This window comes from Gordionus sp. m RMFG-2023, chromosome 1 (assembly GCF_954871325.1).
Source record: "Gordionus sp. m RMFG-2023 chromosome 1, tfGorSpeb1-WG-v2, whole genome shotgun sequence".
Taxonomy (NCBI): domain Eukaryota; kingdom Metazoa; phylum Nematomorpha; class Gordioida; order Chordodea; family Parachordodidae; genus Gordionus; species Gordionus sp. m RMFG-2023.
The window spans coordinates 53,520-125,608 of NC_088775.1; the positions used below are offsets into that span (position 1 = coordinate 53,520).

Below are 72,089 nucleotides of genomic sequence, written 5' to 3' on the forward strand. Positions count from 1 at the left end.
TAGTTTTATTTTAATTACCTTGCAATTTATCCTAATCTTAAAAACATTACATTCATCATGTTATTATTTAACCTTAAACTGAATTGTCAGCTTTTTCCCTTCTCTTCTATCAATTTATCAAATCGTCTGCTTTCTTTTTCTATTACATAACAAATATCTCTAAAAATTTTTTCTCAAATTACCAATTATTTCCATTTAGTCTACTTCTAAAACCTATATCACTATTACTTATTTATTTCTTATATACATATATTTAATAACACCTTTTTTTTTCTTACTAAATATAAATTTCTAATTCTTGCCCTACTATTAATATATCTTTATCCTCAGTGGATACTAACTTTATCCACAAGATATACCTTAAGCTCTCTTAAATTAACAAGCCCTCACAGTAGGGTAAATTACTATTAGTGAATCTTTGCTTATTCATGAGAACTATCGTAATTCCTCTTAAATAAAACGGACCCTGACAATAGGGTAAATTACTGCCAAACAGTGAATGCAAAATCACTTCACCGGAGACACCCTCTATGGGGTGGTGGAGTGCCCACTTAATTGTGGGATGTCTCCCCAGTGTATAATAGGATAGTACAGGATACAAACAGATGATCCTACCAACAGTCTTAATTTATTTTTAAATAGTATTTTTTTATAAAAGCATTTTATAAATTTATAAAATCAAAATATAATTATAACCTTGATCATAATACAAAAAAAGCAAATCATTAAGCATTATAAAAAATAAATTGTTAGAATTTACTTAATATGTTATTATTTTATAATTTATATTTAAGCATCCTATGTATTTTTAAAGCTATCCATTTTATTGGGCCGCACAATATGCCCTTTTATCTCTAATGAATGTTTTGTCTAACTAACTGAAAAATATAAAAGTACATTAATTTTAATATTTAACTAAATTAATATAACAATTTTTAAGGATCCTACTTTTTTAAAGCTTACCATTTTGTCGGATCCACCTCTATTATCCCTGCTGATTATTTTGTATAACGCACAAAAAAATATACATAGTACATTATTTTTATTATAAATAATTTAATATATGATTTTATATCTATTCGAAAAAATCAAATATTTTTTTATAATTTAAATAAATTTTATTTTAAGCATCCTATGTATTTTTAAATCTATCCATTTTGTCGGGCTGCAAAATATGCCCTTTTATCTCTGATGAATATTTTGTCTAGCTAACTGAAAAATATAAAAAGTACTTTTTTAATATTTAAGTAAATTAATACAATTTTTAAGGATCCTACTTTTTTAAAAGCTTACCATTTTGTCGGATCCAACATTGCTCTATTATCCCTGCTAAATATTTTGTGTAATGCTCAATTAAATATACATATTACATTATTTTTATTATATATAATTTTAAATAGAATTTTTTTCTATTCCAAAAAATCAATATATATTATTATTTTTATTCAATTAAACTAGTAGATAGCCCGTCAAAAATGACAGGGAATGAGATTTTTATTCATTTTTTACGATAGATGTCATTCCAGGTTCAAGCTCACAATATTTAGAAGCATCCAAGATCTTATAATTTTAAAAAAGTTTATCAAGCCGAGCTCAACCCTTAATAATTTGTAAGAGATATTCCCAAGTCAGGTGCAAACTAATATTAATTTTGAGGTTCCAAGCAAGGTTGCTAGGTCAAAATTTTTAAATTGTGGGAGAAATTTAGTATTTTGCGGTAGAAATACCAAAATTGAGTAGAAATATAAAATTGCTAAAAAAAAATTTTGGCGGGCCAATTGACTTAAATATCCGCCTCTTTTTATAATTAGTTTATATAAATGCAAAGTGGGTAAATATTTTTTAAAATAAAATAACATCTTGATTTATTAAAATATATTAATTTATAAAAAAAAACCAAAGATATTTTTTAAATATAAAAGAATGTAAACAAGATAAAATTAAACGAAAAATATATTATATGCGAATATCCCGCAAGACCGCAATTGGAAATCTACCGTGTGTGTGTATTACATTATAGGGATAGGCGCTTAATTATCACGTATCAAGTTTAAATACATAATAAAATAATATTGTACTCATTTCAATGATAACTATTTTATTTACTATAGTTCAATCATAATTATAATCCGTACAGGGGAGTGTATCTACATTCATTGCAAAACAAAAATATTCTCCATAAATAAGAAACAATACAGATTCAACTACAGTTGCTCCAATTGTAATTACTTATCTTGTAGTACAACATTCACAAGCTACTTATCATTACAATGTAGGCAGAATCTTTCCCCATAATATTTAACGACTCCAAGATAAATGAAAACTTTACTTGTAGAACAAAAATGAGCAAGGATATCATTAAGGTTTTATAACCTGAATCTAGGAGGTCAATTCTTGACGATTTGAAAGATGGGCATTGAAAAGGTTAGCAGGGATCAAGGCAGAAAATAAATGTTTTAGACGTATATTACGTGAATTTATTGATATTTAAATTAAAAAATATAATGATCACATATTCAAAAATAGTTTGCTATATATATTGACAATGTAATTTATCATAAATTGATCTTTTTTAAAAAGTTAAAAATAAATAATTGAATATTAGTTTGTTAAGTAAATTGATTTATAAAATATAAAATTTAATATTAGTTTATAAACAAATTGATTTAAAATAAAAAAAGTTGTTTTTAACAAAAAGAAAGAAACAATTTTTATTACATTTGAAATATTTAAGTTACGCCATAAATGACTTAAGGATAAAAAAAATAATTTTTAAAAGTTAATATTATTTAACAGGCATATATATGAAATTCTAACAGATGCATCTAATAAGGGAAATATTAAAATATATTTCAACAAAATTAAGGACGTTTCAATTAATAAATTAAATTTTTACCCCTCAAATAGTAAAAAATTAGAGACATAGATTACCATATAATGGTAAATATCGTAGATTTGGTATTATCAATAAAGTGGATGTCAGATTTCTCATCTGATAATGCCTATGAATTTGGAAAAAACCAGAGTGTATTTATAGAATTAAGTCAGCACAATGTTGGTTGCGATTTGTTCCTAATACCCGCTATCGATAGAATTATAAAATTTTATAAACCTTTAAAAAAATATTTCTTAAATATAGATTATAAAAGTTGTCCTAACATTTTGAAAATTTTTTCAATAATGAATGGCAGAGGTATATTTAGGAATGATTTCACATGTAGGAAATCTAGTACATGCTGTTAATGTGCAATTGCAATAGAAGAATCTTAACAATAATTCACAAAATTGCAGATGTGTCTATCTTTACAGTTAAAAATTGACAATAAATTTTATGACGCCATTGCTAACTATATTAAAAATATTTTTTAAAAAACCGATAGACAATGATGTCTTGTATGAGGAGATTGTAATGCTCTCTATTTTGATTTACAATGTAAAAAATATATTTATTTTACGCGAATGTATAAACAAGATTTTATAAATATAAAAAATAAATAGTTATAATGTTAATTATATTTTATTTGAGATTTAAATAATGGAACATAACGTTTGCCGTCGTTATTGAGGTATTTATATCCTGGCATGACATATTATAAATTTGTTTAACCATTAGCTCGGCCTTTAATGTTGTTAAAGCAATCCTATTTCTCTCCTTTTTCCAGGCAGTCTTCATTAAAAATGCCCTCAGATGAGGCATTAGAATTAGGTTAGGAGAAGACATAGTCGCATTCCTAGCATGGGGATTTAATGTTATTACGATCTAACCATTTCTCCTCACCTTTTAAACCATCTAACTTAAAGTATTCTGGCGAATCATAAAAAATAGAGAGAATTACAATCTCTTCAAACAAGACATCAATATCTTTCGGTATTTTCAATATATTTATTAAATTACAAAAACTTCAATTGATGGTTTCTGTTCCAAGGTCATAATATTTATACATTTATAAATAGAGTTATTAAAATCAAATTTTGATTGTAAATAATCTAAAATTGTCCTAATATAAATATCTGCTTTATTTAAAAATGTTATTTGAACATTTTAACATAATATTTTTGGCAATAGCGCCATAAAATTTATTATCAATTTTTAACTGCAGAGATGAACAGAGCTGTAGCATAATTTTGTGAACCTTTATTAATAAAGAATATTCTAATTGCAACAGAATATTAACTGCATGAAGTAGATTTCCTACATGTTAAACTAACCCAAATATGCTTCTGCCATTTCATACTCGAAAAAAATTTTCAAAATTTTTGGACATATTTAAGAAGTATTTTTAAGGTTTGTAAAATTTTTAAATTCTATCGATGGCAGGTATTAATTTTACCATCTGATAGGTAAATATCGCAACAACTCACACCATTCCAAGTCAGATCACTCCACTTACTCTTTTAATTAATTAACTCTTTTAGTTGATGAACTAAATTCGTTAAAACATTTCATCACAATTATTTCGACATCTACAGATAGTATATTCATTTTATTGCCTTCTTGCAAGAATTATGTAGTATATGGCATACACAGCCAATTTTCATTATTGTGCTGCCTCTATTCGGTAAATACACTTTGGATTTGCCAAAATTTACAGAGGCATTAACAGTGCAAAAAGTTGACATGCAAATCATTGATAACCCTGAATCAGCTATATTTACTATTATGTGGTTAGCTACATCGTTGGATTTTTCACTATCTGAGGAAAAAATTTTAACAGTTTTTGAAATGTTCTTATTCTTATTGAGTAAGGATTATGGGAAATGTTTTAATATTTCCCTTATTAGATGCATCTGCTAGAATTGCATATGGGTGCCCATCTATCAAATCGTCTAGAATTCTAGGATTCAGGTACTAAAACACTTGTGATAGCCTTGCTCATTTTTGTTCTACCAAAAGTAAGATTTGCACTTACCTTGGAGTCGTTAAATATCATATGAAAGATTCGACCCACATTGTGATGATATAGATCTGTGAATGTTGACTACATGATAGTTGTATACGATTTCCGCAACTGTAGTTGCATCTGTATTATTTATTATTTTTGGAAAACATATTTGTATTGCAATAAATGTTGATATACCCTGTACTGACTTATATGATTGAATTGATGTTGATTTTTATTGGATAAAAATAAAACAGTATAGAAAGAAATTTATAAACTGGACATGTTTTTCAAATAAATATTTAAAATCTATTTTAAAAATATAAAGATAATCAATTACTGTCTCTCAAAATTATTATTTATATTTTAAAAACGTTGAAATACTAAAAAAAAATTGCGGGAGTCTCCCGCTGATGGGGAGAGACATGGCAACCCTGGTTTCAAGCCCAGTCCAACCCATTATAATTTTGAAAATTTTTTCCCGCCTCGGAGATAGTTAAATTTTTAATATCATCACATGAACGGGAAATATCTTATTTACCAATTAGTCTAATATATGGAAAAAAAACATGTAAATTCCGTATTAAGGGAAACTGAAAAGGCCTGGGCAACCACTTATTAGAGAATCTTGACAAATAAAATAAAAATAACCGACTTTTATACTTTTTTGTAATATGTGCATTTCTGAAATTATTGTCAAAGAATTTGATAAGGGATATATAATTTTTTATGTTAAGTAAAAATAAAATGCTGTCTATTTAAATTACAAAAATGCCATTAAACACTAATGAAACTTATATGCAAATTCTTAATATATTTTTTAAGATATTTTTTTTTATTGACATATAAATTTAGGATAATTTTTTTAAAAAAATATTGAGGATTATTTATTATGTATTTGATAAAATTAAGAGTAAATCCTTGTTGTCATTTTCATTTATGGAAAAAGCGACAAAATAAATCTATGCGGTCGTCTGGAGAGGAGAAAATTAATGTATAATTTTATATCATTTAGGGTTGTAGATGAAAGTGATGACGGATTAACAAAGCAGTGTACAAAACACATTACGTCCTGATAAAGATGATATGTCTATGCCTTGGGATACTGGTAAAAGAAAAACGCAAAACGATATTTCTGTCAATGTTAGCATTGGTATCCCCCTCTAAAATAGAATAGTGAACGACAATGTTAACTCAACCATAAAACGGTCATAAGTATTGTTATAAAGGCCACGACAAAACTACTGCATATATTTCCATTAAAGTTGTTGAAATTGGTCGTACTGTACTGTAAGAATGTAAGAAATTATATATTTTTTATTTATTATTTTATATCTATATCTTTATCTGTATCTTCATCCACACAATTTATATACATTCTCTAAAAATATAAAGTAGAAAACAATATTAAAAAGGTTAAGTTATAAAAATAAAACTAAAAAAATATAATTTGATAAACAGAATTAAATGAATGTACGTTACATTAATTAAAACATATTACTATTCAATAACCAAAATATATAATATTTTAATTTATTAATTCCTATATTGTAACATTCTCCTTCTTCTAAAAAACCTTCCCATAATTTCATCTAAGAAGTCATGGAGGGTTTGTTGTCCTAATGGTTTATCGTTTTGACCATCAAAATGTTTCATAAGTCCATAAGTGATTATATCGTTGGCTGTTTATTATATTTGTACGTAGGTTGTTTAAATCGTAAGCTTGATATCCATATTGTAAGTTGTCCTTATAAATCGTGAATTTGTCATATAGCTTGCTTGTCATACTCAGTTGTTATTATTATCATTTTTCAAAATCGTTATTATTAGTAAGTTGAGAATAATAAGAAATAATAATTCATCAAGTTGGATATAAGAATAATTGAAGAATGATAAATCAATAAGATTGTTATATAATATTTTCAGCATTTTCATATTTTGCGTTTTAGTATAAGCGTTTTGATATTTAATTTACTTCAAGCGTTTTAATATTTATTTTATTTTATATTTTAAGTTGTGTAGTCTTTTAAATAAGCAGGTTTTTGTTTAATTCTCATCGGTCTAGAAATAGGTGTTATATCATTTTTATCAGTAATATTTACATTTTTGTCCACACTTCCCTCCTTAAAAGAATCCTTAAAGTCATAATTAATAAATGTGTTAAAACAGTTTCTTTTGATCTAAATGTCTCCTTAAAATACCTTTCTCTGTCTACACTTGAACATCATGTTACTTTCTTTGTGTGCGATCATGCCTTTACACCATTTATCATCACTTTCTTGCGAAGAACGGACCCGCATAATGTGTGTATCCTTTCAAACGGTTTGGTTGCTGAAACCCATGGTTTTTGTATCTTGTTAGGATTATCAAGATATACGTTACAATCGTCACAACTTTTTACTTCTATTTCTATGTCATTATTTATACCAGGCCACCACATATAATCTTTGGCTAAGAATTTGATTTTTCCTGCTCCCAGATGACCTTCATGTAATGATTGTAGTACATTTTTAATCATAGAAGACGGAATTATGATTCTTTTGCTTTTGTAAAGACAATCCTTAATTATACTTAATTCCAGTTCAATGTTTTTATAAATATTATTCATTATAAACCGGTTATTTTTAATATCATCTATAACTTGTTTTTTATCATGTATCCATTTTTTAAGTTCATTACTCACAAGATCAATTTTTAAATAAGGAATACGTCTAGGCGGTATAATTTTGGGTTGGGCATCTCTTTTTAAATGTAACTTGACACTTGCTTTGTTGATTGGCCCATTAGTCAATTTGGATTCACACTCTTTAATCAATTTATATATTTCGTCTTCATAATTAGTGTCAACATTTGCTATAAATTTATTTAAAATATTTTTGAAGACGTTGATCCATGTAAGTCCCAACAAGGCATTTTTTCTAGATTCAAAGACTACTGCTTGTAAATATTTTGAGATACCTTCATAAGTCACTTTAACTTGTGTAATGCCGATGATCTTAAATTAAATTTCTGTCATAAGCAGTAAACTGTAACTCGGATTTCTTGATATCTCTAACACCAAGTTTTCTAGCCAGACCATGAGGTATAATAGTATGTTAGCCTGTATCGACTTGCATACTCGTAACAATGTCGTTCACTTTTATAGTAGTCATAAATGCATTATCTTTATTATTAATCATGTCCCCAGATAAGTTGTTAACATTGAAATCGTTATCATATTTGTTTATCGTAGAGTCGACTTTCTCTTCAATAATTTCTTCAATATTCTTGTTGTAATCATTGTTATTGTATTGTATTTGCTTTCTATTATTGTTTCACTACCTCTATAATTATTTGAATTGTTGTTATATTGTATTTGCTTTCTCTGATAATTGTCGCTACCTCTATAATTATTTGAATTGTTGTCATAAGATTGATAATTGTTACGATTTCCATCACCTTGGATCTGTTTTCTTTGATTATAATCGTGCCATGTATTATTTCTACCATAATTAGATTGATTATTATTATTGTAGCGATAATTGTTATAGTTGTAGCTATAATAATTATAATGGTATCTCGAATTATTATTACCGTAATTCCCATCATAGTATCTAAACCTATTGTTATAATTCCTATCTCTATTCCTATTATTATCTCTAGTATCATAATTATTTCTAAAATTATTATCAGGTCTAAAATAATTATTATTGTCATTTCTATTTCTATTGTTAAAGTTTTTATCTTTATCAGACTTTTTATCATTATTGTTGTAATATTTTAAATTATTATTTATAATTGTATTAAAATGATAAAATTAATTATTATAATAGATATATATTATGAACCTGTTGTTGGCCATGTATTTTGTTGATTTTTGTGAAAAAGGAAAAATACAGTAGCAACAAAGGAAAAGGATTTTTATTAGTTTGTTTTGTTGAAAAAGGAAGAAAATTATATATTTTGTAAATTATTGAAGATACGAAGAAAATATTTAATTAATAAAGAAACCAAGAAATTATATAATTAATAGAGATTCTCAAATTATAGAATAGACCAAGAAAATATTTAATTAATAAAGAATAGACCAAGAAAATATTTAATTAATAAAGGTAAAGAGATTTTCAATTTAATTTATTTTCAATTTAATTTTACTTTCATATTAATTACCTTTCATTTTTATTTGCTTTTTAATTTACGTTCATTCTAATGATACTTTCATTTAATTTTACTTTCATTACTTTCATATTAATTAACATATATATTAATTATTCATATAGCTAATAATATCAATATCTAATTTATCATTAATACTCTAATTTAATTCCTAGCTCCACCATTTCATTTAAGATTAAATTAATATTTTTGCAAAATTTATATTTTATTTTATCATTAATGGTGGAGGTACGTAATTTTTCTTTTAATCTATTATCGTCTGAAAAGTTACATTTTTTATGCAGTTTTAAACTCTTATGTACCATTGCATGAAATTTTCACTCGGGTTCTGCTGTAATAAGTTTAATTTATTTATTAAAATATTTTTATCTTGTACAGGTAAAAGGTAAGTTAACTTCTTAGTCACTATCTTATGATCCAATAAATCGGTATCAGAGCAAATTGATTTAATGTTATCAAATACATCATCAGATAAATTATTAAGTAAAGTATTATTTTAATAGAGTCCGATAATGTGCTAGTCGAAAAATAACTTAAAATTCTGTCTAAGTAAATCTCAGTAAGTGGTCCCAATATTGGAATTTTGTATAACAGTTCTGTTTTAGTGTCCATGTTTTATTAATGATTATTATAATATTTCATATATATGTTTGGAAAACATTATGACATTATATTTTTACAAAAATACATCGGAGCAAAATAAATTCCGAATCATTATAAATATAAAATATGCCGTTAAGTAGTTCAAAATAATTGATTATTTCTTTTAAACTCGCAAATTCAAAGATGACATCCTCATTGCGATGATCTTGAGTAGTGTATATCGCAATTATAGGTCAATTCGTAAAGTAAGTCATAAATGGATATCTCCCGAGGAATATTTACAATTATGAATGAAAACATAATAAGAATAAATTTAAAATGACTTTTACCTTAATTTTTTCTTCTTATATATAATTTATTTGTTCATAAAAAATATATGGAAAAGAAGAAATAAAAAAATTTTTTAAAAAATTTTTATGGTGGCGAATCTTTTTTGCGATCCTCACACCGAGGCAACATGTAAGAATGTAAGAAATTATATATTTTTTTATTTATTATTATATATCTATATCTTTATCTTCATCCACACAATTTATATACATTCTCTAAAAATATAAATTAGAATACAATATTAAAAAAGGTTAAGTTATAAAAATAAAATTTAGAATTAAATGAATGTACGTTAAATAAATTAAAACATATTACTATTCAATAACCAAAATATATAATATTTTAATTTATTAATTCCTGTATTATAACATGTACATTCAAGTGTGAACATTCCTCTAAATATTCATGAAAGTTTTTCAGAGAATCGGATAAAGTAATATTTATATTAATTCCTAGTGAAGCTAATAATAGTGTGGAATTAAATGCTTATATTTGTTAAAAAATATGCGGAGGTGGCACAGGGATTGTGGTGGTGGTGATAGAAATATCATTTGGAGAACTGGGTGATAATAAAAAAAACATAGATATAAAACATAAGATAAAAAAACAAAATAAGCCTCCAGATGAGTTCATTTCAAGCGTAGTTCTTTGTCATTTTGTCTACCAGTAACTCTAAAACGGGTAAGGCGTTTGTTTAATCGTCATTATTTTCTTTGCTTATCTTTAATAATTGATTCATCATGTTTTGTAGCAATGTGAGGGATTAGGGTAAGCCTACTAGACAAATAAAGAAATCAGGCAAAAAATATTATTGTTGAAATTAAACAAACATTAAAATAATGTAAACCAGTAGATGGGTCAATATTAGATGCATATTTCTAGTAGTTGGAGGGCTATCATCAAAAAAAATTTTGATGGGACCTATCAAGCCTATTATGATATTCTAAAGGTTTATTTTGCATTTGTTCATTATTAATGGCTGATATATCAATATTTGAACAATAATAAAGAGGAAATATGATGGGGATAGTTTTCTAAAGTTAAAAAAAATTCATAAGTTAATTTTATAAGGTAGGATTAAAAAAAAATACCATTCGGAGAGACCAATTGGCAAGCTTAAAAAAATAGAATCTTGGTAGAGAATAATTTAAATGATATATAAATACCATAATATGTATTTTTTTTGGAATAAATATAAAATCCTAAAAATAAAAAACTCCGTTTAGTATTTTTTAATGAAAGAATAAAAAGGAGTATTGTTAAAAAAGGTAGGATTCTTAAGAATAAATATATAATCTATATTATAATTTTCCGGTGTCCTCACTACGTCATCGTGACGTCATGTCATCGGTACGTATTTATTTTTATTTATTTATTTCAAACAGATGAATGGAATTTCGAGAATTGATGGTGTACACATACCTAACATGGATTGAGAGATTTGAAAAATCGTCTGAATTGATAAAAACAATATTCCCAACTTTGTAAATATGAATGAAACTTTTTATTTCATTTAATCCTTTTTTTATTTTTTAGATTACCTTATCAATTTCATTTCATATTATAAATTACACATTAATGATATCTCTACAATATACTCAACTTGTATATTTTTTTTGAACATTCTCACAATTTTTGTCAGTACTTACATTACAAATTTTTATTCTCATATATTTCTTTCATACCCAATAAAATCATTGGAATAATCTCTTCACTTTCCCTTTTAAATGTCTCTCAATCCTAAAAGATGAAAAATCTATTTCACTACCAAACCATAAAAGACAAACTTAAAAATATGGATAACTTAACACTTCTAAAACACATCAAATATCCCAATAATCTAATGAAAGTTTCAATAAAACCTGTAACAAAATCTCCAAAAAAAATAAATGAAGGCGACGTATGTGGAGCCCAAAAATTAATCTTTCACAAACAATAGCACCATCTAATGATGCGACGTTTGAAAACCTAAAATCTCTCCCGAGATTCTTATACTAGCTAACCAAACCCTCCGCCCAATATCCCTCCTCTCACAATATCAAACCAAGATATACGCGACACTATAAGCGAATTTAATAAATTTTCAGCAGTAGGTCCTGATGGCTATAGACCTCCTAAAATCTCCCAATACAAATAGTTTTTTTTAACTCACTTAACACTTTCCTCAATAATATAATCACTAGAGATATCCCCATTAGCACATCAAATAATATTTGGAGCTAACTTGATTGCATTTGAAAAACCTAAAGGAGGTATCCGCCCAATCGCTATCGGTTCTTTCTACAGACGTCTGATTACTAAAATTATCGCAAAAAAAATAAAAACGGATATTCAGTCCCTGCTTTGCAATTACCAATTAGGCTGCGGAACAAAAGGAGGAGTAGATATAGCCTCTCACTGTCTTCGAATATATCTACAACATCCACCTATAAACTCCGTTCTACGCAAAATTGATTTTAAGAACGCCTTAAATACTGTATCTCGTTCCTCTGCTCTTGAATCCTTTTATGACAATTTCCCCCAATACTCGCGCATCGTTGACATTTGCTATACCAATAGCACTCTTATCATTTTCAATGGTTGCGTTATATACTCCGAAGAGGGTGTTCAACAGAGCGACCCCCTTGGCCCTATACTCTTCTGCTTAGCCATCCATAATATGATGAAAGATCTCAAATCTGATTTTGATCTAGACCTAAATCTTTGGTACCTAGACGATGGCACTCTCTGCGGTAACCAACATCAAATAAGCAAAGCCCTCTATCACCTCAAAAGAGAATGCCCCAAAATAGGCCTAGAATTAAACAACACCAAAACAGAAATCTGCATACTCAACCCCGAGATTCCCCTAGACTCATTTAAAGATTCCAATATTATCGAAATCGAAGATATCCAACTCTTGGGCTCCCCACTACTTAATAATAAAATTTCGGAAAAAACTATCGATAAAACCTTCTCCGAGTTGCAAAACTTGGAAAAGTTTATCAATCATATCCCATTGCACCAACTTTTTTATCTATTAAAAAAGTGCCTATATTTACCTAAAATCTCGCATCTCTTCCACTCATTCTCCTCATTCACCTCCTCAGAATTTTTCACCCAACATAATATACGCTTAAAGACATTTATGGAAAGGATCCTTAAGCTTCCATTATCAGACTTTAATTGGCACCTTGCTCAATTACCCGCCAAACTTGGAGGTATCGACCTGATCCCCTTAGAATTACTCTCCCTATCTCTTTTTATCTCTAATCGCCTTTCGCTCAATTCCGCGATCTCATCTTTCATAACCCCCAATGACGATCTTTTAACAGTAGCAATCGAAATATGGAATCAACTAACCCCTGACGGTCAAACATTCCCAACCGAAATTTCTAATAAATTAATCTTGGAACCCCTTATAAAGAAACTACAAAATAGTCTTAACCCTTCCGATATCAGCAATATACAACTTCTTCAACTAAACGATAAATACGGCGGGCATGAATGGCTCGAGGCACTTCCAAGCCTAACCCTTGATAATCTCTTAACCAATGACCAACTGAGAGTTACCATAGGATTTAGACTTGGCTTACACATTCACACACTTGCCACCTTTGCCACCTACCCGTTCAACCAAACGCAAGACACGACCTAAACTGCTCCCGCAGCTAAGGTCGCCACCTGCGGCATAAAGCTATAAATAAAATCATCCATAACGCTCTTAATAAGGCTAAAATACCTAACATCCTAGAACCAACAAACCTCTCTTTACAAGATGGTCTAAGACCTGACGGTTTAACCTGCACCCCATGGTCCAATAGGAAATCCCTAATTTGGGACGCAACCTGCGTCTCTTCCTTTCCCTCATCAATTAATTCAAACCCTCTAACTAGCGGGGAAAATAAAAAAATTAATAAATACTCAATACTAAATAACTTTATTTTTCAACCCATAGTCATTTCAACTAGGCAATTTCTCACAATCAACATATTTTTATTAAAAAATTTTAGCACGTAAAAATTTTTAACATAAACAAAATTTCCAATTATAAATTTTTAAACATAATTATACCTGTTTTTTAGGAACATTTTTACTATAAGCTCTTTTTAGAGCCATCGATTTTTTTAAAATATACATTCACTTTTATATATATATTCATTCATTCATTACCACGCCAGAAATTGCACGAAGTGTAATCTCATCACCCACCAGGAGTTGAAGCGTGCATCATGTATTTTCACTAGTATATAGATCCCATACACGATGTCTACCCGTTTTATTATAGTGGACGGTACCACTATGTAGCCAGTTAGCAAAGTGAAGAAGGAAGAAGTACAATAATGGTGATGTATTAGTTCCGTTACCGGCAGAATAGTGTTAAGAAGAAAATAATAATGTCATATATAATGTATCTGCATCCTTCAGTGGTATTTAGTGAGGCAACAAAAAATAATAACCCTTATATCTTGGTAAGTATTGAGAGTTTATGTTAAGTTTGCATGAAGAGTCTCTTCCTTGTTAGTTGTTCGGTGTGCCAAATATCGTATGTCCTGTAGATCTTGTATGTGCTGTGCCAATATATATTCATTTTTATATTAAGTTTTATATATATATTTAATAAATGTATTGTACAAAAATAAAAAATTAAGAAGATAATCAAGTATATTCTTATCTTAACCTATTTATAATCTCCAATCCAAATGCTTAGGTAAAATTTTTTGTATATTATCTTTTATTTGTAGTGAGATCCATATTCCTATGATATAAATAACTTATAAAAAATTAAATTTTTAAATATATTCAATAATAAAGAAATATACATTAATAGTTGAATTATCTTTTATCTCATAATAAATCGTTTAAATCTTTTAATATAATTATACTAAAAATATTATTAATTAAATTTTAAATTTCAATAATATTAAATCCGCAAGATGGCGTATTATTATTTTATGAAAAAATTTAAAATTATTTTTTGTTTTATTATATTCTAATATTGTATTATTACTTTAAATAGTAAGCTAATATTATCTATTATTCGAAAAATTGCAAGAACAAATACAGGTTTTTATAAATTACATATGATCACATTTTAATGGTTAAATTAAGATAAATTAATTTTTTAAAATAATTTTGCATACTTGGTATTGATCTTTTTTATAAATAGCCACTTTGTTTTTATTGCCATTATTACAATATTACCATACAATAATATCATTCTAATAAATAAGATATCTCAGAAAAATTTTATCGAAAATATAATGTTTATAAAAGATTATTTTACACCTAGTATAAAAATGTTATTTACAAAAAACGATTTATATTTGAAGAGAGGGGAATTTCCCCTTGCCCCCCCCCCCAGCTTCTCCTATGGCTGCCGTTATGGACCTTTTGTTTCCTCGCAAAACTTTGTAGTTTGTATTTAAAGCCTTTTTATGTGGTGTAGTTTATTGATTTTTTTTACCCTGACCAATTAACATCCTATCTTTATTGGCCTCCTTTTTGAACCGTTTCACCGTCATAGCCATATAGTCTATGTTAATACTCCGTATTTTTCGAACGTGCTTTACCTCATTATTTGTTTCCGTTACCTTTATGGGTAGTTGGGCTAGCAGGTTTTTACTTCTTTTTTATATATTATTTAAAAATTATAATTAGTTATTTTCCTGGCCCATATTTATAATCGTTTATTAACAAGTTTGGCCGGATCTCGATTTTCCTAATGGTTTGTGGTCCCATCTTAAAATAATCATCCTATAAAAAAATATAATACATTTTCATTCCAAATAAATATCAAATGCTTAATAATTATTTTCGGCATCTAATAGTGTGGGTGATGCAAAGGCTATTGATTTTGTAGTCCCATTTCTTAATTTATACAGAAGTACTGCATAAATTATATCATTCGATGCGTTACACTTCAAAATCATTTTTAGTTCCAAAGTGTAAGGTGCCAAACATTTTGTTGCCTTCATCATTTTTTTTAATTCCACAAACGTTGCTACTTCTATATTAGTCCAGACCCAAGGACTATTTATAGTTATTTTCTTAGCTAATGGTGCAGCAACTCCATGTATATTTGGTAGTAATCGTTCCTGGTTTATATTAACCCAAGAAATGCTCTAAGTTGTCATTTTTAAGTGTGGGAGCCTTTTGAATGAGAATCTTCTCTTTAGTTGCAGGGCTAAAACCATTAAAATCTTGTTCAAGATTATTTATTGAAAAAATTTAGACTGAATTATTTTATCATTAAATATAGTTTTTATGTGTGTCTGTGGTAAATAAAGTAAAGATGAATACGAGGCAGGAAAGTGAAGATTGCGAAGCAGCAATAAAGTGTCGGCATTTGATAGAACTATATTTACAATGGAAATTAATTTCAGAGCCCTATTTAGGTATCTTGATTTATTTTTTGATATTTTATTGCATCGATGAGATAGTTTGCTATCATTTTTATTATGACTCTTAGATCCGAAATTAATCTGAGGAAGGATTAAAATTTCTAAATTGTATTTAATATAATCCAATAGGGAAAATTTATTTGATTTGGGAGAAATAAGACATTTCTAGTGAAAAGTTAGTATTGTCCCTTAATTTATATTGTTAAAGTCATTTTTTATAACAGAAAAGAGTTTGATTGTAAAATTGGTGAGTAAATTTAAGCAGCAGGTTAAAAGTTTTTCACATATTTTTGGGGAATGCAACCATCTTTTATCAGGTGGTTCATATGTGTAAAAGTGTAGGGTTTTGGTTAACTTGCCTATTATGGCCATTTTTAAATTAAAAAGAAGAGCAGTGGGGATGATTAATTAATCAGCTGTTAATTATAGATTTGACCATAATGAATATATTAAAGGCTTTTAATGTAAGGTTCCATTATTATAGAAATTGTTAGAAATGATTTAAAAGAATGGATAGGATATCTTGATCATTGCATTCTTAAGATAAGACACTTTTATTCAAATATTATAAATACATATATATTTTATTATTACATTTTTAGATCCTATAAATGGCGTTACTTACTTTTTGTATGTTATATGAAATTCAATTTAAGTTGATGGATACATTTAATTTAACAAAAAAATAAAAGTTCCTTTTAAGTTAATAGATTATTCAGTGAAAATAAAAGTAATGTTATTATCTTTTTAAATGTTCAATAAATAAAAGAAAATAAATTAAGAGATACTTAGATGACAATAAAATGAAGATTTTATGATAAAACGATTATTTTATATGATTACAGGGTTAATATGTTTTCTTATAGTATGTAATAATATTTTATTTTCTTACGTCAAAGTCTTCTTTATTCAATTACAAAAACCATTTTACAATTTGAAAAAATAAAAATTTAACAATGATTTTACTCTTTTTTTTAATGTTTTTCACATCTTGCACATTTTGACAAATAAATATAAATTTATTAATAATATTCTCCAAAGATAAAATATACAATTTTCGTGATAATGATGACTCGATAAATTACCACAAAAAATGACACTTATCATGAATAAAAAATAACTCTCCCCAAATAGATATATATATATAACAAATTATACATTTCAATAGAAACATAGAGCAAAGATATTTATTTAATATTCAAATTTGTAATTAATTTTAAATAATTATGTTTATTTTAAAATCTCTAATTTACGTGATTAAACTGATTCATAAGATTGAGATGACCAAAAGATTAATTCAATTCAGCAATTTTAGTGAAATAATTTGACACGCAGAAATATTAATAAAAAAATTTTTTTATGTGCCAATGAGAAATAAAAATTAAGCGAAAATTAAAAATAAATAATTTTTTGAAAGACAAATAAAGAACGATAAAAAATGAGGGAAAAAAAATTTGAGAAAAGATTAAGAAAAATTAAAATTAAAAATGAGCTAAAGAGATTGCAAAAAGTTAGAAATAAAATAGGAAGAAAAAATAAAAAAAAATAAAAATTTAAAGATAAATTGACAAGAAAAAAACATAATTTTTTTAAAAAAAATAAACATTTTCCTTTTTTGATTGACACTTTTCCTTTTTTAATTGCCCCTTTTCCTTTTTTGATTGACATTTTTCCTTTTTCGATTGACACTTTTCCTTTTTTAATTGACCCTTTTCCTTTTTTGATCGATTGACACTTTTCCTTTTTTAATTGACCCTTTTCCTTTTTTGATTCGATTTGACACTTTTTTGTTCGGACTTTTTCCCTAAGTCTTTGGGATTTTTTCTCTTTTGATTGACACTTTTTCATTTTTTGATTGGATTTTTCGTTTTTGTTTGTCACTTTACCTTTTTAGTTAGAACTTTTTCCTAATCCTCTGGGACTTTTCCTTTTTTTGATTGACACTTTTCTTTTTCTCGATGGTAATCTCTGAAGTGTCAGGAATGCAAACGAAGAGTCGAAATCATCCAATCACATAATTTTCTAGAGAAATAGTCCATTTCTTAATATAGTACATTACACTCTATAGTTCTAATTTGTATTTCCTTTATTTTCTTTTATAATCCTTTTTCTTTTCCTTTCTTTATCTTTTTTTCCTTATTTTTTTTTCTTTTTTTCCTTATCTTTGAGTTCAAAAAGGAGGTTCAAGTCGGTCAAAATTATTATATTAATTTTAATTATAACTATTTCCAAATGTATAAAAAATACATGAGTTTTTTGAACCAAAGCAAATTTTGTTTTTATAAAAAAATTTGATCTTGGTTATGATAATTATAGATAAGATATCATTTTTTAAATATTTTTCTTTTTCAAATTTTTTTTATAAAATATATATTTTTTTTAACTTCTTCTATTTTTTCTTCTTAGCGCATAAAATGTTGTGGACAAAATGTTTGATTCTGTTGGGAATCAGTATAAACCTGCATGGTGAGTTAATTTTTTATATATTTTTTTTTAAATAGAGAAGAATAAGTAAATATATAATTAGAATCGATAAATAACCAGAGTTTTACACTTTTATTACTAAAATTAAGAATTAATGTGGTATTTTGGATATGGAATTCACAATGTACAAATTATTTAATTTACCAAGGCGAGAATAATTCTTAAATTTTTAGAATTACTCGGATGTTATTCCTCCACAAGCAATGTGGTTTATTTTAAATTTATATAAAAAATCTATACAAACATTAGAGTAGTTTAAGTTCACCACAAAATTGTTGGAAATTTAAGGTGTGGGTTCGTCTATACGCGTTAAAATAATTTTTTGTTCAGATCAAGTTAAAAAATTTTTTTTTAATAAATGATATGGGGAAGATTTCGAATCCCTTTAGATTCCAAATTTACTACTTACCGTCGATCTCATTGCAAACGTCCATTTTTCTTTTTTTTCTAAATTTTTTAGGAGAATCAAAAACCGATTTGATATTTTCAAAATTTAATAAAAATATAAAAATTATTCCTTTATAAAATGAATAAACATCCATCAATCATTAATATTAACCGAATTATTAAACATATATCCTAAATTTTAAGATAATGAGGTAATGGAAATTTTAAATAATGATAAAATAAGGCATTTCTATTAGGATTGAGGATAAGAGCCTTAAAATATAATATACATATTCTTCGGTGTGATATCAAGATACAGTGGCCTAGATAATGATACTCATGGAATCATAAGAAACCCCGGTGGGGGATATCAGAAATGATAAAAAAGAGATTGCATGAGTAATAAAGTGGAGAGAATGGAAGGAGCTTACTACCAGAAAAAGGATAAAAATTAATAAACCTATAAATACTAAATAAAAACACATTTCTAAAATTCTTAGTTTGCTTCGACGATATACAAATTTGTATTCATTATCAACGGAAATTTTAAATATAATAAACTTTATTATGATAAATAAGTAAGTTATAATAAGAATTATTACTAACTTATTTAAAAAAATAAAATAATTTCAGAGTGTGTTCAGTATCAAGCTGAAACTAATCTGAAAAAATCCCTCTTGAAAGATTATGACAAAAACGTGATACCCATAGAAGAACACGACAAGCCGGTTGACGTCAAGCTTGGCTTGTCATTGATTCACATGGATAAATTGGTTAATTCATTTAAGTCATTATTTGAATTTAAACAATGTTAACAAAATATTAAGAATTTTGGTAGATATAATTAGTTTTGTTAAAACGGCTCGATTTGAGCTGTTTAAACGGCAAAAACTCAATATTTTATCCAGAAAAATATTACGCAAACCTATAGATAAAACAAAGGTTCTAGACATGTATTATCGAAATCTCGAAACTTAGGCAATATTTTTATGGCTAAAAAATTGAGTTAGCAGTTTTAAATAATCTCGGCTCAATAGGAGCCTCTTAACAACACTAGATATTTCTAAGAGCAAGTTACGAAACAATATTTCGGATATCTTCTTAAACGGTGAGGAACGGAGAGGAATCCTCTTTTGATTAACTAGAGTTTTAAAAATTTGTGGGTTGAAGTCGAAGGCTGAATCAAATTATTTCTTATTTGTTTATATAAGAAGGTTATTTATAGGCTTTTCGTCTTATATCACAATATAAAATGTCAATTTGATAAATATTTTCAATGAGTATACAATCAAATGGTGTCCATAAAATATACCTCTTTTTAATATATAAGCGTTATAAATTGATATAAATATGATAGGATGAGTATCTTATAATAAAATTAATCGGAACATTTCAGAACAAATCTTAAATGTTTCATAGTGTTGTTAAATTCCCTAACTTTAACCATCTCAATTGTGGTTTAGCCAAGCCTTTAGACTTAAAAATTGAATTAATAGCCTCTAAGTTGAATCTCAATTTGAAGATTGATTTGAATATTTTTGATTAAAAGCATGGCAACGCTGTTTTATATAGTTGACTAAAAAGCTAGGTAATTTAACAACACTAATTGTCTACGTGTAAGCATTTGGCTGATGTTCTTGTACAGACAGATATAAATATATTTTTCAGTACAGGAACTCTTACTAGAACGCAAGGCTATAATATCAAGATATTTCGGGGAAGATTAGAAAAAATATTTGTTAAATAATCATTTTTCTAATTTATTTTATTTTATATTTCTATCCATAATTTTTATCAATCAAGTGTCCAAAAACTAACGAATTTCACGCCACGTTTTATGTGAAGATGGTAAAAAAAAATTATATTTAATTTATCGATTTACTTGCTTGGAATATAAAAAGTTATAATTATTTATTCCTCAACTCCCTTTTAAAAATTTTAAAAGACCCGTTTGAAACCGTGTTCGAAAGATTTTTCGGATTCGGTTAGATATTTTTTTAAAAGGGATTCTGGTTCGGGTCCAGTTCAAAACCGTGAATATAAGTGCAACACAAATTAATAAAATTTATCAGTACAAATATGGAAAAATATTTTATAAACAGGAAAAAGTTAATAACATATTGAATATTTAAAAATATTGATAACTGCGAGGTGTTTTATAATAATGAATCCCATTTCGATATTTCCGAGGAAATATTTTGTTTTATTAAAGAAAAACAAATGAACTCAAAGCTCTAGACCTATAAAAAATTGGAAATATCTGGATCTATGAAGAATAGTTTTTAAATTTGCTAACCCCCCTTAGATGTGAATAATTTTACCTAGTAAAGTATTGTCATTTCAACTTATATTTTTAACCTTAAAGGACGGTTTAATTTCCATAAAGCTATTAATTCTATAATCTCTAATAAATTAGGGTTGGCCAAGTACCCCAATCTCCTAAAACCCGCTATTCCTGTCTGATATGAAAAGACCAGATGGACTTACAAACTGTTCTTTAAGGTAAACACCTTTTTTGAATTTTATTTGTGTCTCCCAGATTTCCTCTAGCTCAAACATTAATTCGATCCTTACAGCATAAAGGACACCAAATAGAATGAACCACGACCTTTCAGATATTTTACCCCAAAACTTATTTCTAACTTTTTAAAAAATTTTGGCAAAATATATATCTCAAATTAACGGAGATCTCCTCTTTTAAGAGATTACAATCAATAAATCGTTTACGTTTTATTCAAAAGATTTGTTTTAAATAATTGTAAAACCAAACTTAAAACATATCCGGCCAAAGTTCTTTGAAGATAAAAATATTTAGTGATAATTACACCCAACCCCCTCCTCCCATACCCACACTTTACGAAAATCATAATGTATCTATGAATTCGTGTAAATGTAGGGAGTAGTATTGTTAAAAAGCCCGATTTGGGTCGATCTAAAAAACGACCCCATTAAGATTATAACTAAAATAACATTTCTAAAGATTTTGCACATAGGTGGCAGAAATGCTTGGACATCTATTTCTCAAATCTCGATGCTTACATAATATTAGTTTAGCTAAAATCTTAATCGAGCCGTTTTGAAAAATCGACCCAAATCGGGCTTTTTAACAACACTAGTAGGGAGGGTGTAATGAAATGAACATTATCCTAATCAAATTTCAGAAGTTATTTCATAAAACTAAAATTATTTATTGAATAATAAATGTCCCATGCATAAAGATGAAGTTTTTTAAAGGTTCCAGCATATACGAAACTATTTCTAAAATAATTCTGATTGAAATTTACATTAAAAACTGGTTGACTACGTCAAAAGGCGGTAATTTTAAGATATATTTTCTTTTGCAATTTTATATCAAATGTTTAGGAATATTTTACAAATAGGCCATGTTTTTTTTAAAAATTTCAATCCATATATATTTAAAATAAAAGTCATGGAATGATCCAAGATTGAAATGGGATCCTGCAAAGCACGAAAATATACAAAAAATACTTTCTTTTAGATACGAAGATATCTGGTACCCGGATGTTATATTATATTTTGGGTAATAATCTTATTTATTTTACAGTTAGCTTAAGATTTTAACATAATCAATTAATTAATCACGCCCCACAAAATAGGGTAGAAATATGTTTAAAACCCCATTCAGTTTTAAGTTTAAAATTTTTAAATAGGAATCACCTATGTTCGAATTGCAAATATGGTTTTAAAAGTGTGATACTAAATGCTTTTATTTTTTTATAGCAGTAAGATTTATTCATGTATTATATAGCATTGTATAATATTATTTCTCTACCCATTTTAAAATCATGTTAAAAATATGTGAACAAAAAAAAGGAAAGAGGAAATAACTGATAAGGTCTCCGAAAATATATACACAATAATAGAAAATACGGGGAATGTTTTATGGGTACCTCCGGTTACAATTAAGACCCATTGCCTTTCACAACTCAACGAATCGTATCCACCTGACATCCCATCTAACTGGTTGGATAAAAGAGAGGAGTTCCCGGAAACATTTTTTGAGCAGAGTAGTCACGAGCTAATCCGTTGGTGCTTTTTAAGGTACGGTTCTTGGGTATTCGATAACAGTATGCTACATTTAGATTTGTTTGAAGGTGATAACAAAATTGACATAAATTACTACTTCCCCACCGTGAATTGGGAATTGATAGATAATATAGTCTTCGCAAAAAATACTACCTACCCATGTTGCCCTGAGTCCCCTTATACCTCTATAACGTTTGCTATGAAATTCCGAAAGATGTTTGATGAAAACTAAATAATAATTATTTTTTTTATTTCATTCTAAAATAATATATATTTTTTAAAATTATTTTTTATACTATATAAATTACGTTTCAAATATAGTAAATAAATTAAAAATTTGAAGAATTTTCAAAATATAGCTTTTATGGAAAGATAGAAATGGAAAGAAAGAAAGAGAGAGAGAGAGAAAATAGAAGAAGTTAGTGGTCTATTTTAACATATAAAAAACATGAAGTTAAAGGGGAAAGTTTACGTAAGCTGTGTGAGGAGTTGTTTTGTTTAAGGCGGCCTAAACATGGAAATGAAAGTGGCACACAAAGCCAAATTGAAAAGAACAGAGATGAGAGTTATTAGATGTATGTGTGTGGTATAGAAAAACTAGCAAGGAACTGCTAGTAAGGATAAGGATTGGAATATATTTGAATAGAATGGTAATGAAAAGAAATTGACTTATTTAGTTTGGGCACGTGGAACGTAAGACAAAACATAACCAAGCTTCGTGGAAGGCCTAAGATGACGTTAAAGGAGATAGAGGCGGATATAAGGAAAATGAATCTTACAAAATTTAATGCTCAGGACAGACAAAAATGTGAAAAAATAATTAGAGGGGAAACTGGCTGACCTACGTAAACTTTTCCACTGAAAGGAGAAGAAGATCAACTTATACCAAGCCTCAGAACAGGAGCTATTTCTTTTTAGAACCAAAACTATCTTCTGAAAGGAAACCACCAAAACATATTTATAACTGATATATCTTTTGGGGATATTTTTTTAAAATATTGCGTTAATTAATTCCTTCAATGGCCATAATTCTCTCTATTCATTATACCCATTCAGAGAATGGGTTAAAAAAACTTGATTTTTTTGGCCTTTAGGTTCGAAAACTTTATCTAAGGGTATACTTTAGTATTATTTAATCGTTCAAATAATAGTTAGAACGAGATATGTCGATTAATCTGGTCATATAATAATTATTTTCTTCTATTGATTAATTATTTATTAAAATAATCCTCCAGCCGTTATAACCTACAGTCTAAACATATAGTTTGAAAAAAATTTGAGAAGCTTCGTTATTTATCTAAACAGCTAAAAAAAATTATGTACTTCTATAAGGGACACAAAAATACATTTATTCAAAATTGTGTCGTGATATCATGTAGAAGGTTGTTTTTATTTTTAAGAATATTAATAATTTTTTACATATTTCTGTGAATAATTTGAATTTTTATTAGAGATAATATTTTATTTTTTATTGTTATATAATTTATAATGATTTTTTTTTATAAGTGCAATCAATTTAAAATAAATAATATATAATATATAGCAATTAGTAATTTATATTTAGAAAGTGAGCTAAAATTTTTCCCAGGGCCAGACAGGCTGTCTTCCTTTTTTGGAAGAGTAGCGTTACTAGGGAGAAGGCAAGGACTCAAGTCCCAAAAATTTGAAGAGCCTCCTCAAAATTTTGAAATTTTATTTTATTCTACTAAAAAAAATAAGTAAGTTAGCTTAAAAATAAGATAATTTTAAAAATAATTTTAACAAATTTTTTTGAGTCCCCTGATATAGTAGAGGCTAGTGTCATCCCTGTTTTGGAGGGGTAGTGACAATATCACTGACGACTCATTCATGTAAATGTATATCGCTGGCGATACCTCATTTTGATTTCCCATACAAATAATTTATTAAAATTTTATGAAAACATGTTTAAAAAATCAGAGTTTCATTAATTTTTCTTATACGAGAAACAAAAATGTCGTGTTAACTGGCTGCGTATATTTTAATTCTTTTGAATGAAAATATAAATTGCAAACGTCCAACTTATAAGCACTATGTAACTAAGCTTTAAATATTTATCTAAAAAATATTTTATATATGTATAAAATATATTTTAAAAAATCTATTTAAGATTAAATGATTAGAAGATATTTTGTGACATTTGAGATGTTATTAATATTATAGTTGTAACAATAGTGTTTATATTAGAAGCCAAGAAATACCTATTTTATTAGACATCAAACCCACTCTATTAGAATTCTAAATATCCTTAGGACTGAGCAGCGCTAAGAGCGCGAAGCAGGTAATAAGTTTCTTTTACTTTTTATGAAACTATGCGGTTAAAGATAGGATTGATATCATGTTCTTAAGCGCGTTCTAACTTGAAGTTATACAAATAAAATAAGTGTTAGTGTTTATATTATATCAGATTTAATAGTCATTTTACTAGGCACCAAACCCGCTACAATTGATAAAATTTAAAAGAAACTTAGGGCTGCTGAGTGGAGTGAAGAAGCCAATGTTTCTCTTTGTATTTACCAAACTACGCTGTTCAGGTTAAGGATTGATATAAAGCTCGTGGACCACGGTAACAGCTAGCTTAAGGCTATGCAACAAGATGAGGGTTAGTGATTATATTAGATGATAAATATTTTGAAATATTTACTACAATCTTTAAGGAAAATATGAATACCAATATTTAATTTAAATCTTTCATAATCATTTTTTTATTAAAAAAATGTGATTCTTTAAATGTCTAAATATTTCCTTAAAATTATATTTATACTTGATTTTTTGATTTTATGTCCCTAAATATTTTTTAAAATAATTATGTCAAATAGGACGGAAAATATTTTGGCCTGTAATATTGTATGACATTTATTAATAAATTACTAATAAAAATTTATTTTGATTAGAGGTGGACCTCAATTCGGCATAATATACTAGGAGATGTAGCTTTCCTTTTAGTTAATGAAGAGGAAATGTAGTAATGTAGAAATATATTTAAATATACTATCTATATATTATGAATTATTATAATCTTCAATTAGATATGGTAATAATGATTATATATATATATATATTTTTAATTTGATATGATATTGGATTAGGTTAACTACCTAACACCCACATCATTTATCATGTGATATTTATATTATATTTATTATAATTACAATTATATATATATATATATTTGATATTAATATAATATCAGGTGATGGTAAACTTCCGAACACTCATATAGTTTGTTGGGATATATCATTATTAATATTTCCCTCGCTCTGTCTATTTATTATATGCGGTATAAATGTATTATGGATTTAAACCATCTTATGTATATGTATAATGATGAAAGAGAAGAGATAAGTTTGAATATTTGATCTAGAATGGTTGTTATAGTAAATTGGTATTTTATTTATAAGGCTTGAATATTTAATCTAGAATGGTTGTTATAGTAAATTAGTATTTTATTTATATTTACTCAAAAAGAAAATACAAGTCGTTTTTAAAATGAAAAATATCTATGTAAAAAGAAAAATACATATTCATTTATATATATATTTTGTTGCCTTGAGATATACAAATAAATTTCACTGAACTTTAAATATAAATTATTTAAGTGTTTAAATATATAATAGTTTAACTGAACTTTAAATATAAATTATTTAAGTATTTAAATATATAATATAGCACATGCAACATATAATAAATATGAAATTAGTGTTGTTAAAATGTCAGATTCGGATCAATTTAAAAAACAGTCTGATTAAGATTATAACCAACATAAGTTTATGTAAGTCTAAGGATTTTGCTAATATCTGTCAGAAATGCTTATACTTCTATTTGAAAAATCTCTATACCATAGTATCGTTATATCTAAATTCTTAATCGGGTCATTTTAAAAAATCAACACAAATGGGCTTTTTAATCATACTATATGAGATAATTAAAGTGGTCTTAAGCGAGTTAATTTTAAAATATACTTTTATTGTATGAAAAAAGTTAGAGAGGGATAATTAAATTTTGATTTAAGAATAAGACCTACACTAATTTGATAATAATGGGCATTTCTAATATCTTAGATAGAAGGTTATGATAACATAATAATCGAAAAATATTGAAACTCTAATAACATTGCCTATATAAATTATATTCAAAATATATTTCTAATTCCTTAAATAAATAGATTCCTGGCCAATGAGATCACCTGTTTTATACATTGTTTTAAGTGAATAATATTATAAAATTTTAGAGATATTAGCAATAAGCAGTTGATTTAGTGAAAGCGGATATGTCTAAGAATATTCTTAATAGAATTATTGAAATCGAGTTTTATAATATAAAAAAGTTTTGTAAAAAAACTGATTTGGATTGATTTTAAAAACTGACCGAATAAGATTTTAGCCAAAATAATATTATCTAAACATAGAGATTTTGCTCATAAATGGCAGAAAAATTTGGATCTCTATTTATTAAATCTCGATGCTTATATAACATTATTTTAGTAAAATTTATATCGACTCGTTTTTAAACATCAACCTGAATCGGGCTATTCAACATTGGCATTTTAAAGAAAGGTTCCAGTTGTGTGAGTTATACAGCACATTTATTTTGGCAACAAATTTTAGTTATTTATGTATAACAATCTGCTCATAAAATTTATAATAAGTTGTGTTGTTAAAAAGATCGAGTCAGGTGATTTTTCAAAACGGCCCGATTAAGACTTGCCAATAGATGTCCAAGCATTTCTGCCAGCTAGCAAAATTTTATAGCTTACATAATGTTATTTTGGTTATAATTTTGACCGGTTTTTTTAAATTAATAATTTATATTAAAATGCCACCCAAATATCATCCACTACACCATCATCCATACGAAAAACCTTTATAAGCTAATATAGTCGAAATACAGAAACTTAATAATCTGGCAGTTAGATATGACATGTAACAATGTCATTATATTTTTGTGCAAAGTTGGTTCAATGATGAATGTAAGATATAAAATAATTTTTTTAATAAAATCAAATGTAGGATTATGAGGAAGTTTGGGTTGAAAAAGAAGATACTAATGTTGTAATCCAGGATAAATCATCACCTAAAGACTATGATGAGGATTGTTTTTCAAGTTTGATTGGAAGATATTCAACTTTAGATAATAAGCAAGATAGATCTGACAAAAAAAAACTTAAAGATGAGGAGATAGAAGTATTAATACAATTTATTAATTTAGTTAACTGTAAATTGTAGAAAGTAAGACAATCAAGAGAATTAAATCCATATTTTAAAAACCCATGCAATAAAGTAGATATTTCTAACAAAACAAATTCTACACCATCAATAATTATTGGGGATGGAGGTGCAAGTTGGCTAAGGAAATCATTTAAAAGAGCAAAAGAACAATCAGTTGACACAGGAAGACCTCTACAAGAAATTATAGCAGAGAGATTGGGAGTGGGTATTTTTTAATGATTAAGGATACCAATATTTAACTATTTTTATATATATATAATCTATCCCCTAATTTTTAAAAATTTAGTCATTGGAAAAATTTAAAAAATTGCTTGAGGAAGCTGAGAAGAAAGAAGATGTCTCCTATGCATCTGATCAACCACCCTCAAGATATATACATAATAAAGATGGTTATAGCAAGTATGATAAACTTGGGAAAAAGGACAAAGATTTGTTTAAATAAGAATTTATTTGATCAAGTAAAATGAGGAATAAGTTAATGAAGTTAATAATTGGTATTCATAATTCAAGTTGGAAGTCTTAAGTAATAAAATGTAAATAACAGATCAAATATCTTAATAATTAATTTAAAATATTTGTCCTCTAGTCGACACAAATTGACGACTCAAGTTTTTTAAGTACAAAAATGTAAATAATAGAATCTTAAATAATAACAAATAATTTGAACTATTCGTCCTCTAATCTACTCAACTATATATGTATTCACGACTCAACTGTAAGTCTAAAGTAAAAAATGTAAAACCAAAAAATATCTTAATTAATAATATTAAAAATATTCGTCCTCTAGTCGACTCATGTTCATAGAACTTTTCTTCCTCTAGTCGACTCAACTTCAAATATATAATTCTTATTCACGTCAAGACTCAAGTTGGAAGTCTAAAGTAATAAAATATAAAAAACAAAAAATATTTTCATAATAACTAATTTGGAATATTCATCATATAGTCGACCGACTCATTTATATAATTCTTTTCAGTTTTCACAATTCAAATTAGAAGTCTAAAGTAAAAAAATTTAAAAAGCAGAAAAAATATTTAATAAATAATAATTAATTTGAAATATTCGTCCTCTAATCGACTTAAATTGACGACTCAAGTTCAGAGAACTATTCGTCCTCTATTCGATAACTATATATTTTGTATTCACAACTCAAGTTGGAGGTCTAAAGTAAAAAGTAAATAACAACAAATATCTTAAATAATAATAACTAATTTCAAATATTCGTCCTCTAGTCAACTCAAGTTCATAGAACTATTGGTCCTCTAGTCGACTCAATTATTTAATTATATTCACGAGTCACGACTCAAGTTGGAAGTCGAAAGTAGTAAATACAAAAACTATCTTAAAATAATAATATATCTGAAATATTCGTCCTCTAGTCGACTAGAGGACGAATATTTTAAGAACTTAAGTTCACAACTTGAAATTTTTAAATATATTCAATAAATAGAAATATACATAAACGATTATTTTATATGATTCCAGGGTTAATATGTTTTCTTATAGTATGTAATAATATTTTATTTTCTTACGTCAAAATCTTCTTTATTCAATTTCAAAAACCATTTTACAATTTGAAAAAAAAAATTTAACAATGATTTTACTCTTTTTTTAATGTTTTTCACATCTTGCACATTTTGACAAATAAATATAAATTTATTAATAATATACTCCAAAGATAAAATATTCAATTTTCGTGATAATGATGACTCGATAAATTACCACAAAAAATGACACTTATCATGAAACTCTCCCCAAATAGATATATATATATATATATAACAAATTATACATTTCAATAGAAACATAGAGCAAAGATATTTATTTAATATTCAAATTTGTAATTAATTTTAAATATTATGTTTATTTTAAAATCTCTAATTTACGTGATTAAACTGATTCATAAGAATGAGATGACCAAAAAGATTAATTCAATTCAGCAATTTTAGTGAAATAATTTGACACGCAGAAATATTAATAAAAAAATTTTTTTATGTGCCAATGAGAAATAAAAATTAAGCGAAAATTAAAAATAAATAATTTTTTGAAAGACAAATAAAGAACGATAAAAAATGAGAGAAAAAAAATTTGAGAAAAGATTAAGAAAAATTAAAATTAAAAATGAGCTAAAGAGATTGCAAAAAGTTAGAAATAAAATAGGAAGAAAAAATAAAAATTTAAAGAAAAATTGACAAGAAAAAAACATAATTTTTTTTAAAAAAATAAACATTTTCCTTTTTTGATTGACACTTTTCCTTTTATAATTGCCCCTTTTCCTTTTTTGATTGACACTTTTCCTTTTTTAATTGACCCCTTTCCTTTTTTGATTCGATTTGACACTTTTTCATTTTTGTTCGGACTCTTTCCCTAAGTCTTTGGGATTTTATCTCTTTTGATTGACACTTTTTCATTTTTTGATTGGATTTTTCGTTTTTGTTTGTCACTTTACCTTTTTAGTTAGAACTTTTTCCTAATCCTCTGGGACTTTTCCTTTTTTTGATTGACACTTTTCTTTTTCTCGATGGTAATCTCTGTAGTGTCAGGAATGCAAACGAAGAGTCGAAATCATCCAATCACGTAATTTTCTAGATAAATAGTCCATTTCTTAATATAGTACATTACACTCTATAGTTCTAATTTGTATTTCCTTTATTTTCTTTTATAATCCTTTTTCTTTTCCTTTCTTTATCTTTTTTTCCTTATTTTCTTTTCTTTTTTTCCTTATCTTTGAGTTCAAAAAGGAGGTTCAAGTCGGTCAAAATTATTATATTAATTTTAATTATAACTATTTCCAAATGTATCAAAAATACATATGTTTTTCGAACCAAAGCAAATTTTGTTTTTATAAAAAAATTTGATCTTGGTTATGATAATTATAGATAAGATATCATTTTTGAAATATTTTTCTTTTTCAAATTTTTTTTTAAAAAAAAAAATATTTTTTTTAACTTCTTCTATTTTTTCTTCTTAGCGCATAAAATGTTGTGGACAAAATGTTTGATTCTGTTGGGAATCAGTATAAACCTGCATGGTGAGTTAATTTTTTATATATTTTTTTTTAAATAGAGAAGAATAAGTAAATATATAATTAGAATCGATAAATAACCAGAGTTTTACACTTTTATTACTAAAATTAAGAATTAATGTGGTATTTTGGATATGGAATTCACAATGTACAAATTATTTAATTTACCAAGGCGAGAATAATTCTTAAATTTTTAGAATTACTCGGATGTTATTCCTCCACAAGCAATGTGGTTTATTTTAAATTTATATAAAAAATCTATACAAACATTAGAGTAGTTTAAGTTCACCACAAAATTGTTGGAAATTTAAGGTGTGGGTTCGTCGTTAAAATAATTTTTTGTTCAGATCAAGTTAAAAAAATTTTTTTTAATAAATGATATGGGGAAGATTTCGAATCCCTTTAGATTCCAAATTTACTACTTACCGTCGATCTCATTGCAAACGTCCATTTTTCTTTTTTTTCTAAATTTTTTAGGAGAATCAAAAACCGATTTGATATTTTCAAAATTTAATAAAAATATAAAAATTATTCCTTTATAAAATGAATAAACATCCATCAATCATTAATATTAACCGAATTATTAAACATATATCCTAAATTTTAAGATAATGAGGTAATGGAAATTTTAAATAATGATAAAATAAGGCATTTCTATTAGGATTGAGGATAAGAGCCTTAAAATATAATATACATATTCTTCGGTGTGATATCAAGATACAGTGGCCTAGATAATGATACTCATGGAATCATAAGAAACCCCGGTGGGGGATATCAGAAATGATAAAAAAGAGATTGCATGAGTAATAAAGTGGAGAGAATGGAAGGAGCTTACTACCAGAAAAAGGATAAAAATTAATAAACCTATAAATACTAAATAAAAACACATTTCTAAAATTCTTAGTTTGCTTCGACGATATACAAATTTGTATTCATTATCAACGGAAATTTTAAATATAATAAACTTTATTATGATAAATAAGTAAGTTATAATAAGAATTATTACTAACTTATTTAAAAATATAAAATAATTTCAGAGTGTGTTCAGTATCAAGCTGAAACTAATCTGAAAAAATCCCTCTTGAAAGATTATGACAAAAACGTGATACCCATAGAAGAACACGACAAGCCGGTTGACGTCAAGCTTGGCTTGTCATTGATTTACATGGATAAATTGGTTAATTCATTTAAGTCATTATTTGAATTTAAACAATGTTAACAAAATATTAAGAATTTTGGTAGATATAATTAGTTTTGTTAAAACGGCTCGATTTGAGCTGATTAAACGGCAAAAACTCAATATTTTATCCAGAAAAATATTACGCAAACCTATAGATAAAACAAAGGTTCTAGACATGTATTATCGAAATCTCGAAACTTAGGCAATATTTTTATGGCTAAAAAATTGAGTTAGCAGTTTTAAATAATCTCGGCTCAATAGGAGCCTCTTAACAACACTAGATATTTCTAAGAGCAAGTTACGAAACAATATTTCGGATATCTTCTTAAACGGTGAGGAACGGAGAGGAATCCTCTTTTGATTAACTAGAGTTTTAAAAATTTGTGGGTTGAAGTCGAAGTGTGAATCAAATTATTTCTTATTTGTTTATATAAGAAGGTTATTTATAGGCTTTTCGTCTTATATCACAATATAAAATGTCAATTTGATAAATATTTTCAATGAGTATACAATCAAATGGTGTCCATAAAATATACTTCTTTTTAATATATAAGCGTTATAAATTGATATAAATATGATAGGATGAGTATCTTATAATAAAATTAATCGGAACATTTCAGAACAAATCTTAAATGTTTCATAGTGTTGTTAAATTCCCTAACTTTAACCATCTCAATTGTGGTTTAGCCAAGCCTTTAGACTTAAAAATTAAATTAATAGCCTCTAAGTTGACTCTCAATTTGAAGATTGATTGGAATATTTTTGATTAAAAACATGGCAACGCTGTTTTATATAGTTGACTAAAAAGCTAGGTAATTTAACAACACTAATTGTCTACGTGTAAGCATTTGGCTGATGTTCTTGTACAGACAGATATAAATATATTTTTCAGTACAGGAACTCTTACTAGAACGCAAGGCTATAATATCAAGATATTTCGGGGAAGATTAGAAAAAATATTTGTTAAATAATCATTTTTCTAATTTATTTTATATTTCTATCCATAATTTTTATCAATCAAGTGTCCAAAAACTAACGAATTTCACGCCACGTTTTATGTGAAGATGGTAAAAAAAAAATTATATTTAATTTATGGATTTACTTGCTTGGAATATAAAAAGTTATAATTATTTATTCCTCAACTCCCTTTTAAAAATTTTAAAAGACCCGTTTGAAACCGTGTTCGAAAGATTTTTCGGATTCGGTTAGATATTTTTTTAAAAGGGATTCTGGTTCGGGTCCAGTTCAAAACCGTGAATATAAGTGCAACACAAATTAATAAAATTTATCAGTACAAATATGGAAAAATATTTTATAAACAGGAAAAAGTTAATAACATATTGAATATTTAAAAATATTGATAACTGCGAGGTGTTTTATAATAATGAATCCCATTTCGATATTTCCGAGGAAATATTTTGTTTTATTAAAGAAAAACAAATGAACTCAAAGCTCTAGACCTATAAAAAATTGGAAATATCTGGATCTATGAAGAATAGTTTTTAAATTTGCTAACCCCCCTTAGATGTGAATAATTTTACCTAGTAAAGTATTGTCATTTCAACTTATATTATTAACCTTAAAGGACGGTTTAGTTTCCATAAAGCTATTAATTCTATAATCTCTAATAAATTAGGGTTGGCCAAGTACCCCAATCTCCTAAAACCCGCTATTCCTGTCTGATATGAAAAGACCAGATGGACTTACAAACTGTTCTTTAAGGTAAACACCTTTTTTGAATTTTATTTGTGTCTCCCAGATTCCCTCTAGCTCAAACATTAATTCGATCCTTACAGCATAAAGGACACCAAATAGAATGAACCACGACCTTTCAGATATTTTACCCCAAAACTTATTTCTAACTTTTTAAAAAATTTTGGCAAAATATATATCTCAAATTAACGGAGATCTCCTCTTTTAAGAGATTACAATCAATAAATCGTTTACGTTTTATTCAAAAGATTTGTTTTAAATAATTGTAAAACCAAACTTAAAACATATCCGGCCAAAGTTCTTTGAAGATAAAAATATTTAGTGATAATTACACCCAACCCCCTCCTCCCATACCCACACTTTACGAAAATCATAATGTATCTATGAATTCGTGTAAATGTAGGGAGTAGTATTGTTAAAAAGCCCGATTTGGGTCGATCTAAAAAACGACCCCATTAAGATTATAACTAAAATAACATTTCTAAAGATTTTGCACATAGGTGGCAGAAATGCTTGGACATCTATTTCTCAAATCTCGATGCTTACATAATATTAGTTTAGCTAAAATCTTAATCGAGCCGTTTTGAAAAATCGACCCAAATCGGGTTTTTTAACAACACTAGTGGGGAGGGTGTAATGAAATGAACATTATCCTAATCAAATTTCAGAAGTTATTTCATAAAACTAAAATTATTTATTGAATAATAAATGTCCCATGCATATTGATGAAGTTTTTTAAAGGTTCCAGCATATACGAAACTATTTCTAAAATAATTCTGATTGAAATTTACATTAAAAACTGGTTGACTACGTCAAAAGGCGGTAATTTTAAGATATATTTTCTTTTGCAATTTTATATCAAATGTTTAGGAATATTTTACAAATAGGCCATGTTTTTTTTAAAAATTTCAATCCATATATATTTAAAATAAAAGTCATGGAATGATCCAAGATTGAAATGGGATCCTGCAAAGCACGAAAATATACAAAAAATACTTTCTTTTAGATACGAAGATATCTGGTACCCGGATGTTATATTATATTTTGGGTAATAATCTTATTTATTTTACAGTTAGCTTAAGATTTTAACATAATCAATTAATTAATCACGCCCCACAAAATAGGGTAGAAATATGTTTAAAACCCCATTCAGTTTTAAGTTTAAAATTTTTAAATAGGAATCACCTATGTTCGAATTGCAAATATGGTTTTAAAAGTGTGATACTAAATGCTTTTATTTTTTTATAGCAGTAAGATTTATTCATGTATTATATAGCATTGTATAATATTATTTCTCTACCCATTTTAAAATCATGTTAAAAATATGTGAACAAAAAAAGGAAAGAGGAAATAACTGATAAGGTCTCCAAAAATATATACACAATAATAGAAAATACGGGGAATGTTTTATGGGTACCTCCGGTTACAATTAAGACCCATTGCCTTTCACAACTCAACAAATCGTATCCACCTGACATCTCATCTAACTGGTTGGATAAAAGAGAGGAGTTCCCGGAAACATTTTTTGAGCAGAGTAGTCACGAGCTAATCCGTTGGTGCTTTTTAAGGTACGGTTCTTGGGTATTCGATAACAGTATGCTACATTTAGATTTGTTTGAAGGTGATAACAAAATTGACATAAATTACTACTTCCCCACCGTGAATTGGGAATTGATGGATAATATAGTCTTCGCAAAAAATACTACCTACCCATGTTGCCCTGAGTCCTCTTATACCTCTATAACGTTTGCTATGAAATTCCGAAAGATGTTTGATGAAAACTAAATAATAATTATTTTTTTTATTTCATTCTAATATAATATATATTTTTTTAAATTATTTTTTATACTATATAAATTACGTTTCAAATATAGTAAATAAATTAAAAATTTGAAGAATTTTCAAAATATAGCTTTTATGGAAAGATAGAAATGGAAAGAAAGAAAGAAAGAAAGAAAGAAAGAAAGAAAGAGAGAGAGAAAATAGAAGAAGTTAGTGGTCTATTTTAACCAATAAAAAACATGAAGTTAAAGGGGAAAGTTTACGTAAGCTGTGTGAGGAGTTGTTTTGTAAGGCGGCCTAAACATGGAAATGAAAGTGGCACACAAAGCCAAATTGAAAAGAACAGAGATGAGAGTTATTAGATGTATGTGTGTGGTATAGAAAAACTAGCAAGGAACTGCTAGTAAATATAAGGATTGGAATATATTTGAATAGAATGGTAATGAAAAGAAATTGACTTATTTAGTTTGGGCACGTGGAACGTAAGACAAAACATAACCAAGCTTCGTGGAAGGCCTAAGATGACGTTAAAGGAGATAGAGGCGGATATAAGGAAAATGAATCTTACAAAATTTAATGCTCAGGACAGACAAAAACGTGAAAAAATAATTAGAGGGGAAACTGGCTGACCTACGTAAACTTTTCCACTGAAAGGAGAAGAAGATCAACTTATACCAAGCCTCAGAACAGGAGCTATTTCTTTTTAGAACCAAAACTATCTTCTGAAAGGAAACCACCAAAACATATTTATAACTAATATATCTTTTGGGGATATTTTTTTAAAAATTGCGTTAATTAATTCCTTCAATGGCCATAATTCTCTCTATAATTATACCCATTCAGAGAATGGGTTAAAAAAACTTGATTTTTTGGCATTTAGGTTCGAAAACTTTACCTAAGGGTATACTTTAGTATTATTTAATCGTTCAAATAATAGTTAGAACGAGATATGTCGATTAATCTGGTCATATAATAATTATTTTCTTCTATTGATTAATTATTTATTAAAATAATGCTCCAGCCGTTATAACCTACAGTCTAAACATATAGTTTGAAAAAAATTTGAGAAGCTTCGTTATTTATCTAAACAGCTAAAAAAAATTATGTACTTCTATAAGGGACACAAAAATACATTTATTCAAAATTGTGTCGTGATATCATGTAGAAGGTTGTTTTTATTTTTAAGAATATTAAAATTTTTTGGCATATTTCTGTGAATAATTTGAATTTTTATTAGAGATAATATTTTATTTTTTATTGTTATATAATTTATAATGATTTTACTTTATAAGTGCAATCAATTTAAAATAAATAATATATAATATATAGCAATTAGTAATTTATATTTAGAAAGTTAGCTAAAATTTTTCCCAGGGCCAGACAGGCTGTCTTCCTTTTTTGGAAGAGTAGCGTTACTAGGGAGAAGGCAAGGACTCAAGTCCCAAAAATTTGAAGAGCCTCCTCAAAATTTTGAAATTTTATTTTATTCTACTAAAAAAAATAAGTAAGTTAGCTTAAAAATAATAGCTTAAAAATAAGATAATTTTAAAAATAATTTTAACAAATTTTTTTGAGTCCCCTGATATAGTAGAGGCTAGTGTCATCCCTGTTTTGGAGGGGTAGTGACAATATCACTGACGACTCATTCATGTAAATGTATATCGCTGGCGATACCTCATTTTGATTTCCCATACAAATAATTTATTAAAATTTTATGAAAACATGTTTGAAAAATCAGAGTTTCATTAATTTTTCTTATACGAGAAACAAAAATGTCGTGTTAACTGGCTGCGTATATTTTAATTCTTTTGAATGAAAATATAAATTGCAAACGTCCAACTTATAAGCACTATGTAACTAAGCTTTTAATATTTATCTAAAAAATATTTTATATATGTATAAAATATATTTTAAAAAATCTATTTAAGATTAAAGGATTAGAAGATATTTTGTGACATTTGAGATGTTATTAATATTATAGTTGTAACAATAGTGTTTATATTAGAAGCCAAGAAATACCTATTTTATTAGACATCAAACCCACTCTATTAGAATTCTAAATATACTTAGGACTTAGCAGCACTAAGAGCGCAAAGCAGGTAATAAGTTTCTTTTACTTTTTACCAAACTATGCGGTTAAAGATAGGATTGATATAAGGTTCTTAAGCGTGTTCTAACTTGAAGTTATGCATCAGATTTAATAGTCATTTTACTAGGCACCAAACCCGCTACAATTGATAAAATTTAAAAGATACTTAGGGCTGCTGAGTGGCGTGAAGAAGCCAATGTTTCTCTTTGTATTTACCAAACTAAGCTGTTCAGGTTAAGGATTGATATAAAGCTCGTGGACCACGGTAACAGCTAGCTTAAGGCTATGCAACAAGATGAGGGTTAGTGATTATATTAGATGATAAATATTTTGAAATATTTACTACAATCTTTAAGGAAAATATGAATACCAATATTTAATTTAAATCTTTCATAATCATTTTTTTATTAAAAAAATATGATTCTTTAAATGTCTAAATATTTCCTTAAAATTATATTTATACTTGATTTTTTGATTTTATGTCCCTAAATATTTTTTAAAATAATTATGTCAAATAGGACGGAAAATATTTTGGCCTGTAATATTGTATGACATTTATTAATAAATTACTAATAAAAATTCATTTTGATTAGAGGTGGACCTCAATTTGGCATAATATACTAGGAGATGTAGCTTTCCTTTTAGTTAATGAAGAGGAAATGTAGTAATGTAGAAATATATTTAAATATACTATTTATATATTATGAATTATTATAATCTTCATTAGATATGGTAATAATGATTATATATATATATTTATGACTTGATATGATATTGGATTAGGTAAACTACCTAACACCCACATCATTTATCATGTGATATTTATATTATATTATATTTATTATAATTACAATTATATATATATATATAAACTTCCGAACACTCATATAGTTTGTTTGGATATATCATTATTAATATTTCCCTCGCTCTGTCTATTTATTATATGCGGTATAAATGTATTATGGATTTAAACCATCTTATGTATATGTATAATAATGAAAAAGAAGATATAAGTTTGAATATTTAATCTAGAATGGTTGTTATAGTAAATTGGTATTTTATTTATAAGGCTTGAATATTTAATCTATAATGGTTGTTATTCTAAATTAGTATTTTATTTATATTTACTCAAAAAGAAAATACAAGTCGTTTTTAAAATGAAAAATATCTATGTAAAAAGAAAAATACATATTCATTTATGTATATATTTTGTTGCCTTGAGATATACAAATAAATTTCACTGAACTTTAAATATAAATTATTTAAGTGTTTAAATATATAATAGTTTAACTGAACTTTAAATATAAATTATTTAAGTATTTAAATATATAATAGCGCACATGCAACATATAATAAATATGAAATTAGTGTTGTTAAAATGTCAGATTCGGATCATTTTAAAAAACGGTCTGATTAAGATCATAACCAACATAAGTTTATGTAAGTCTAAAGATTTTGCTAATATCTGTCAGAAATGCTTATACTTCTATTTGAAAAATCTCTATACTGACATATTATATCTATATTCTTAATCGGGTCATTTTAAAAAATCAACACAAATGGGCTTTTTAACCATACTATATGAGATAATTAAAGTGGTCTTAAGCGAGTTAATTTTAAAATATACATTGTATGAAAAAAGTAAGAGAGGGATAATTAAATTTTGATTTAAGAATAAGACCTACACTAATTTGATAATAATGGGCATTTCTAATATCTTAGATAGAAGGTTATGATAACATAATAACGAAAAATATTGAAACTCTAATAACATTGCCTATATAAATTATATTCAAAATATATTTCTTTCCTTAAATAAATAGATTCCTGGCCAATGAGATCACCTGTTATATACATGTTTTAAGTGAATAATATTATAAAATTTTAGAGATATTAGCAATAAGCAGTTGGATTTAGGGAAAGCGGATATGTCTAAGAATATTCTTAATAGAATTATTGAAATCGAGTTTTATTATATAAAAAAGTTTTGTAAAAAAACTGATTTGGAATGATTTTAAAAACTGACCGAATAAGATTTTAACCAAAATAATATTATCTAATCATAGAGATTTTGCTCATAATAGGCAGAAAAATTTGGATCTCTATTTATCAAATCTCGATGCTTATATAACATTATTTTAGTAAAATATTTATCGACTCGTTTTTAAACATCAACCTGAATCGGGCTATTCAACATTGGCATTTTAAAGAAAGGTTCCAGTTGTGTGAGTTATACAGCACATTTATTTTGGCAACAAATTTTAGTTATTTATGTATAACAATCTGCTCATAAAATTTATAATAAGTTGTGTTGTTAAAAAGATCGAGTCAGGTGATTTTTCAAAACGGCCCGATTAAGACTTGCCAATAGATGTCCAAGCATTTCTGCCAGCTAGCAAAATTTTATAGCTTACATAATGTTATTTTGGTTATAAATTTGACCGTTTTTTTTAAATTAATAATTTATATTAAAATGCCACCCAAATATCATCCACTACACCATCATCCATACGAAAAACCTTTATAAGCTAATATAGTCGAAATACAGAAACTTAATAATCTGGCAGTTAGATGTGACATGTAACAATGTCATTATATTTTTGTGCAAAGTTGGTTCAGTGATGAATGTAAGATATGAAAATAATTTTTTTAATAAAATTAAATGTAGGATTATGAGGAAGTTTGGGTTGAAAAAGAAGATACTAATGTTGTAATCCAGGATAAATCATCACCTAAAGACTATGATGAGGATTGTTTTTCAAGTTTGATTGGAAGATATTCAACTTTAGATAATAAGCAAGATAGATCTGACAAAAAAAAACTTAAAGATGAGGAGATAGAAGTATTAATACAATTTATTAATTTAGCTAACTGTAAATTGTAGAAAGTAAGACAATCAAGAGAATTAAATCCATATTTTAAAAACCCATGCAATAAAGTAGATATTTCTAACAAAACAAATTCTACACCATCAATAATTATTGGGGATGGAGGTGCAAGTTGGCTAAGGAAATCATTTAAAAGAGCAAAAGAACAATCAGTTGACACAGGAAGACCTCTACAAGAAATTATAGCAGAGAGATGGGGAGTGGGTATTTTTTAATGATTAAGGATACCAATATTTAACTATTTTTTTGTATATATAATCTATCCCCTAATTTTTTTAAAAATTTAGTCATTGGAAAAATTTAAAAAATTGCTTGAGGAAGCTGAGAAGAAAGAAGATGTCTCCTATGCATCTGATCAACCACCCTCAAGATATATACATAATAAACATGGTTATAGCAAGTATGATAAACTTGGGAAAAAGGACAAAGATTTGTTTATAAAACCTACCAACGATACAAATTATATACTAAATAAAAGTTTACACCAACAAGAAAGCTCAAATTTATTACCTGAAAACAGAACGTTTAAATCAGCTGGATGGAAAAAAAATAAAGAAAAATTGGAGGTTGCAGAAACACCAAATGAATCTTCAATTTTAAAAAATATCCACACAACAAGTAAAAATTTTGAATTAAATATCTCAAATGATGAAGCAATTGTTGATGAAATTAAAACAACAATTCATTACTCCAATATCCCAAAGAGTGGCAATAGTTTTTTTGACCTCCTTTCTAACAAAGTTACATCTGATTTGAGACTTCATCTTCTTGAACTCAATAAAATAGCGGCAGAGTACATGAGATACTATATCAAGTGTGAAATAAGCATTCCTGGAAATAATTTGAATAATGCATCACTAGATATCAATAGAGAAGGTATGAAACAATGGGGGTCCCTTTTGGAAAAAGCCAGAGATAAATACTTGTCACAGCCCAATGATCATAAAAATACTCATGATAATTCGAACTTTAATGAAAGGCAACATAACAGGAATTCTAGGGGAATGGGTGGTCAATATTCAAATAGAAATGCTGGTTACAATAATAATGTAAGTCCATTGTTAAAAAAATATATGTATACTCATGGATTTGTAATCCAATTTAAAATATCTCATTTAATAACTATGAGGGCAATTTTTAAATTAGGGCTATCTAGCTTGGACAAGAGTGAATTCTAGTTTGTTGATAACACCCCAGATCTCGATATCCAAAATTTTTGATATAATTTTAAATTTATATGAAAATTTGGTATAACTTTTTATATAAAACAATAATAGTTCAAAATTGGTATGAAATTTACAATTTATTAGTCTATGTTTGCTGGATTATATTTCCATTAAATCAATATATCCTTAAAATTGAGAGAACCCCAATGACATATAATGATATCTAGACTGAAAATGCATTCATAATAATGCATTTGAAAACATCGAAGAATGTAAATCAGCTGGACTCACCTTTTTGATAACCAATATAGTTATCATTCTCATATTAAAAACCACTATTAAATTGATAACTGGCTTCCTTATTATCTCGATGATAAGGATTAAAGTTTATGTCATACATAAAAATAAATTGGTCTTTTGTTTAAAATTTTTTAATAATGATATGGGTAGCCAAATTGGTGCCCTTGGCTGTTTTTCATTAGTGTACGCTTTTAATGAATGCATCCTCAGTCTTGGTATTATTATATGTCATTGGAGAACCCCCATTTATTCCTTATCTTGTTAGGACTAAAAATTTGATTATTTTAAATATTTTTGTTTTGACTACATTTCGTAAATTGTTTTCAAAGAGAATTTGTTTAAATTTTACATAATCATGGTTAAAAGATTATAATTTAAAAATTTATGATTATATAATTAAAAATATAATTCTATAATTGAGTCCCCAAAAAGGAACCATAATTATGTGTAAAAATTTGAATTTGAATTTTTTGGTGAATATAAGGAAATTCTTTAGGTTCATTTGTAAAAAGCCATATTTTATTTCCTAAAATTTTAAAAAATTTAAATGTTGATGGCAAAAAATGCCCATTTGTAGAGGTCACTATGGGAGTGAATATGAAGTTTTTAAAATTTTTATATTTGATGGTCTTTTTAATTTCCAAGTGATTTATCGAGGGCCCAAGTTATGGTTATCATACCATCAGGTCTTAAGCCATCTACTTGAGATAAGTTTGTTGGTTCAAGATTATTTGGAATGTGGGCAGCTGTAAGGCTTCTATTTATTACATGGTTCACTGCTGTGTGGTGTTGGTGTCGCCCTTGACTAAATATACAATTAAGGCCATACCTACCCTTTGAATCAATGGGTAATTTACATTTGATGCAACCATGTTATCAAACAATTCTATGATTTCTGGCTTCATATGCCCTACTGATTGTTTATTAGATGACACATTTTTAAAATTGAAGGCATATATACCCATTAACGTTGGCTTACCATCAATCATCACAAACAAAAAAATTTTCACGCATTTAATCTCGAAATACCAAACAGATATATCAGTCAATCCACCTTTAGATTGCATTCAACTCCTTCAATTATCTGACAGACTTGGTAGTCATTTAGATTCACTCCCTAGTTGTAACCTTTGTAATCTCTTATCAGATGAACAACTGAGAGTAACCATTGGTTTACATCTAGGTTGTGACATCGTACAGCCTCATGTTTGCATCAAATGCAAATCACCCATCGATTCAAAGGGTAGGCATGACCTTAATTGTATATTTAGTCAAGGGCGCCACCAGCGCCACACAACAGTAAATCATGTAATAAATAGAAGCCTAACAGCTGCCCACATTCCGAACAATCTTGAACCAACAAACTTATCTCAAGTAGAGGGGAGGGCCTAAGACCTGATCACATGTCAATCATATCTTGGGCCGTTGGTAAATCACTTATATGGGGGATTCGGATTACACATGTGTCTCGTCAATCCCTTCAAAGAGAATTGGAAATATGAAAAATGATTGAATTGTTAATGATTCACCATTTTGTTAATTATTGAGTCATAATTTTTAATAAGTTTTATCATTAGGCCTGGCTTGCAGGATTATGATATATATTGGATCCATTTTAACTGTAGGAAAGTTGTTTTTTTCAAAATTTGGAGAGACAAATTAAAATTACCAGAAAATTTGTAAATCTTACTTATATATAGCGCCAAAATCACAAGAAAACTTTTGCCAATGCTAAAGCCTATGCTAACGAATACGAGAATGGGGCATCTGACCAACATTTTGACATACGTACTGGTGAATTCGTCTCTGGAGAAAGCAAAAGACAAAAGCTTGAAATGGATAATTCTATCAAAGTTCAGAGGGACACCACCATTTTGAGTGAACATTCCATACTTTGATATCATATCACCCCTCACCAACATATTTGTTTTCCATAATCTTCTTTATTTTTTATTTTCATTTTGCGTTGATAAACTACCTACCTACCTAGTGTTGTTAAATGGCTAGATGATCTAAAGCCAATTTTCTAAAAACAGCTAACTCGATATTTCATCCAGAAAAATATTACACAAGCCTGAAGCTTTTTCTCGTATAAGGAACAAAGATCTAGTAGACATATTTTATCGAAATCTCGAGACTTAGGCAATATTTTTCTAGCTGAAATAATGAGTTAGCCGTTTTAAGAAACCGGCTCAAAACTTGCCGTTTCAAAACACTAAAACTACCCGTTTTAACAACAGAAACATTGGCACACTCCATTGAATTTAGATTAAAATTTGGGTAGCTTGTTAATATCATTTCATCTAGTAAAAAAATGAACCTCCCTTCTCATCTCTTATTTTATATGATATAATGAATATTAAAGACATAAAATTAGCCTTTTTTTAATGATAATTATTTTTTTGAAAAAAGCGGTTTGGGATACTGAGTTATAATATACCAATTTAATGATTTTATAATTTGGAGTGAAAACGACAATTATAACTAATTGTGCTGATTATCTGAGAGAATCTATGGAGATTTAAGCGCTAAAATGTTGTCTAATAATTAGACGATATAAACGTCTCTACTCCCCACAAGTTTTTTATCGATATTGAAAAGGTGGACCACAGGGTCTTGCAAGGTTGGCCAGTCAACCCGACCAATGGCCCAAAAATTGTTAATGCTATATTTCCTTCCCTGATTGTATATCGCTAAAAAAAGTTTTAATCAGAATGTCGAATATATTTGTTATTAATTTTCTTTTTGTAGAATAAAATAAAGATACATCATTGAATTATCAAGATTATTGACATTAAAATGTAGAATAAAATAAATATTTTGAGTAACATTTTTTTTTTGAAAATCTGTACCAATGTCAGAGCCTGGTTGTGAATAATTTTCTGGCAAAAATTTTTAATTTTTCGTGTTACTAGGCCAGCAAGTGAAATTTAACATGCTCTTATTTAAGTGATTTCGCCTTAATTTTTATGTAACCGTTTTCTTTCTTGTGTATCTTTTTTTTAAACCTTTGCTTCTAATTATTTTCTCATATTTTTGAATTTTAAACTATATAGATTACAAACAAGCTGTGGCGTCCATCGAAAAATGCAAATTATGCTTTGATAGCCCTCAAATGATAAAACATTCCTTAGTCACTTATGGAACCAAAGTTTGTTTTTCACATTCATATTCATATTCTATTATCCATATTTTTTTTGTATTCGACCACTCTTAATTTTTTTTTATATCGTTAAATTTTCGCTTAGAAAATAATCATAAACGCTCAAAATAAATTTCAAAAACTTTACTCTAATGTTGTTAAACGCTTTGAGTCGGTTTTTTTAACAATATTTTAGCAAGAAAAATATTGTCTAGACCGTTGTTCTATGTGTAAAATATTCAGACTCGCTTAATATTTTTCTGAATGAAATATTGAGTTTGACATTTTAAAAAATCGGCTTCAAAATAGCTCTTTAATATTAATTGCCAAACATATTATGAATAACTTTAATTTAAATTATTAAGATAAAATATATTGATTTGGAATGTCTAAATATTATAAATTATCGATTATGCCACAAGGATAATAAAAAAAAATTTTAAAAATAAGTCGTCAAATTTTTAAGGATTGCTATTTTTGTCTATTCAAATTTTTAAAATTTGAAATGCTAATTTTTATTTCAAAAAAAATCATATTCATTTTTCGAAATTGGTGCGCTAATATTGTAAAGTTAATCTCATTTAAAAGATAATAATTATAGTAGTAAACCATTTTAATTGTATATTAGTTAATTTTGTACGTATATTCTATGATGGATATTACTCATTTCTTCTATTTATTTTTAGAGTTACATTGCCTTACCGGATAGTGAACCGTTAGTTCCTTATGAGTGCTACATTTCTCCAATGAATCATATAACATCCATGCACGATTTAGAAGATGATTGTTGGAACGAGATGCAGGTTATATAAACTTTACATATATACCCCCCCCCCCTTCCAATCTATCTTACGCTCTCTTTTCTTACATGGAAACCATTTATTAATGTTATTTTTTATTTAAAAAGTTGGGCCTTTATTTGATTTGCACATGCCATAATTATGACATCTAAAAAAATATATGGAATATGGGGGAAAAGTAGAATCACTAAACTACTGGAAACGCTCCCTACCAAAGATTAAGATTCTAATGGCGGTTCTCTGACAAAATAACATGTAATCAAAATCAAACCAGATTTATAAATACAAAAATGTCATATCTGTATTTATACATTTTTAAAATTGTATCTATATCTAGATATATTTTTAGATTATGTATCTTGATCCATTTAAAAGTACCTTTGTAGCAACTCTGATTGAAACCATCAGAACATTGTCACTGGGAGGGGGGGGGCAAAGGATAAGAGCTAAAAAAATTAGCTAACCCCACTAATTAAAAACAACCTATACATAGTGTTGTTAGGGACTCAATTTGTGCCGATTTTTACAAACGGTTAACTTAATAATATCATTTAAGCCTATCATAGATGGCACATAGGATTGAACATCTATTGGCGAAATTTCGACGCTTAGGCAATGTTTTACTGGCTATAATGTTGAGTTAGACGTTTTTAAAAATGGTTTCGAGCCGTTTAACAACACTACCTATACATTTAAATTTGTTAAAATATTGTATATTACTTTTTCTTGTCTTCCCCAGAAATATATGGAGCATCTTTCCGATATGCTAGCAACGTTAAAACTCCAACCAATATTCCTGTACGGTTGCCTGGATACCAAAAAATTTTATCACACTCGAATAACTTGCGTTCCAGTGCCGAAAAAACTGGTTTCCCAAATCCCCATGTATTTTAAAGTAAGGCACCGCATATTATATATTTATTCTTCAGATTAAATACTTATAATAATTCAAGTTATGTATGAATCATTTGTGAATGGACTGATAAAGATGTACATACTACTTATTTAAGTTAATGAATTTTTATTAGGTTTATAGACCTGCATTTATCAGAGTTTTTGGAATGATTAAAATTTTCCGGTGTTAAAAATATAGATTTATTAAACCCTCGGGTCTAGTAATTGTGATTATTTATTAAAAACAAATCGGGTTGGATCAGTTTTATAAACATTTAAATTTTATCAATGATTGAATTCGAGACCTGCATGGGGCCTAAACACCATTATGTCCAGCACGAAAAGCAATTTAGAACCCAGCGGGAGGGTCGGGCTTTGCAGAACACCAATAAGAATCGGCTTGATCGTATATTATTTTACTATTTCGTTCAATTCATATAATTTCTTGTATACCGAAAAATAAATATAAATTTTTATAGTATCAAATTTTTTTATTTTTTGAAATTTTGATTTTCAAGTACGTTTGGGTTGGGAATATTGAATTAATCAGCGCTGTGAACTTGTACATAGAAACATCGATATTTTACTGAAATCCAAACCCTTTTATTAAATTTAGGGTTCAGGATTCGTCTTTCTTTCCTCTTCTTTCTTTCTTTCTTTCTTTCTTTCTTTCTTTCTTTCTTTCTTTCTTTCTTTCTTTCTTTCTTTCTTTCTTTCTTTCTTTCTTTCTTTCTTTCTTTCTTTCTTTCTTTCTTTCTTTCTTTCTTTCTTTCTTTCTTTCTTTCTTTCTTTCTTTCTTTCTTTCTTTCTTTCTTTCTTTCTTTCTTTCTTTCTTTCTTTCTTTCTTTCTTTCTTTCTTTCTTTCTTTCTTTCTTTCTTTCTTTCTTTCTTTCTTTCTTTCTTTCTTTCTTTCTTTCTTTCTTTCTTTCTTTCTTTCTTTCTTTCTTTCTTTCTTTCTTTCTTTCTTTCTTTCTTTCTTTCTTTCTTTCTTTCTTTCTTTCTTTCTTTCTATCTATATTTCTTTCTATCTTTCTTTCTTTCTTGGTCCAGGAAAAATAATGACTTATAAAATTTAGGCAAAAATATCAGGAATATTTTTTTTTAATTTTTTTTAAATATATTTAGCATTCACCATAAAAATAATAATCTGTTTTTTTTTAAATTTTATAAGCTGATTCTCATGAAATCTTCCAATAATCGTGATGTTAAAATTAAAATCGATTTTTTATGCCTACCTTTGACTATGCTATGCAACTTGCATTTAATAAAGCAATCTTGCCTTATGATTTTGTTCTTTTCTTTGGTCTTTTGATTTAATAATCCAACAAACAATAAATATTAAAATATATATTATTTATTTAGAAAGATGAATACACTATAAATAATAATAATCATTCTCTTAATAACTCCATTTATCGGATTTTTGACCCTTCTACCTATTTTAACAATAATGACAGGGATACAATTAAAAAAATCTTTTAAATTTGCTGAAAACTTTACATAAAATAGACTCTAAAATATAATAAAAATGATTCCACTAATTACAATTTTCGCAAAAAGTGCTAGGGTTCGTATCAGGTTAATGATAGTCACTACACTTCCTTATGTTATTACATAAAGAGCGTCGCTTGCCAATCCGATGGTTATGGGTTCGAATCTCAGCAATGATCATGTTTTTTTTTCATAATCTAACTACTTGGTTCCGTCCTTGGTTGTATGTTATATAGGAGGCCAGACTCGATTCCGTTATAATGTTAAATAATAAGGGTTTCATTACATTTTAAATAAATTTTGTTCAGTATTTAGCAAATTTGGTTGTTATTTAGAAATTTGCTATACGTTGACTTGGTAGTGACTATCATTAACCAAGATATCAAGGGTTGATTAATACAATTTTTTCTAAAACATAGAGTTATTATCGGGCTTAAATGTGAATATTAATTACAATTATTCTTTAATTTTTATAGTAAAAAAAATAAAATTTGTAGCTTAAGATTTAATTTTGTAAAATAATCCGCTAGCGTTTTTCCCAAAGAAGGTGCATTATTACTTAACCAACACCGATATTTCTTATACTTTTTATTTATATTTATTTGTCCACCATGCATCCTCTTAACCTGGCATTTAGTTCTTTCACTATATATATTAAAAAATTTTTTAAAAAATCATTTATAATTACAGAAAGCCATCTCGGAAGCCGAATACGAATGGAGCGACAATAAAAAACTGATCGACATGAAGCATCACCTTAACCCGTCTCGAGTTGTACCAAAAAATTTGCCTTATTTCGCTTTCGCAATTATGGAAGGTGATAAATCATCTTCGACATCTGTCAGTCATAATAATGGTTACGCGCATATAATCGAAAACCGGGCTGGATTTCCTCATTATTTCGGAAAAGTAATAAAAAATTTGCTCCATTACGAGGAAAAAAATTGTTTTTTTTATTTGCAACTTAAATAAATTATAGGAAGTTTTAGGCGGGATTTTGGAAATAACTGATACCAATTTATGGCGAAAACCTCGACATCTATCCTTCGAACAGTTGTCCAAATCCGTGGTTGAATTCATGGGATTGTGGAAGCCTTTTGAAAAGAAAAAGATATAAAAAATAGAATCATGAATTTAAATCAAATTTTATTATTTTTATAATGATTTTCTTCGAAAAATAATTATAATAAAAGTAATATTTTGTCACATGTCTATCAAATATAAATTTTTATATTTTGAAAATTTTTATTTAAATTTAATGATGACAATATTGTCTTTATTACTAAATTTATTATTGTAAAAAAAATTATTATTATATAGGCTGTACAAACTAATAATATTATGCGTTAAATTGGAAAAAAGGATTTAAAAATATCGTTCCAAGGAAGTGGTACCTAACAGATTCTCTTTAAATTTTAATCGAAAGGTCTTTTGGCCGAGGAAAATTTTTATTTGGCTCAGTATAAATTGAGGTTAACTTTTTCCGTAACACCTTATAAAGTATCGAAGCATTACTTTTATTAAAACAATGAAAAAAAATATGGCATTCTTGCTATCATTTAAATTGTGTAGTATTTAAAAAATATGTCAGTAATTTATTTTACAAAAAAAAAATTAATTCATATATAAATATGACTAAGTCAGTGGACCCGGCTAAACTAGGAAATTTTGTATTCCTGTTCCGTCACACAAAAATGCGTCCTTTAAGTTTAAAATATAATTTTTTTAATCAAAATTTTACAATAAAGGAATATTTTTAAACACCGGTAGCTGGCACATGATAGAGATGTCTGAGAGCCAATTTTGTCATTCTTAAATCGATCGATAGCATTAACCTTTTGATGATAAGTCAATCACATAATATCTGGGTTAATTTTTAATACAAAAATAATACTCGAATGGATGAACACCCTTCCCGGACCAAAGTATATTTTGAATGGTAAGACGCGAAAAGTTAGACAGGTTTGATCTCTAACTTCGGATTTTTTGTTTACTTACACCAACGTAATCTTATAAAGCAGGTACCTTATGAAAGGGTAAAATTTAGACAAATAGAGTTCATATTCAATTTGTTAAAAATCATTGTTTCTGACAGGTGTTTTCGGATCCAGAAATTGAGATTTCTTAAAAAATAGCTCTTAATCGGTGATTCTCAAGTAGGTTTTTACCTTAGGCAAAGGATTTTATTTGTGATTAGGTAACTATATCAATCCATAATACCTAGAGGATCGTTTCACGTTTTATAAATTATAAATTTTTTAATAAAAATTACCTTTTTTAAATATATTTTATTTTTGTATCATATTCCCATTTTATAAATTAAAATTGTTTTTTAAAAAAAATAATATGAATTATAAAAATGAAAGTATTTAATAAAATAAAATCGTTAAAAAATTTATGATAATCATAAGATTTTCAAAAGTCGAAGTAATTTCTTATAATTTTTTTGCTTATGTAGAGTATATATGAATATTTTATAATTATGATGAAGTATTTATAAATGAAAACTAATGGTAAACCTCCTTTTGTAAAATTTTACGCAGAGTTTTACATTTATGACTTATTTATAACGCTTCCAGGGTAAACCAAATTAGAAGGCTAAAGATAATGTAAATTATAATTTTTGTTAAACGTAAATTTTATTTATTTTAATCACCCAACTCATTATATTAATTCTTATATTCCCAAATATTATTTTTTATTTGAGGACTTCCTTGTGTAAAAAAACTTGGAGGATTTGCAAGAAGGGGCCTCCAGAATTTATTATAGTTTTTAAAGGACCGATCGATCAAGGAGCAAAATAAATGTATAATTCTTTTTTTGTCTTTTTAATAAATAACATAGAAAATAGTATATAAATTATTCGCTCATATTTTAAAATGAAATGCATTTAGTTAACCTATTGCGAATCAAAATAATACCCATATAATTATCCAATAATGTCACATTTGAAAACCATCGTGTGACCTGTCTATGATGAGTGTCATCTTTGTTCTTTTTAATACAACCAGCAAATTCAAATTATAAATGCAAAAATTTACGGAAGAAAATTGGACAACTGAATTGGAAAAACATCCAATTTTCAGAACTAAACCTATACTACCCGGAGAAGAATTGCCTGAATTGTTTCAGGCATTACAGGTAATTTTATTTATCAAAATCATTTTTCTTCTAATAATAGATAGGCTATCAAATATGAAGATAATGATATTTCGATATTGGTGCAGAATTATAAAGAAGATGGGGATCATAATTTAAAACAAAAATACTATGAACCTGCTGTGCAATCGTATACAAAGGCAATAAATCTAAAATATAATGACAATGTTCTCAATTCAATCTTGTATTCTAATCGAGCAACTGCTAATTACCTATTAAGTTTGTTTAATCTTTATATAAATAATATAATTTATCTCCAAAGATAATTTTGGTTCCTGCCTCAAGGATGCTGAGAAGTCTTTATCATTAAATCCTAATTATTTAAAGCCTCTATATAAAGCAATTTTATCTAGTCTCAAATTAGAAAAATATCAAAAAGCATTTAAGTAAAAGTATATAAAAATATAATGTTTGATATGTTTAATTAAGTTTATGTAAAGAGCGTTTGGATAACTTAGAAAATTTGTCGAAAGAAGATATTGCATTTCTACAAGAAAAACAATCCATAACATCAAAAAAATTGTCAGAGATACAAAATGCCAAAAATTTAGTTTCAAAAAAGTTGGTGTTGAAAGTATACATTTTAAATAGTTTAAAAACTGCGTTTCTCGTCAGGAAGATAAGAGTATTTGACCAAAATTCAAAAATTTCAAATTATAGTGATGACAAATTGTGGGAAAATTTCACAAAAATTGATACTAACTATCCATTTCTCAAGTCTCCTCTAAGCATAACTGATAACTACTCCTTTTCTAGTAACGATCACATTACTAAATCATATTGTGAATCAGACCACATCAAACCTGAATTCCTCGACTTAATAAAATCAGAAGGAGAAGCATATTTATACTTGGAACAATATAGCGCTAATTCAAATTCCTCAAAATATTTATGTAGCAATATATTGCATTGGCCTGTGACATTTGTGTACCCACAATATCAACAATATGATTTGATCATTGATTTTTGTGAAAATGATGATTTCATATATCACCTATCACTCATGTTTCCTCCCACGAAGACAAATGATGTACTACTTTATCCTCAATGGGATTCCAAGACAGAGTATACTATAGACAATTTGGACATTTACTGGGAAGATAAATTTGCACAAAGGTTGGTCAAAATAAATTTCAAAGATTTAACCTTGAGACAAGCTTTATATCCTGAAACAAATGAAGTTATTCTGTACATACAAGAACCTTTACTAACTTTTATTATTCTACCCAGAACTTCGGACTTTACACAAAAATATTTAAAAAATTATTCTATAGACACATCCAGCTCAAAAGTAATAATGAAAAAAACTTAAAATTATAACAGAATTTTGCATATTTATTATAATCATTAGATAGTTTTAATAAAATTTAAATCATGATTATAATTAGAAATATAATGATATTTTATTATTATTTTATATGTGTATCAGAGAAAATCTGTTAACATTAAGGCGTTTTAATTTTTATTAATTTTTTTCAAATTTGATCTGTCAATCCATCTAAAAAATCGGTTTATGACCAAAAATATAATTACATAACTATAGTCTTGAGTTTTCACCTTATAGAGGGAAGTTTCACTTGTTATTCCCTAAATTATTTAACCCATATAAAAGCAGGTAATCTGTTGGTGTATGTGCTATGACATTTGGTTCTATCTCAACTATCGTCATGTTGGACAAAGGTTTTACAGTCATGAGTGCTACTACTGTCAGTACCTTGAGTTGTACATTAAGCCCCACTTTCTTTTAAGTTGTTTTCTATAATAATTGGTTTAAATATTCCTTATTTAATAATGATACCAAATATAAAATATGTAAATTATAATTTTTAATTCAAAATTATTTCTATCTTCCACCTCCACTCTTTGTATTTTATAACATGTTCCTTTCGATATTTCTAAACATAAGGTATGTGCAGATCCCAAATTATTTTATTACTTGTTCACCCACTTCCCCATTAATTTTGTAGTAAATGAGTCAATCACATTTCATAAATGTCATTTATTTTACTTTAGGAAAAGAGTGAGTACATGGTCTATTCAATCAGGGTTAAGTCATAATTTGATCAAATCCACTTACAATTTAAGGGCCAAGCGGAAGAACTGTCATCACAGATATGAGAATTACTAGTAAAGTTTCCAGTTTTTCGTGTAATAACAATTAGTGTAAAAATTTATTTTTAAAATTGTCTAATGTTATTCTTCCCCAAACCCTTATTCCAAGGCCTCTTGTTTTTTGTATCCGGTTTCTACTTTTCAATGGCCATTTTTCCAAATCAAAGCGTTTTCCAGGGAGCGTTTTTCGTAATTTTTTTTTTACTTCCAAACAACAAACGATTTTTATATTACAGAATATATTAAATCACCAGAAAAAAGGGTTCACGGTTTTGATAAGCCAATATTATTAACTTGTTAAAATGTTAAAAAGTCTTTAAGGTGCCATAAAACAGACCATGGCAAAATGAGAGCGACACCAGGTTTTTAAAATAAAATAAAAATGAGCTCCTTTTTGACTTCTATGATTGGAGTTGTCGAAAAAAATAAATAATTATAGTTTTTCCTAATTTATTTTAAAATGGTAAATATGCAATTGAATTAAAAATATATATTAAAAAATTAAATTTAAAAAAAATATATCTATGAAAAAATAACATAAAAAAGAACTAAGAGAAAATAAAATATTTTAAAAAAAGAGTACATATCACCCTAAAGAAGAGTGAATAAAAAATTGGACTGGCAAATTTCAAGGGAAATCTGCTGACGAAAATTCTTCATTGGGGTCCCCTGAGATCTATCTCATTTTTTATCTTATGATTTTAATAAAATTGAGGGCCTCACTTCCAAACACGCCTAGGGTATTGGTAACGATTGGTATGAACAGAGTGTTTGTGTAGTTGAATTTTTTAAAAATGTCTTATTTAAACAATATTATATATATATATGTTAGCGTCAATGTGTTATTTTTCCAACTTTAAATCATTTATTGAGCGCGTTTTTATAAATTTGAAAATCGGATTCTACCGAAAATATATTCTATCATCTTTAAAATACCCACATCTTATGAATTGTAAGCGATTTTGCTGTTTACCTTTGAGTTATTTTAATAATTTATATAAAAATATATGGAAAGTCTTATAAATTACATTAAGTTCATAGCAAATTTGTCTGAAATTTACTTATCATCTTTAAAATACCCACATCTTATGAATTGTAAGCGATTTTGCTGTTTACCTTTGAGTTATTTATAATTAATATAAAAAATATATGGAAAGTCTAATAAAACTTACATTGAGTTCAAAAGTTCATAGCAAATTTGTGTGAAATTCATAGTGTATGTATTCCAAACATGGTGTAATACATTTCTGTAAAATCAGATTTTTGAATTTTAAAAAAAACGCACTCAAAAAATGATTTTATAGCTGTAAAAATAACCCATTGACTAATAATATTTTTTAAACAATAAAAGTATCACTATAAAGTAGTCCTATTCAGAAGTTTATGAATCGAATTATTCGTGTTTGATTCTTTTGAACGAAAAGTCATTGACTTTGTATTCGTACGAAAAGTCAAATATTCTGTTCTTATTCGATTGGTACAATTATGAATGGTAAATTTATTAAATTCATTCAAAGAATTAAGCACACGATGACACCAAATTAAATTTATTAGTGCTAAAGCAGTCAATTTTTTGTAAGCTTTATTCTGGTTTTATTCGTAATATTTTTAGAAAATTATAACTAGTATTGCAATACATGAAAGTTTAAAATTAAAAAAATTGTATCAATCACATGATTGATAATATATATGTCAACAAACTACATTCATCACGGAGTTATTATAATCGAATTTTTTTTAATTCCATGAGGAATATCGAAGTAGAACGGTTTCTCTTTCGTTGAGGACATCCGAGACTCGATCAGAAGGAAATAATAAGGCGCCATCTTCCGTGCATAACTTTATTTTAGCGGAATCATTCTTATTCATTTTTCTTGTCTTTTTGTCGTCGCTGTTTAAAGCGGCGAACCGTCTGAGAGCCTCTTGACCTAACCATTCAAAGGTTTTATCTCCGTCTTGGCTTGATAATTTTTATAATTGTAGCATATTTTAGCAAAAAAATTAGTTTTGTTTGTATCCTCCTCTATGACAAATATTAAATAAACTTTACAGAGTTAACCCTTGATGCTAAATTAGATTTATAAAAAATTTCATGCATTTTTTTAAAATTATTAAATAGTTTTGATTGGAAGTTTACTTGATATTAATTTAAAAAACTTATAAGTGTTCATTTATATTTTAATAGAAAAAATAAGCAATACACCAAATTATGGCAATTTTGCTTTATTTTTCACGATTATTGTTATCTAAATCAGAGATGAACCAGTACAAATACTTTCAATTAACCTATAACAGTGGCTTACCACTTATTGACTAATTAATAATAATTAGAGATGCAAAAGTAGGCCTGGGTTGGGCCTTGGAAATTTAATTAAATATATTTAGATTTATCAATTGAATATTTTATTTTATTTATAGAACTAGACGCCATAGAACACATGTCTTTTATGAGTATAAAATAAATTTAAAATAAAATCGGGCAGGGCTTGGAAAACTTTTTTAAAAAAAATTTCGGACTGGGCCGTGCTTGAAAATTAGGCCCAATGCAGATAAAGGCCGATTTGATCCAATTTTACCAATATCGGTTTTTATATAATCAACTCATCCATTTTTTCCAACACATGATATAAATACATAGCAAAATAGGCTAAAACTTTATTCAAAAAAAATTATCATTATACACTTTGTTTTTTTTTTAAATTTTCATGATTCAAATATTTATATCGTAAGGGTAACTATTTAACCATTTTATTATAATTTTCTTTTCTTTAAATCCCCTTTGGGAACAATATTTCTTGAATCGACCTCTTAGACGATGTTAGAGTTAAAGGTATAAATCTAGGAAACGATAACTAGGAGAAACAATGGGAAATTTCATTTAAAAATAACTATACTATGCCATGTTGATTTTCAAATGAGCGGGAAAAATGGATATTTTCGGCCGACCCTTCTCAATTCCGATAAAAATTTTGCAGGCATGTTATCTATATTCCAGTTATAAAACAAAATTTTAGCCCATTTGCAATCATATTACCCGAGATAATAAGGATTAAGATATAAAAATTAGCTTTTTTTAAACCTTAATATAATATAAAAAAGGAAAAACATATAACTATTTCTAAGAAAAAATTCTGTCCTTCAAATAAATTAAATTTAAAATTGAAGATAACAAATAATAATTATGGTTCTTTATTTAATTTTTTTTTCCCTACAATTAATATCTGTAATCATAGTATCTACAATACCACCTTAGGAACCAGTAAAAGTGAAGTAATATGTTTTAAAATTTATAGAAACCAGAAGTAGACCTCTATGCAAGTTTATAAAAAGTTTTACTTAGATAAAGGTATCATCAGAGTAATTGATTCGTCTAAATGTGGTGCCTGCATTTTAACGAAAACTCTCATGATGTTACGTGAATAGCCATCAAGCGGTCTTACTTCCTCGATTTCTTCTTGAATAACATGGGCTGGTGTGGAGGAATGACATGTAGAACTAATCACAGGTGATTGTGACTTTTGATATGAGCCGCTGTGACGTTTATTGAGTCCAGTTTGGGATAAAATTGGAGATCTCACAATATCTTCTCTCGATGGCAATGAATCTGCAATAAAAGTGGCGGCATTTATCTTCTTTTGCCTCTTCTTATTCCTCTCTATAGCTTCGATATCGCAAATTAGCTGTTCTTCCACACTCCCGTTTCTTTGTTTTCCTGATTTGGAATGGATAAAATTAATATTTTGGCTTTCATTCTCTTCACTTTCAGAATGTTTAGCATCTGTCAAATCATGAAGATCATAATTCACCTCTTGTACCATTTTTTCGTTTCCTTTATCAACGATTATATCTATTTGTTCGATAGATGATTCGATATCTGTTTCTGAACTATGAATGATGTTACTTGAAGTTGAAGAAGACGCATCGTCTAGATTAGGCAATTTAAAGGGTGCTTTCCTCCGCTTTTTACGACCGTTTGATCTTAATTTTTCAGATTTTTTGCCAGTGGGTTGATTATCATAATATATATTCTGGATATCTTCTTCAGATTCAGTCGATTTTGGTCTTACATTCTTTCCCCTTACTTTGCAAGAGTTATCGATATCGAAACATTCGTTATTCAAGGTATCACCTTCATTATCAGATGTGTGGCCATCCGGAACGAGCCAATTTGAGACCACCTGACTAGCGTCTATAAGAAGAGGGTCGTTTTTGGGTGGCTTGTCGTTTTTTAGATTTCGGTTATTTTTCACCTGATGTTTTTTTAGCTGGGTTATAGCTTGTTTGTATTCTCTCACGGCATTCCTCTTTTCATCGAATACATCTTTCAAGTTAGAATCCAAAGTTCTTCCCACTTCATTTCCTCTTTCCGAATTTAAATCTTTTTGTTTAAATTTGGAAAAAAATTTATAAATGAGAATGGAAGACCTTTCCTTACCACCAAAATATTAATAAATGTGAAATGAATCCTGGTATAAACCTTGAAATACTATTAGGCATTAAAACTATTGAATAAAATGGTATAAGCAATTAGATTAGGGCAACCTTAGATAAAATTAACATAATAAATACATTTAATTACATTGGCCTAATTTTATCTTATTTTTTAATCACAATGCTATAATTTAATTTCAAAAACAAGGGCCATAATTTTATTAAGTTGTTTCTATTTAATTTCAATGTCTAATATGAAATGCCTTTTAAATAAAATATTTAAAATGATAGTATTTTTAATAGGGTGAGATGCAAATACAACTTTTAACACTCTACTAGTCTGGGGTTTCCTTATGATTTGAATCTGAGTATACATTTTTAAAATTACATTTAATTTAAGGTTCGTCTAAGTTCATCAAATTTTGCAAAATGACTATTTTCAGATTTTTCATCTATTAACACAACTCAAATTCAAAAAAAAAATTATATAAAGAAAGATAAATAAATAATATAAACCATATAGATTATGACGTCTATTAAGCAGCTGTTTTTGGAAATGCCTTTGTTTGCCATCTTCCATTATATTTGGCTGTTGTCCTGAATAGTTCTTGGATGCATTCGCAGATATGGGTAATCTGTTAGGCACTTTTATACCTCCTTAAATTTTTTTAAAATTTATTTATTATTTTTTATAATATACATTTTAAACAAATTCCCAGTGTAATTTTTATAAAATTCAAAACCATTTTAAAATGTTGATAAATGAAGAGGGTTATAATTGGTGTTGTTAAACGGCTTGATTTAAAGCCGATTTTTAAAAATGGCTAACTCAATATCTTAGCTAGAAAAATTGTCTAAGCTTAAAGATTTCAATAGATATTTGTGTCATCTATCAGCTAAATCTTAAGACTTCCTTAATAATTATCTGTATAAAGTATTGAGTTATACCATTTTTTAAAACCAGCTCAAAACGAGCCGTTTAACAACACTAGTTATAATATAAAACTTAAATCATTCCTGAGTAAAAAAATCAAACTATTTTTTAAAAAATCAATAAACTATATAAAAAAAACAACTTTAAATTCAATTAAACAAATTTGATTTTGGTGTATATGTTTTAGAATATTCAAAAAAAAGGGGACTTAGTCTAAGCCCTAGTTGTCATGTGGTGTCATATAGCCAACATTTTATTGTAATGTGGTCACATGACCAACATTTAAAATAAATAATTCTTATATCTACAAATAACTGGGACACGATAAGATAAAATAAGATTAGAAAACTTTTTTTCATCATGTTAGCAAGTAAGGTCTCCATTTGAGTGCACTCTTCTAGGTCAGGTCGAGAAAGATTTGCCTCGTTACCAGATCTCCATTCGATCAAGGCATCGTAAGATGTATTTCCCTGAATATACGATAATAAATTCAATTTACATTAATTATTTAAAAATATCATATATTGGACCTTTTCTACCCAGAGACCAAATATAAACTTCAGAAATATTTTTTTTTTCGATATACTATTTATTTTTGCTGGTTTGGAACTGAAACCAACACCTTCGGAAAGCAAATCCTTCTCTTAAATATTTACAAGAACCAAAACCGGATACCATAACTTACTTTAAAATTTCTAGAAAAGAGTTCTAATAAAATAAGTGCAAGTACTATTTTATATTATATTATTGATATTACTCCTTCATCATTTACATAAAATTTAAGAGTCGATCTAGGAACACCTGTTTTTTCTAAATTCTGGGAATCGGATATTTTTTTTTAAATATCAAAACCGGAATCTGTAGAGAGATAGAGGGGAAGGACGTAAGTGCGAACTCAAAAAAATTTAAAACTCTTTCATCCCGAATAGAAGGATCGGCCACACCCTCGAGTAACAAAATTTTGGCCGTCTCCAAATTTCCACTGTAGAGGGCATCGTGAAGAGGAGTTATACCATCGCACCCACCTTGAATAGATTAAATATAAAATTATTAGGCGCTCCGATGTAATTCGATCAGGCCAATTCCGCAAAACGAATAGAAATCGAATAATAACATTATCCGTAAGTTGATTGGATCTCCTTTAAAAATCCAATAATTAAATTTATATTCAATATTTTTCTTACTCGAATTGATATAATTTACTAAGAGTAAGTCATTTAACTCGTATTCTTGAATAGATCTGAATACAATTTTGAATAATTAAATAGTGCATTTTAAAGCTCCCCCACCCCCTAACACCACCAAAAATAAAAACTATTTACATTCACACGTGACCCTATTAATTATTTTCTAGCTAATTAGCTGTTTCCCAATTTGGTGATCATTAATATAATTGATTGTTCGTAATTAGTAATAACCAAATTGCAGGAATTTTATTTTAAAATTAATAACCGGAGAATTCATCCGAGTTTAAGCTGCCCGGACCGGTATCGTTAACCGTAGCGCCTTCACTTATGAGGAGCGAAACGATGGCGGAATGCCCGAAATTGCAAGCTTCGTGCAGTGGGGTCCATCCAGCGTTGTCCCTAACGTTAACTGGGTGTCCCTTTGTTTAATATAAAACAATATTTTTCTTTTCTTTCGTATCTTTCTTTTTATTTCATTTACTCTTTTTTTTAAAATATATATTTAGATTTTAATTATTTTCTTCATATTTTATATGTTTTTCAAATTACTTAAAATAACAGATAATGAATATATGAACGTATAATTATAGGCTATATTAAAATGGGACAAAAGGAATATGTACATGAAGACTGGGGATGGTACAAAACGAGGAAAAAAATATGAAGTGGAGAGGGTCTAGGATAGCTCTTTGGCTAGTAGACTACCATTGAAGCTGATGTAAATGGCTTTAAGGATTGCTATGGCCAGCCTTTGTCGAAGAAAAACCCCTCTCGAGGTTCTGTTGAGTGTTTGCTGATTTGAGGTCCTAAATTTTTGAAACTAAGGCATGTTTGCCAAAGGTGGCAAGTGTGGTTGAAATGAAACAATGTCGAAGTTTTAAGTTGTTCCTTCTGGACAATGATGTTGAGGGCTTGGTTAGTTGGGGCAAGGGGGTCAATATGAATAGTCCCATAGCAATAATTGGCCTCTCCTATACGGAGTGATCCGGGGGTGATTGAGCAATTTAGACGAATACCGATGGCGTGAGTTCATTGTTGGAAAGTTGAAGATTGATAGAAGGAATGGTCTCGAGATACTCATGCCCATTACCATTGAGCAGGGAAGAGAATAGGGTACGATGAGTTAATTGCATGCTAGACAAGAGAATTTCAATGCAACGAGCAACTACCATAGCATCCCAGTCTTTCTGTCTATGGGTTGTAGGGGGATATGAATCAACATTGATTCCAAATATTTATGGCCTCAATTAAGGAAGTGCCTTCTTTAGAATGATGGGCGATGGTTATTTGCCTTGACAAAAAGCTAATCGTTATGAAAGAGGTTATTGTTAAGTAATGAGGAGATCTAATGCCAAGTCCACCGGATTTGGTAGGGAGCGAAGCTTGGGCCCAACCAGATTCGTTGAATCTTAGGTTTATTAATTTTTCGGTTAGGTTTTTATTCCATTTATGTTTATAGTGGAGAAGGTTATTTAAAATAGGTGCTAAGCCGAGTGTATAAAGAATCCTTAGTATAAAAATAAATTTTTTTATAAGAAAAAGGACCTGAGTGAAGGAAGAAGAGTAAAGATGTCCTTCAGATTAAAGATGATGTCAAGAGTGGAGTGAAGGAAGGTGCAAATTGCCTCATGTCTTCTTACATACAGTAATACCTAGATGTGTTAATTCATCAAGAACAGTGAATTTGAAATTATGAGTGTTTGGAGCGTTTGAATTCAATTGGATGAATTCGGATTAGCTCGGGTTACGAGAGAGTCCAATGGCAGTGCCCATTTCGTGGATTATCTTAATTGCTTTGTCAATTTCACTGCGGGAATCACTTAGGATTCCATCATTGATGTACCAAGCTTAAAACGATAGGGTACAAGAGGAGTTTATTGATTTTATAATGTCATTGATATCATTGCATTGCATGTGTCTGATGAATCGACCATTGCAGGAGCGACAATGTAAACTATGCCTTCCATTCGTGTCAACGGGAGAGTTACAACCTGAACAAATGTAAGGGTGGGTGAATAAGGAATTTAGACGAATACCGATGGCGTGGGTAAGTTCGTTGTTGGAAAGTTGTAGAATAACAGAAGGAATGGTCTCGAGGAACTCATGTCCAGTAGAATTGAGCAGGGAAGAGAATAGGGTGCGGCCAGCATCCGACTTCAACTCTTACGCCAATAATCCTCAGCCTTACACGCATTGTGCTGTAGACTTCACACAAGAAGAAGTAAGGAAAGCAATCTTATCTTTTCATCGCGACTCAGCGAATGACGGGATTAGATCAATCTTATTACAGGACATCACCACTCCCTTAATTGCACACATGTTTCAATAAAATTGCCAATTTATGCATAAAATCTTAAAAGGAGATGTACCAAGATTTATAACCCCCTTGCTCTTTGGAGCCACTCATCGCACTCCAAAAACTTAATCAGGACATCCGGCCCATCTCCATTGGTTCAACCTATTGCAGATTGGTAGCAAAATTAATTTTTTCAAGAAATCAAACACTAAGAAACACACATCCTCAGCCCTAACCAATTGGGTGTTGGCGTACCTAGTGGATGTGCAGCTGCAGTACACTTAAAAAAAATTCATCTTGAAAATAACCCAACAAACGAAGCTTTACTGAAAATCAACTTTTCCAACGCTCACAACACTCTTTTTCGCAACACCTTCTTAGATTCCACTTGCTCCTATTTCCCTACTTACACCAAATTCCTTTTCTGTTGCTACCAATCCCCAACTTTACAATTCAACACGGAAAAAATACTTACAGTCGAGGATATACAACAAGGAGACTTCCTAGGATTCATTCTTTTTAGTTTTGGAATCAATGACATAATAAAATCAATAAACTTCTCTTGTACTCTATCGCTTCATGCTTGGTACATCGATGATGGAATCTTAAGTGGTTCCTGCAGTGAAATTGACAAAGCAGTTAATATAATTCACGAAATGGGCACTGCCATTGGACTCTCTCTTAACCCGAGCAAATCCGAATTCATCCAATTGAATTCAAACGCTCCAAACATTCATAATTTCAAATTCACTGCTCTTGATAAATTAACACATCTAGGTTCTCCTGTAGAAGGACATGAGGCAATTTGTGCCTTCTTTCACTCCATTCTTGACATTATCTTTAAACTGGAGGACATCTTTACTCTTCTTCTTTCGGATCTTATTAAAAAAATTCCTTTTTTTTATACCAAGGATACTTTATTTACTCTTTGTACTTTTACTTTCTGGTTTTCTTCTTTTCTTTTTTTAAATTACGTTTTGATTCACTGTTTCTTTCTTTCCTTCTATCGTTCTTTCTTTTTGTTATTTCATTGGAAAGTGGAGGTTTGGAAATAAGGATTTCAGGATTTTTGAGTTTTATGAAGCCACCAATAAAATTAAACCATTCCAAATAAAGTAAACAAAGTTAGAATAAAATGAATATATATTTTGGGGTAGTTTTTTTATCTTTCAATATATTTCTGTTCTCTTTAATTTCTGCTATCTTTCTAACAAACTCTAACATTAATTTTTAAATGTTAAATATTTTTTTTATCTGTTATAAACCTAAACAAAGATGGGCAAAGGTGGTGGAATAAAAATTAATAACTAGTCATAACTCGAATGTATCAGATGTTTAAGTTGAAGACTAACCCTTTGCAAGAAAAAAATCTTAAAACCAAAGATTAGTTTATTATTCTTTTCTTAGTTTATTTCTTCCATTTAAAATATTTCCTTTTCATTTTTCTTCTTTTTCAAATTTAAACATCACATAAAAAAAGTTATTAAATAATAAACTAACCAATTGGATTAACTTTTTGATTTTCTTGAAATTTCCTTCGATGCAAGCGGTGTGCAGCAGCGTTTCCCCTTTTTCGTTTCGCTTGCATACAAATTTCTGGGAAATTCTGCTTTCCTTGTTGAGCGATCTTCCCTTAGACGAATAACAAACACTTGTCTCGTCACTCTTGCAAGGTTCGATCGTAAGCTGGTCATCCCCTAAAATAAATAAATGGGTAAAAAAAAATTAAGGAATAAATGCATATAGTACCGGAATCAGAACTTTCTGGTGCAGAGGAAGAACTACTTTGATCGCCATTTTCACGATTTTTTTGGCATCTTTTCCCACTCTGCTTCAAAACCTCAAAACTTTCTTCCAAATTATCATCTACTTCTTCCCCATCATCCATTAGGCTCGCGCTATAATTTTGTTGACGTCGTTTACCAGAATTCGAGCGATTTTGGCAAAGGGACGAAATTTCGATTTCTTCCATCATCCCTAATTTTTGGCCGTACGAACTGATTTATTCGATATTGAGTGAGAAAAAAAAACAAATTTTAGAAAACTAATGACAAATATGATAAGAGAATTTATCAATTTGATTATTCACGTACATATAATGGCCCTATTGTCAAATAAAATCAAGTGGTTTATGCCCTATAATTGGTCATCTCATAGAAGAATCCAAAAATTATATTTTTATCTCGGTATTTAGTGGATAAAATAATATAAATATATTATTAAACATGGCGTCCAGCCATTCTTGAAAACGTGTTTCAGCCGCCCGTCTCAATGTCTTCAGAGCCTGCTTCTTCGTCATTGGTTGATTGGATTCCCCGTAGCTCAGATTCCTGCGCGTTAATTGGAGAAGCCGTCGGAAAATTCGAGAATTCCGGATTATCAAGCCGGATCTTAAAGAGGGAATGTCCAGTTTTTGTGGATCTTGGCAGATTTTATTTTATCGAAAAAAAAATTGTTTTATTTTATTTTGGCATATTCGTAATTTCAAACATCAAATAAATATTTCCAGAAAATTATATTAATTTTAAATATTCTGTCCCCAAAAAAATTAAATAAATACCCTGCAAAGCTAGCTTGATGGCTCGTAAGCTATAATCTGTCATTTTGAACATGGTCTGCAGTATTTCGGAGAAATGTGCCGATTCCATATCTGCATCCTGGCCATCATTTTTAGCAAGCGATTTTATATGAGAACATTCGATTTCTATGTCGGGAGTTTTCAAGGTTTCTACAGATTCCAACGGATTCTTACTCTTTTTTCTATATAATTTAACATTTTTAGTCTGGAAACTCCTGTCAGGAATTTGGATTTCTTCATCTAGACCTTCTATAGTCTCCTGAAATTCCAAAGGATTCTGGTCAATTTTAATCGGGAAACTAAGCCCGTAGCATTTGAGTTCTAGAAAAGCATAATCTAGCGCTTTATCGAAATCGTATATATCAGAGTGGGTCTGGGAGAGAGAAAAATACAAAGGCGCCAAACTACCACATTTTGATTCCGCGTTTCGATTGGCCATCGTTAAGGCCTGCTGATAATGAGCCAACGCCGTGGCGGAGCAATCTAATTCGCATAAATAATCCGCCATCTTTTCCTCGAATTGTCGGGCCATACTTAGCAGAACTTTCTGAGGCGCCGATAGCTCCATTTTAGATGTCATAACCTCTTTTATCCGATTTTCGCGTTTAATTAACCAATTAGACTTGTGGCATAATTTTCTGGCTTTTTTTTGAAATAAAATATATCTTAAAGTTTTTCTATATATCTAAAGGAAAAATACCTACTTAATAATCCATCCCTATCCACTCGAAGCCACCACCCTTCCCCCATTCCCGATAAAAGACTGGACAAAACATAATTTTATAAAAAAACAGAATTATTTTAAAAATGTCGTTTAAATATATTTTGCGAAAAAAATATATATATAATTTTACGATGGGGAAAAAATATTAGAGGGAATTTAGAAAATTTTCGTCCTCTGCTATTTAAGCTACTATATCATAAAAATTGTAATCATTTGTACAGATATCGAGTATTAATCCACTATCAGATAACTTACATAATAGTTATAACAAAAAAGTATGAAAATAGTAAAACCTAGCTTGAGGTTACGCGATATCCTGGTGGATTCTTCTGTGGATATTTTTTCTTTGAATTCCATGGTTAATTTTTGGCAGCGTTTAAGCACATCCTTAGCCCTTTGAAAGTCTTCGGTTCTTATCATGATCTATTGTTTAATTAGAAAGAATTTTAAGAAAAGGAAAATTCAATCTTAATTTTGATTAACTTCAATCTTTTTGTTGAGACCATCTAATTCACTGTCCAAGTCATTCAATTTTTGGCAAAGGCTTAGAGCTTTGTCCAAGTGTGAAAGAGATTGAGATGTGTCCTCATCCCTAGAATAAATATCGCACAAGGTAAAATAGATCTTCTGTAACTCAACCTTGAAATTTTCTAGCCTTTCGAAAGACATTTTAATTTTTAAAAAAAATTATTCATTTATAATTGTCGTAATATTCAGATGAATACTTTTAAACGAAAAATGTCTTATTCAAATTAGAAGAATTAATTAGGATATTATTTAATATTATAGACTATGTAAATGAGGATTAAAGGAAAGATATATATATATTTGAGATTTTGTGAATATTTTAAACTTTTTCAACTTTTACTTTTGATTATTTTAATTTTATTTTTAATTTTTTATAATATGAAGATGAGTAAAGGAAAACATAAATTTGTAAAATCAATATAGAAATAATAAAAAATTTGGTTAAAATTGGTTAGTTTTTTCTTTTGAGTGCAATAATAAAGATGATAAAGAGTTTCTTTCATAAAATTAAACACGTTTTATTGAAATAAAATAAATTGACAAGGAGCGTAATAAATGATGGCCAAGAACGAGTCTTGAACTCGTGACATAATCACACGTGACATAATTTTCTAAAAAAATAATACTGAGCAGACGTATATACGATTAAAATATTTTTTAAAAATTCTCAAAATATATCTAATAAGGAGGAATAACTTTTATGGCCGAGAACACTTCTTTGAGCTCACTTGGGTAGCAGCTGGTACAATCAAAAATAAATTAATGATAGTTATCAGTTAAAAACAAGTTATTCGTCATCTTTAAAGGGGTTAAATAACTAAAGATTCAACCCAATTAACAGATCTTTTTGGAGGTTTGGGTGAGAAAATTTTTAACAGTTGAGGTCCAGTTAATTTAACAAAGATATTTAAGTTGTACATGCTCGCAGTGAATGTTAAGAGTTAGCAGCAACAAGTTGATTATTACCAACTAATTTTTATTTGTTATTCCTGGCCTAAATTATCATGAGGCTTGATGGAGTTTAATAATAATTTTTTGAAAATTAAAAAAAAATTTATATTAAATGAAAGACTAGCTAAAAAAAAATCTTTACTTTATTTTTTTTATATTATTTGCAACATGAAAAAGATTTCAAAATATTTAACAAGTCATATTCAGCCTTGCCTATATTTTAAATGAGATTATTAACTTTGAAGGAACAAAATAATATTTAATCCTTTGTGATAATGCACCAAATATCACATTGGCAAGTGTCTTGTTTTTTCTATTGTTTATAGTAATTTTTTTGCATTTATAATGATGATTTCAATTGGTAGATAGTAATTCAAAATCATTCTTTCTAAAATTTTGCATGAATATCAGAAAATATTGGATTAGTGAAAACTAAGAAACCAAGCAAAAAAAGCCTGTTTCAGCTTATTTTCAAAATAAAATAATATTTTGCATATATTCAAATACTCTCTTATTCTTCTGTTGCCAGTTTATTATGTGGAAAAAAAAAGATTTCATAAAACCATGAAGGGTATCCTCTCAGAATTCTAATTAAAATATTTTATAATGAAAACCCTTTATTTTGTGGTAGAATTGTTAGAGGGGTTTTATAAAAATTACTTGGCAATTTTTAAAGCTTGCTGCAGGAATGTGGCACATTTTTGATAATTTTTCTTGAGTTCGTTAACAAGACCCATATTCAGATAGGATCTAACCAACATTTGTTTTTTTTCTTTGTCTTGCACATTAGTTAATTTGTAACAATAATCAAGGGCCTTAGTAATAGATTAAGGTTTTATTTTTATAAAGTTATATATAATAAAACTTTGACAGATTCATTTTCACTTTTATCCAAAAGATCTTGTTTTTTGTTAAAAAATTCTATATGTTTTTCTATCCCAATTTTAAATTCATCATTTGTAGCCACCAAATGTTCATATTCTAGCATAAATATTCTCCCCATAGTTGTGTGGGCTCTTTGTTGCTCAATTAAAGACTTTGCTTTTTGACTCATTTTTAAATATTGGGCAACATGGATATAAGAATCTGAGAACTTTTTTAATGAACATAAACATTCAGCTATTCTTCTATGAGCAATAGCTTGACCCAATATATCTGAAAAATCTTGACTAATTTTCAATTCCTGATAATGTTCTTCTAGCGCGTCTTCATATCTCTCTATAAATCACTGATTTAACAAATATAAAATCTTTTAATACCTAATTTGCTATAAATATCTCCTAAATAATTACAAATTTCTGCTACATCTTTATCATTTCCTTTTATCAAGGCCTTTTGCTTATCTTTATTTAATTCTTTAAAATATTTTATAAAATATAAGAGCCAAAATTCTTTATTACTTTTAATTTCTTGAAATTCATCTTTCATATTTGAAAGTAGCGGGTTGAAGATTAATCATATGTTTTATTGAGATTTGCGAATATCGGATTGAGTGATTTGTCCTAATCAGGATATTGTCGAATCGTTTTGAATTTTATACTTACAAAACATTAAATCAGCTAAATAGTTTTTAAAAATTTAAAATAAGAACTATTTAACTTCGGAGAGATATAGAAAGATCAATTAAATTAGCACAAAAATCTAGGAAATTATAAGGTCGGTGATAATTAAATTTCTTAAGCAAAATATAGGAAATTCTATGTTTCTTTTCTTTTATCAAGAAATGAATAAGAAGATTATTTCAAAAACACAGAATCTTTGATATAGATAAAAGTAAATTATTGAAAATGTCAAAAAGACATTAGGTAGAAGGTGTTATATAAAGTTGGTGAGGTGGGCAGGAGCGTCGCTAGCCTTTAAAATCTCAGGGGGCTCAACTAAAAAAATTCATGGGGGGCTTCGCCCCCCATACCCCAAAATTGAGGGCCTTCGGCCAGGTTTTATACTAATATTATACTTTTTTTAAATTTGCTAACTCTAAACAATTATTCTGAATTTCATATTTTGTCATTTATTATATTTTGCATACAAAATAAACCAATTATTATATAATTAAAACAATACAAGTCATATCTTTAAATAATATTTTTTAATACAAAATCTATTTACTAAAGTATAAAATATTTTCGATGGTTGATGTAAAAAAATTTGCGTTTAAAGAATTACAAATGATAAAAAAGGTTAATTAATTCATACATATGCCTCATTTGATAATGGTTTTTAAAAACCACATAGCAACTTACATTGACAAAAGGTCATGAAAATGAAACTAATATAACTCTCTGTTACAAAGTTTTATAGAATGAACTAATAAGAAAAAATTTATAGGCCTTACCAAACCAAATTAACAATTATTGAAGAGAATATAAACGACCAATTCAAATTATAAAACTATATGGTAGTTAGAGCTTCTTCTTAGATGAAATGATGGAAGCTAGATAAGTAATCGAGAAAATTATTGTGAGATATTAAATTTCTAAAAGATTATCTTCCATTTTTAATGGTATATAAACGACTACACGTTGACATTATTGCATATCTAAAATATGCAATCATATGCTCTCAGCAGCTATAGTAATAATCTTTTACATAGCCACACAAATAATAGATACTAGTCAATTTAAAGTCATAGCCATGACACTCACGATGGTAACCCATATCAGAATTTATTATGTTAGAATTAATGAAATAAACCCTCTAAAAATCTTTAGAAGAAATTATTTAAATATTGAAGCCTTGAGTTATTTACACGGCAAGGATGACATAGGAAATGAAACATTTTATAACTATAAAATAAGAACCAGAGTGATATGATGGAAGTAATTAAAACTTAATATATTATTGTCGCACTACCTCTAGTTGGTATATTATATCTTAAAATAATAGTAATATGTAATAATATCAAAAATATACTAGTATTAAAAATTTAACTCAAATTGTTTTTCAAAGAAGAAAAAAATAACTTTCCTAAAAACACAAGAAAAGATATCTAATTTATTACACCATTGGGGGATGAATAATAGATGTTTAATCATAATATTTAAATAAATAGATGGCGTTAAATAGTTAAATGCAAATTGTTACTTATATTTATTATTAAAAGCATTGATTAGTAAAATTTTAAAAATATTAACTGTAATATATTATATAACTGTCAAATAAGCTGCCAAAGTGGCATTTACCTAATATTTTATAAATAATTATATATAATAAAGGATTATAAACTATATGTCTACTTACTTTTTATAAATAAATCTCTTATACTTATTTGGACTTGAACCTTGAAAATAATTTTAGAACGTGACATGATTAAATTTAAAAATCAATAATATAGTTGATTAGTGATGTTAAACTCGGCTAAATATAATTAAATTTGCGAATTTTCAATTAATAAATGATTATATTAATTTAACTAGGGTTATATAATAATTTAAATAAAATAATTTAATTAAGATTCAACTGTTAATGTTATTGATATATTTTTAACCCAGATAAAATTATAATTTATATGTATTAATCTAATCTAATAATTAAAATAGTATTCATTTAATAAAAATTTATATAGTCTTATTAATTTTTAAATAATAAAATTATATCTATATATCGCTCAATAGAATTATAAAAGAAGAGCATTAAAACAATTTATAATTAGTACAAGGGGATATTAAGGAGTCATTAAAAAAAAATTTGCTTCAGGGGGCTATTCAAATTTTTGCGCCCCCCCCCCCTAGCGACGTTACTGGTAGTTGGAGAAGGATGTATTTACTCATCCTTTATTAAATCATGCTTCAAGATATATATATCACTTTTTAAAAAAAATACATGACTACTTTTATATCTATCTTTATAATAATTTAAATATGTTGTAATAAATCAATTGGTTTATCCAAGTAGGTGGTTTGCTAGTTTAAGTTTATTAATTGTGTCCTGTTGTCCATCTTGTTGTTATTAACATCTTCAAATTGTCATCATCATCTTGTTTGATTGTTTTCGCTATCATTTGATCATGGGAATGATTATCAATATTATTTTAACTCTATCGCGAATAGAATAATTGCAATAAGAATAAATCAGAATAATTAATTTTGATATGATATGAAAAATGGTATTAGGGAATAAAATGAATAGGAATAAAATAGAATATAGAATAATATCCACAACGTTGGAAGTATAATAAATCATAATTGATTGTTATAGATCAAAC

At 27.7% G+C, this 72,089-nt stretch overlaps 4 protein-coding genes and 1 long non-coding RNA gene across 5 annotated transcripts; all 5 read left to right on the forward strand.

Annotated features, from left to right (window-relative positions):
* Positions 1-18,710: 18,710 nt before the first annotated feature.
* LOC135931937 (acetylcholine receptor subunit alpha-like 2) lies at positions 18,711-23,519 on the forward strand. Its single transcript, XM_065469257.1, has 5 exons — positions 18,711-18,817; positions 19,856-19,995; positions 21,026-21,070; positions 22,651-22,763; positions 23,057-23,519. The coding sequence occupies exons 1-5, from the start codon at positions 18,766-18,768 to the stop codon at positions 23,499-23,501; spliced, it is 795 nt and encodes a 264-aa protein (XP_065325329.1). The 5' UTR covers positions 18,711-18,765; the 3' UTR covers positions 23,502-23,519.
* Positions 23,520-28,296: 4,777 nt separating this feature from the next.
* On the forward strand, positions 28,297-29,041 carry LOC135932074 (uncharacterized). Its single transcript, XR_010573276.1, has 3 exons — positions 28,297-28,470; positions 28,513-28,716; positions 28,802-29,041. It is a non-coding gene; the product is annotated as an uncharacterized LOC135932074 (long non-coding RNA).
* A 2,381-nt stretch (positions 29,042-31,422) lies between these two features.
* LOC135931908 (acetylcholine receptor subunit beta-type lev-1-like) lies at positions 31,423-36,340 on the forward strand. The gene is made up of 5 exons (XM_065469225.1): positions 31,423-31,546; positions 32,578-32,717; positions 33,743-33,787; positions 35,369-35,481; positions 35,774-36,340. Exons 1-5 carry the CDS (start codon positions 31,495-31,497, stop codon positions 36,216-36,218), a joined length of 795 nt encoding a protein of 264 aa, XP_065325297.1. The 5' UTR covers positions 31,423-31,494; the 3' UTR covers positions 36,219-36,340.
* Positions 36,341-40,892: 4,552 nt separating this feature from the next.
* On the forward strand, positions 40,893-50,240 carry LOC135931124 (CWF19-like protein 2). The gene is made up of 10 exons (XM_065468012.1): positions 40,893-40,931; positions 40,973-41,146; positions 41,189-41,392; positions 41,480-42,241; positions 44,359-44,536; positions 45,715-45,809; positions 46,487-46,603; positions 47,340-47,495; positions 49,676-49,894; positions 49,965-50,240. The coding sequence occupies exons 1-10, from the start codon at positions 40,926-40,928 to the stop codon at positions 50,100-50,102; spliced, it is 2,049 nt and encodes a 682-aa protein (XP_065324084.1). The 5' UTR covers positions 40,893-40,925; the 3' UTR covers positions 50,103-50,240.
* A 1,745-nt stretch (positions 50,241-51,985) lies between these two features.
* Positions 51,986-53,456, forward strand: LOC135922417 (tetratricopeptide repeat protein 4-like). Its single transcript, XM_065456800.1, has 4 exons — positions 51,986-52,126; positions 52,171-52,363; positions 52,407-52,530; positions 52,574-53,456. Exons 1-4 carry the CDS (start codon positions 52,013-52,015, stop codon positions 53,454-53,456), a joined length of 1,314 nt encoding a protein of 437 aa, XP_065312872.1. The 5' UTR covers positions 51,986-52,012.
* The last annotated feature ends 18,633 nt before the right edge of the window (positions 53,457-72,089 follow it).

Excerpts from the sequence above, each read along its gene's own strand:
- LOC135931937 (XM_065469257.1), top strand. The coding sequence starts at position 18,766 with ATGTTGTGGACAAAATGTTTGATTCTGTTGGGAATCAGTATAAACCTG. Across the intron at positions 18,818-19,855 it reads AATCAGTATAAACCTGCATG|AGTGTGTTCAGTATCAAGCT; the intron begins GTGAGTTAATTT and ends AAATAATTTCAG. Across the intron at positions 21,071-22,650 it reads CCACGTTTTATGTGAAGATG|TCATGGAATGATCCAAGATT; the intron begins GTAAAAAAAAAT and ends TTAAAATAAAAG.
- LOC135931124 (XM_065468012.1), top strand. Across the intron at positions 45,810-46,486 it reads TAGTCACTTATGGAACCAAA|AGTTACATTGCCTTACCGGA; the intron begins GTTTGTTTTTCA and ends ATTTATTTTTAG. Across the intron at positions 49,895-49,964 it reads TTCCTCATTATTTCGGAAAA|GAAGTTTTAGGCGGGATTTT; the intron begins GTAATAAAAAAT and ends AATAAATTATAG.
- LOC135931908 (XM_065469225.1), top strand. The coding sequence starts at position 31,495 with ATGTTGTGGACAAAATGTTTGATTCTGTTGGGAATCAGTATAAACCTG. Across the intron at positions 31,547-32,577 it reads AATCAGTATAAACCTGCATG|AGTGTGTTCAGTATCAAGCT; the intron begins GTGAGTTAATTT and ends AAATAATTTCAG. Across the intron at positions 35,482-35,773 it reads GATGTTATATTATATTTTGG|GAAAGAGGAAATAACTGATA; the intron begins GTAATAATCTTA and ends GAACAAAAAAAG.
- LOC135922417 (XM_065456800.1), top strand. The coding sequence starts at position 52,013 with ATGCAAAAATTTACGGAAGAAAATTGGACAACTGAATTGGAAAAACAT. Across the intron at positions 52,127-52,170 it reads AATTGTTTCAGGCATTACAG|GCTATCAAATATGAAGATAA; the intron begins GTAATTTTATTT and ends AATAATAGATAG. Across the intron at positions 52,364-52,406 it reads AACTGCTAATTACCTATTAA|ATAATTTTGGTTCCTGCCTC; the intron begins GTTTGTTTAATC and ends TTATCTCCAAAG.